A 72,089-nucleotide genomic window follows, 5' to 3' on the forward strand; every position below is an offset into this window, starting at 1 on the left:
CATTTGATTTGTGTGAGGGTTGTGATATTGTCCGGGTGCCCAAACCGAAGTAGATGATTTTCTTAGGGGGCCACACCCGTAGCCTTTGACCTGAAGGTCTGATCCGCAACATAAGGAGGCACAGTCCCATAGTAGTCGGTGACCAATAATTGGTCCATACACCAGTTGTTCCTTCAGGATACTGGAGCCCATGTGCACCATTGGTCTGGAATCAGGGTTTTCCAACTCTCTGTGTCCACCAACCCGGTCAAAGCGCCGGACATTCGCTTTTCGTCCTCTCAATTTCGTAAACGACACCCCCGCCACGAGAAGGAAGTGAGTAGGACTTCCCTGGCAGAGGCTATATACGCGTGGCCATGTGAGAGCATTTTGAGAGGGAAAGCGGACTCTCCTCACTCTCGGTCGTACCAGGGCATTTGGGGGCGATTCAAGTAGAATATATTTTTCAATATAGTTAGTTGAATCTTTTTCATAATAACTCTATCACTTCATTCAATCAAAAGAATACAACCCCTTGAAATGAAGATAATCTGATCATTTAAACATAGGATATGAACCACCTAAAAATGTATTCTTCGAAAGATCTTAATCACACACAACCATTCTACTCAACTCAAACAATTCCTTTTATTTTCTTATAAAAGTTTATTTGTAATGTATAAAGATATATGAAATGATACAGAACTATTGAAGAACACAAGTCATATCTAAATAGATTTTATTTATATTTCAATCTTCTTTTTTTAACTTTAAAGAAAATATTTAATAATATTTAGAAATATTATTTACAATTGATCAAAACTAGTAAGTTATTTATTCACTCCTTTTCTGTTTTACGTTTTATTATTATTTCAATATTTTTTATTTATTCAATTAGTTCATTTTCAGTAGTTCGAGAACGTTTTACTGTTGGACTTGAATAATCATAAAATAACCATAGTTTTGGTAAATATAATTCAAATTCAGCACAATACATATCTTTATATGGAGCAACATTTCGTACAAAACGATAATGCCAATTTCTTATGAAACATTTATCATTAATTTGTTCATTGTTCATATTATCAACTGTTTCATCATTTGTTATTGAATTAATAAATTGAAATAAATCAGTCATATTTGTATTTAAAGCTTTAGCTAAACGTATTTTAATAGTTTGTTCCGATTCAATATTACGTCTCATAAAACAATAACAATAAATATATAAAGGTTTAATAAATTTCTGACGTATAACAGATGAATCATTTAGATTGGCAGTTACACTATTATCAGTAATGATATTTGATGATTTTATACAATTCAATGGTGGTACAAATGCATCTAAAAAATCTATAGCCAATTGAGGAAGATTCATAATAACTACAAAACGATCAATTGATAGTGAAATAGAATCACAATCAGCTGATTCAGTTGTGTCAGAATTTCCATATTTTCTGTAGTGCGGAAGAAGAATCTAACATATAAGAAAGAAACAAGTAATTGATAACCGATATGTTATAATACAAGACAATACAATACATAATTTAAATAACAAACTTCAACTTAATTTCGAAAACATTCCGAATATGATCAACGTAAATGATCGAGGAGGGATGCAAAAGTTTTCCACTATTAAACGATACTAGCTACAAAAATAAAACACAAAAACACTTGGTTTTTGTTTTTTCCTAAATTAAAACTTGATCATGATTGCTATCACATCGCAACTAACATGAAAACCTTGAGATACTGATTAGGTGTAGTCCTATTTTTTTAATGACTCATATGTTTATACCTACGAATTCTTGGATCTCAGAGAAATAAAAGTTAGTAAAGCTAGTGAATTTGGTTCGAAAAACCATATAATCTAACATGTTTGTCTCAAGGGAGCTGTCTTAGTAAATCTTTGAGAAAAATTTAAACATACAGGTGTTAACGTAGATTTCTCGGTCCAATCTGAGTGAAATCATAATAGCAGTTAGGTGTTATAAAACAGAGTAACGAACAAAGTTTTATCATTTAATAATAATATAAACTTCCTATTAAAACGATCTATTCTATACGGTTGGAATATCATGACACGCACCTATAAGAAAAGCAACAAACAAGCTATAGAGCAACCTTTCGAGAAAGAAATATCAGTGAACGTAACTTAAAAAGTATTAAGACATACTTAACGGAAGAATGAAGACGATAACCACATTTCAAAGTAAAACAAGGTAATGGAACAATAACACACTATCATATTCATCGTGATGTAACATAACTAAAAATCCAGCATATTTTGATAAAAATAGTGAAATACAAAGTTCATGACTTTTCCGAACCATTACATTCATTTTGATGAATCGTAGACACATTTTGTGAATGATCTCAACTGTTTAAATATGTAATAATCATATATCTAAAACACTCGAGCTGAAGAATATTAGAAAGAACAGTATCAAATATTTCAGTAGCTATGATCACCAATTACACAGTTTCCACGAGTTATATTAAAAACCAAGTAACCTATGTAATAACCATTGGACAAGTCAATTACTAAACAATAATAATATTAATTGAGGATATCACAATATCTTTCTACAATTTGGTAAAGCTAATATATTACATATTTACAAAAAATGTAGAGATACGTAATTCGCGAAACACTTCAATTTAAGAAATATAACTTTTCATTGTAAATCCATATATAAAATCATTTTTACGAAGATAGTCATCATTAATTTATAGTTCATAGTGGTTGCACAGGGAAACGAAACAATCACTAAGCAAAGTCTGAGACAGTTAATTCATTTTCTATGTAAATGCTCAGTTTAGGTAATTGTCACAAATTTATGTAATTTATGACTAACTTCACGAATAAATTCACGTCCATCCATATTGTAGCAGACAATATTTTTCAAAGGGCGTTTACGCGATGAGTTTTGGGCAACGTTTTTTTTAAGCCAAATAAACGAATCAGGATTGAGATCATTCGCCAACACATGACATCCTGCTCGACCAGCTGGAATAGAGAAAGGTCCAATGCCGGCAAATACATCATAAACAACTACACGATCTCCAGGAATAGGTCGCGGTGTAAGAAATGGATCATTAATTGGAAGAGGTGGACGCAAACTGTTAACGACTCGTGTATGTTCAGTACCTAGACGAAAAAAAATTATTTTGTTGAAAACTCAGTTAGTGCAACAAGAATATTCCTTTGACACACCAACAATGACTGCTAGGAGGTTAAGTGATGAACAAAAAAGTTTGGAAATAGGATGTACTGTCAGCTTTTATAGAAACAAGACTATTCTAGCAGATAATCAGTGTTTCCATATTTATTAATCATACAAATCATCAGAACAGTAGTCATGATTTTAGGTGGAACAAGCAGGCAACTTTCTTCAACATGGGTAATACATTAACCACTTTTTTGTACAATCTGTTTACCTTGGTGATGTGAATAATGCTAGTGCACAACTTAAAACGCCTCATTAAATAATAAAAATGTTGACATGAAACTTAGCAGTGCATTTACGATGCAACTCAGATATCAAGCTACGACATACTTCTTTTACAGTTTTAAACCGACAACCAGTAGACAGTCAGAAGGAACAAACCCAGAATGCCAACTCAGTATCCACAATTAATATACAAATGGGCAAACTGAAGACAATCACTAGCGGACATATTAAATGGAGACAATCATATGTGTGTGAGGAGTATTTTCAAAAAGCAATACAGCATAAGTAGGGCACGTAACTATCTTGAATCGATACAACTAACGAGCCATTGTAAGACACAAAATAAATAGCAAACATAATTGGTAGGAGTACCACAAATGTTGGGAAGAATATATATGACATGAAAAATCCGACTAGAGAGCCTATCACTAAACGCCAGTGTACAGTTTCTAACACTTATTTTTAAGATGAATTCATTGGGTAATATTTATCTGAAATTTTCTATGAACTCTCAACATACAAAATGTAAGTAATCACTTCAAGAACAGTAAAAATCTGCTTTACTATGGTGAAAAACAAATGGTTGCAAATATAAAAAAAAGGTAAATTTAACTAGCTGAAGTAGTCACTAATTTTTCTAATTAATTATATAAACTACCTCCGGGATATAAATGCTTGGTATGTTTAACATTGAAAAGGGTAGGTTATTTAGAAAGTTCCATGGTAGATATCCGAAATACTTGGTTTAAGGACCGATATAGTAGGTGAATTGACATTTGAAAGATTTAGAGCTATCTACCACTTTAGAATCACGGTGAGCGAAATTTCAGTACAAACTCCTAAACTTTAGACACTTAGCACGTTGTTGTCAAAAAAATAATTCATTCAAGCTGATCTTCGTGAAATTTTAAGATTTATTAGAAGACCTAAACCTAAACATGTAGACTTAAGTGGCAAGTGTTTGAAATATTAAACTATGAACACATGCAAAAAGACATTTACGGGATAACACGGATGGAATTTACAGAAAATAACAATTCAATGAAGCAATGTATTGGAACAGAATTTAAGAGAAAATTAAAAATTTAGCGGCTTTAAATAAACAGGAAATAGGACGCTCACCCAAACGCGGATTACAGTAAACTTTACTAATATCCAAGTGCAACGTTACACTGTTTTCACGCATTGATGTTATGTAATCAGGAGCACCAGCAAGTAATTCCATTTCAAAAGTACGATAAGCCGATTCAATATTCGCAGCTTTATGAATAACTGTGCGAATATTTGGTATTTTATCAAGAGCAACCTGACCTGTAGTTCGTTAGTCAGAAATGATAGGGAACAAAATAAAGACTTGTCAAATAAAATATTAAAGGTGTTAGTAATATGAAAAAATAAAGTAAATATGTCACACATGTAAGTGAATCGATAACTTTATGAATCACACAGCAAACATAAACATTTGTAAATGATAGTCATATATGGACTGACAGTTTTCCTCACTACGGAAAAATAAGTAAATAAATAGTCCTGATATTTCCAAATATATGAAAGTTCAAAAACTTTCTCGGATGTGAACCAAGAATAGTTGTCCTACTAAAACTGTTAATCCTTTCTCGAATTGCATGGATTTGTTTTTAGCCTAAGTACCACTTTAGTTGCTCTTTGAACATGCAGTGGTAAGTAAATCCACAAAATAAACAGTTCAGTAAGTCATCAACATTGACACTGCAGATACCACAGGTATTTCTAGTTTGACAACACTTCAATCAATAACACCTTCTATGATTGAATCGTGCCCGCCCAGAGAAATCAAAAATCAGAAGCGAGGAGCTCCGAAGATATATTTGATAGGCTATCAATATATCGAGAAACGAATGATCTTAACTGGCTAGAGCTTGCAGGAGAAGTTGAGCACGGCGTTCTAACTCGTGATCTGGTGTGGATGCATGGCCGAGCGCCTTCAGCTAGGTGAGTTCATTAAAACTAATTTGGTCAGCATCCAGTTTCCAATGTCGATCGGCTATGACTCCTTGGTTGGGTCCTAGAGATGATGCGACTCAATAGTTTGACATATTATCAGACATCGCTTGTAATAGGAGTCAATGGCGATTCTGTTGTTACGTTATTAAATTATTTGTAAAAGTGAGGGGACCTCTTTTGACTAAAAGAAATCTTTCTTGAGCACACTTTTAGCTGAAATGTATCTGGTGTTATATGATATTCTTGTTTACTCATTTGTTTTAATTGTATTTTCTGATAGAACTTCCCTTTCCCCTCTTATATATCCCTTGAATTATGCAGGACATACTTATTTCGGTGCACAATGGTACCGGTAATTACCTGTAAAAATAAAATAAAAACACACTAGATACTTAATAAGAACCATAGATTGAAAATATAGCTTGTTACAAACATACAGAAACTAAGTCTATCGATCTCCAAACAACATAGGGATCAAGAGAACGGTTTCACGGCAGACCCACGCCTCAATAATGTCAGCAAACGACTATCTTGAGTGCAGAAGCGGGATTTATGCCCGGTAAGTGAGGTTTACTGAAACTTCGAAAGAGCAACTAGTTTTTGAAAAAGTAAAGACATCACGTCACTCACCAATAATATGACGGTAGGGTAACGCTTCAGTTTTGAGATTAAATTGTATAACGTGACCAATTATAGTAAACCCAGTAATAGGCAAGATGAAATCAGGCAACAATTCCTTGATAACTTGTTCGAATGTGAAATTTTCATAACCGACCGACATATTCACGAGACATGGTGAGGTGACAATATTTTCCAACATATTTATCTCTTCTTCTACAACACTAACTTTTTAAATGCTTCATCGTTCAATGAATCTTCAGCTTTCAAATCGTTTAGACATTCGGGCAATTTCGGTACAGATAAATCGACTGGTTGAAGATTTGCGTAATCTTTAGGTAAATCAACGTTCCACTGATTTAAATCAGTTATAAACTGTAAGATTTTATCAGGTTCAGGCATTTGAACCAGCATCAATTTACGCAACGATCCATTTGAATCTCGGCTGAAAGTGATTTTTGTAAAGATAGAAAATGAACTATCAAGAATGAATAAACTATTTCAGGAGAAATAAATTATGATAACAAAACACTTAATGAGTAGGAGGCTTTATGTGGTGCCCAAAAACACTTATCACAAAGATTGAAAAACTTTAAACAGTATATAGAGCGTAGTCAGAATATCTTCTTAGAAGTAATTATTCTAAGTTGACATTTTCCTTAGCAAAACACTAAGGGAAATCGAGAGATGCCGAAGAAGCGGAATCTGGGCGGGATATATTAGATTAGAACAGAAAATTTATCAAATTGTAGTAATAGATAACCATGAAATCAACATATGTTACGGAAACCTGTTTTAAGCTACTGAATGTCTCTGACCATTTATATTTCTCAGTCGATACCAAACCGCATACCATCAGATTAGTAGATATTTTTTAGGATGATACTACTTGATAGAACAGTCTACCTAAAGCTAAATGCAACAGCTACAAACTCACCGTGAAACTGATAGTAAATTGAAATATTTTTGGTAACATGGGTTCAATCCTTTTTACCAATATTTCACCTAGATTTAAAACAATACATTTAATCTGGAAATCGGTAATCTGATGACTGTTTCACTGGCGAGGCGACGTGTATGGATACTTTACTGTTAACAGGTATCGTTACTAAGGTTTGACTTGATAATTTCGAATAAATTTAGAATTGTGTAGATTGGTACGAATACATTACTTACTGTTAACTGTTGCACAACTGAAAAAAAGCACTGTTATGCTGAATTTGAAGGTCGGTGCGCTACAAAAATAGAATGAATCTGTACGTTCAGAGCAAATGGACGAAGTAAAACTTAGATGTAAACAGGATTGATATAATTCTCTAAAAAATCTAACTGAAAATACTTAACATTTTCTGTATAAAATAATTATTTACTACACTTAGAGATAAGTTATGCCAATTTAAATTAAAAATAGTTACATCTATTAAAGTAACTCAAAACTGCTTTATCCTCCAATCTGACCAAGTAAAATGTTGAGTTGAATAAACTCTACACCTATCATCGTGTATTGAAGAAACAGTTTAGAATTCACTTTTAAGATGTAAACACCAGTTAATTAATTACTGACTAGAACTGACTTATCAGAGGTATGGTTGCCGTCGTTTCTGGTAGCAGAAGAAATTTTTAATCCAAAACATGTTCTAGATGTAAACGGATTATGTGTTAACCAACACACTTGTATCGGTGCAGATGAGTGAACGAAAATTCAACAGGCAGAGCAATAAGTTACGAAAAGGTCAACGAGGTTTTGAAGGAACTTAGCTTCTAATTTGTCTCAACCACAGTCAGTAGAAATGTGCATACAAATTACGACACTTCTGAGTTGTCATAATACTGTAGTGGACGAGAACACAAGTGGGACAATCGAATGTATTTGAATACAAAATTACAGAACATCTTAGTAAAATTGGAGAATCATACAACAAATACTTCAGACAATCGTCTCAGACTTGATTGTTCTTTCGTCTCCACACCAACCATTCTTTGTCCCCGTTCTCTTTTCTTTGATCTTCTTAACCTTCTGCATCCAGGCATTTTACTTTCGATTGACGATACGTACTACTTATATCTGTCGACATCAGTAGCACACACCACAATACTATTCAGCCGAATAGTGTTGGGAACTATCGACAAAGATTCAGTACAGAAGTCACTTATCTGCCCTTAGACTCAACTACATATCAAACGTTGGATCGCTTAAATTCATCAAACTAACAAGACAATTTTATATGAATAAACTCACAGGTTTTGTACGACTGCTTTAGTCGTACAGCATGTGTTTAGTGCACATCCCGGCTGACGAGATCTGTTATTCTGTTCGAGATAGAGTGAGGATATATACAACTTTGATGTATGGGATGTAAAGTCGTTTCGTGAGACAAATTGAAAACGATTTCAAAATACCTCAGAAATATATTACTTTCACGCCACTAAATGATTGGAGTCAGGTTTTTCCTATTACTATAGGTAGAACTACACTAGCTATAATCTTAGAAATTCATATAATTCAAAATATAGAACTACCATACGCCGCTACAATTGTAGCTAACCATTAAAAGCATTGCATTGGTTAATGTCAAAATCCACATATACGCCTGAGGAGTTTGGTAATAAGCAACCAAAGAGAGATGAATTTCTCATCAAGCAGGTACTTTCTAAGAGTTAAACAATTCAGTATAAATATGAAATGAGTTGTGTTGACGATAACAATCTAAACATTATACTAGGAAACTTACTAAGTTTTAGATATTTTAGGTAGTCGGATAAAAGGACAGAAAAATGGTCTCAACTTCTCTAAAGACGTCTTGACATGTTTATCACAATGAATACCGACGAATATCATTGGGACTTTACGTTTAAAGTAAGATCGATCCAATTTTATGTCGTTTGTCGGCGGAAGTTTATCGCACGGTTTCAAAACTTCTTTTAACTCCGAGCGATTTTCTGTACAAGGAAGTTGTTCATTCGTATGATTTATGTTGGAGGTCATCAGTGATTTCGACAAATACTTAACTGAATACACAGGAAAAAATATGGAAGTGGGTCTGAGGTAAGCAACAAAAGAGATTCTCGTTGCCTTGAAAGTTAAGAAAAAGGTACAATTAGTACATAGTATTCATAATCTGAAAGGGTTTCAGGTAATATCTACTACAAAAGTCTGTTGTTGACCACAGTTAATGTTTATGAAATTCACAACACCCAGTTATTACACACAAACCGTTGTCACAACTAGATGACACTCAACTGACAGAAACCATATTACAATCTAATGTCAAGATAAGTCAGTGAGAATCTAAAATACTGATTTAGACACTTTTAATTAGTAATTTACCCATGACAGTCTAGTTTTATCGACAGTTTAAACGCTCAGCAATATTAATTGCCAGACATGAAGTATTTAGTGTCTAGAACACTCATAACCGTTGAGTTACAAAATAATGAAAGTGGTAGACAGTAAACACACTAACACAACCATGAGTCTCATAGTTCAGGAGGCATTTAATGCCATAAACTAACACCTGAAACACCAACATCTAAAAACTCTATACCCACAGAATTCTCATAACGTGAATGTGCAATTATCCTGGAGAGATTAAAAGGCATCACTGCATTTTAATTACATTTTTGTGACAGATAACATAATAGAAAAGGATCATATAGTTTACGATGTTACAGCTTATGAAATGGTGCAGGGATATGAAAGAAATCCGTATATAACTGACATCGATCGGTCAATAACAACTTACTGGTTGTGGTCCAACAGATGGTGCAACTCATTAGCTTGAAACGGTATTAGATGTGATTGAGAACAGAAGCCAATGGCTGTAATCATCATTCACATTCGTCTTATAATCCAGAAACTGCTTTAACTGGGAGGATCCCAGTTCTGACATTCATATTGGTTGAAAGTTCTTTTGAGTTCCATATGTTCAATTCTTGCCTTTATATCTGCACCAGGTCCCTCTTGTTAATCGATGATGATGCCCACATCTTCCAGAGTCTCTCCATCAAGTGTGACTGAATCAGTGTTCCCCGTGTTTTGTTTCAGGATCTTGCTTTTTCCCTAGTGTATTTTGAGCCCTAATGCTACAGACAGGTGTTGTTGTTACACTGACTGTCCTCACCTGCATTTGTCGGTGTATACGGGATAGAGGAGCTCGGTTATCTGCGAAGTCCCAATCGTCCAGTTGCATTCAACCTGTCCATCGTATTCCGTGCTTCCCCTCAGATGTAGGTTTTCATAATACACTCAACTGTCGGAAGAAAGAGGGGAATGTAAGCAGCCTTGTATGACTCCGGTCATCACTTGGAACGCATCTGCCAGCATTCCTTCATCCACGACTTTGAAGCGTAATCCCTCCTATGAATTCCGGATAATGTTGACAATTTTCGCAGGTACACCACAGTGTCTAAAGAGGTTCCATAAAGTTCTTCGATCTACGCTGTCAATCGCCTTCTCATAGTCAATGAAGTTGATGGGTAGTGATGAGTTCCATTCAATTGATCGTTCAATGATGATCCGTAGTGTCGCAATTTGATCTGTGCACGACCAATGCTTATGCAATCCGGTGTGTCGATCCTAAAGTTGGGTGCCCACTAAATCTTTCATTCGGTTGGACAACACTCTGTTGAAAACCTCTCGTGGTACTGATTGTAGTGTGATCCCTCTGTAGTTCTCACATTTGCTCAGATCTACATTCTTTGATATCTTCATTTCGGTCTGTTGGCACTTGTTCCTCTGCAATGTCGGTTGTTATTTCAAGCCCATATAGCTTATTCTAGCTTCCGGACAGGCCAATTTATTCATTCTTCTGGAGTCACGTTTTGACCTTGTTAGTTATTCGCTTATCAACCTTGACTGTTTTTATGTAAGCGTATGCGTTTCTCATCTTACTCATCACATGACTGTAACATATTTTTGTTCGACTATCAATATCGATCCACATTTAACTAAATTGAGTTGATTCACCCGCCTTCTCCATTGTGTGCCGTTCCGTTTTGCTTCGCTTTCCGATCAACGATTTTATGAAATATACGCACTGAAACTTAATTTTCATATTTGACTCACTTAATTCCGTTAATCACTGACGCGATTTAAGTCGCTGGTAATACACGAGGATTGACGATACGTTTATTTCAATAGTAATCACTCATACGATTCAAATAAAGTCAGATATCGGGCCACTAAACCTCCCCCCAAATATTCCTGAACAGAACGTGGAGCATGTCCGCAGTTGCTCCTATGTTTGACTTCAGTGCTCCGGCTGTTATGTTTTCTCTTCCTGCTGCTTTGCCGCTCTTGATTTGTCTTATGGCCATCCTGATTCCTTTGGTCGTTGATGCAGTGACATTAATAGAAAGGTCTGTATGTGCTGCTTCGATATCCGGTGGATTCAGTGGTGCTGGCCCATTCAAGAGTTCCCTAAAGTGCCCCCCCATGTGTTCTTGGATTTCAGTGATTAGCCTGCCTTTTCCGTCTTTGATTGGTCTCGACGGTTCACTACATTTCCCTCCCACATTGTTCGTTACGTCATATAGTTGTCTCATATCTCCTTCTCTTGTAGCTTTATCCTCTGTTCCTGCTAGGTCTTCCAAGTACTTCTGATTGTCGGTTTTAATGCTCCTCTTCACCTGCTTGTTTGTTTCAGTGTATTCAGCTTGTGACTTGGCCCTCTCTGTTCTTGTTCGACTGTTGTTAGTTGCTGTCTCCTTGTTCTTCCTTTATTGAATACTGTCTAAAGTTTCGATAGATGTCCAATCCTTATGATGATGGTTCTTGCGGCTCAGAACATCCTGACATGTTGAAGTTAGTGCTTGTTTGATCCCTTTCCAGTTATCCTTCATAATAGTTTCATCTTCGTTGGATAGCTATTGTAGGGTTTGGAACACACTGTTCAGAGCTATCTTGAATTCGTCCAGTTTGACTGTATTTCAAAAGAAGTTTGTATTGAACCTTTGAACTACTGTTTCTCCAGTTGTCCAGTGTTTCTTTAGCTTCAGTTTGATTTTGGCCACAACCAGTTGGTGGTGATCTGGAGTTATGTCAGGCTCTCTCCTGCTTCACACGTTTTCCATTGAACTTCTGAATCTCTTAGGGATGCTTTGATGATCCTGGATCCATGAGATTCACATCCCATAAGTGCACTTTGTGCTCCTACGGACAGCATCACAGCAAATCCCTGAGTGTGTGAGTCATCTTCCTCTTTGTGACCAGAGTACAGCAGCATCTCTCCTGAATTCAAACTTTTCTGTTCAGCTTGGGTCCAATGGGTTTCACTGATTCCGAGCACTGTCAAGTTGTATCTCCTCATTTCTGTAGGTATCTGATTGGTCCTCCCGGTCTCTCACATTGTCTGGACATCCATCCCATGTACCTATACTAATTGCTGCTCTGGTTGTTAGAAGGGGAGATCGGTCTCATAACTTTCGGAGAATCTTGGCTTTCACCATGTGGCTCCACAATTCCTCCGAATGAAGATCGTCCAACTCTCAGGGCAGAGTTTAAATGGTCCAATTGATTTATTCTGATTAGGGATTTTTGGCAAAGCCGTTTCCTACGAGGCGGGGTTGCTGACCCCGTGTCCAACCCTCTATCTTTACCCGGGCTTGATACCGGCAGTGAACCTAGAAGAGCTACAGGCGAAGCTCGGCTACCCAATACGGCCATATAATTAGAACAATTCCAGAGAACCGTAGTCCGAAATAATGACAGTGAAAACTTGGTCATCAAACAAAAAATATCATGAAACTAAGATTTTGACAGAAGATAACATCTAACTAAACGTATATTTCGTTCTAAAACAAATAATTTATGTACAAAAATTATCTTCAATAAGATTTGTTTTTATAAGTCACATAAAAAGTCCACAACGTGATTCTAGCAGACATCTTTCTATAAAAACAGCAGGTGAAATACCACAAGCTCCAGCAGTTAGCTGACAAGAAAGGCCCGAAGACTTAGTTGTCGGACAGGAGTCTTCCATCTTTGAAACATTGATTTTAATATCGGTATGGTTACTGTCATCACTATCATACTCTTTTTTCACCTCATCACTTAAGAAACTTTCTTCTGTCTTGTAATTTGTCTTAATACCAACAGCAGTTCTATCACAATCTACAGCGTCGAATTCCCCTGTTTCTGACTTAGGCTTGGTTTCGGAATCGTTTGCTGATGTTTGTGCTTGATGATTGAGTTTAGCAATTACAGTTTTTTCATACATTTGAAGAACATCAATCCAACGAATATGCTGATTACTAGAAAGTGGTGGCATAGGACCACACAACTCAACTATATAAGGTTCATATACAAACTGAAGTGGAGATGTATGGTTTTTTGCGTTATGATTCTAAAAAACAACGTGATAAAGCCAAATAACAATTTTAGTAATAAAAAAAGTAATGGTAATTATAAAAGCAACGGTTGTCTAGGAAAAGAGAAAGAAGTCTGAATTTTTATGTATGTTCTTCTAGAAAATCTTACCAATAAAGAAAAACATATGAGTAAATAAAACGAAATATATTTTGGAAACATATTTAGTAACTAGATGGTTTGAATCAGCTGAAAAATTTTAGGTAGTTAAGCACTAAACAGTAGGCTGTTTTTAAATAACTCATTTATCAGGTGACTTTTTATGTATATAACTTTGATCTACACTTTATTGTGCAGGGGCTACTGATATTAACCAGTTGTCCCCACGAGTAGACTGTAGCATGGCAGTGGAAGAATAGATAGTTCATTTAACTTTAAAACATCAGGTTACAAGTTTCGACAAAAGAAGCAATTTTTTCGAATCCGTGTCGAGATTCCATCATATACCTGTGGTGGCTTGGCTTCGCTAATCAGTCACTTTGATAACCGTTATTATATAAATCCTAACGGTGTCTAAATTGAGGTGATAAGAAGCGGCAACCACAGTTTATTAGCGGACAGTACAGATAACAAAGCTACAAGCACATTGAGTGAATTCGAAGAAGTGAGGCGAATGTATATATGCGAGCAAATACAGAGGCAAATTTGCACTCGCATCGAATAAGGCGCAGCTAGGCAAGGCAAAGGCTAATAATAGGATTCGAGTACGTATATACATGGGGAAGACAATGACTCATTAAGCGATATTTAAGATATTAACATTTTAGCTAGAGAGTCAGTCAATTAGTAACAACGCAGAACTTCGTACGTACGTACATCAGTTCAAGTTGCCATACCACATTAGCACACAGATACAATTGTCGATTCAAATCCCATAGTGGTAGAGGTAGTAAAACTATAAGCAGTAATCGGGAAGATTAGGGTTTGAAGATGTTATCCAAGGAGTATAATCCAGTGAAATAAATTTGGAAAGAGAAAAAAAGGGACATGGAGAATTTAGAAGATTAGAGATATGTGTGTAGGCTGTCACATGTGATCGAGCATACACGTTTATACAGACATGATAGTGGTCATAAAAATACAAAGAAATAGACGAATTGTCACTGTTCCAAAAACACTATCTGTAAATAAATTAATAAAAGGGCTCGACAAAACTGACCGCAATCAAAATTGATTGTGGAAGAGTTGCTATATACCAAATAACTATTAGTGACAAGAAATTTAAGATAGGCGCTCAACTACATCCCCACCTAGTACGAATCCAGGCACTGAAGCACATAAGTAGCGAAGGAATACTTCGTATTAAAAGGAAGATAAATGCATCCGAAACATACCCGACATTATTATTCAAAACGACCAGAGGAATGTATTTTGTTAGACCTTTTACCAAACAAAACTATCTCATCTGTGCTTCTAAGTCGATAAGAAAATTTTATAGATGATCAATCCCATTAGGACAGCGGGATCATGTTAACAAAACGGATAACAAGGTAATCGAAAACATGATTTGGAAAGGCATTTACAAGGGAATAGTAAGACTCAAGATTTAGGGGAAAATGAATTTAGACTAGTCCGACTGATTATAAGCCATATCACTCTAAGAATGTGAATTTGTAAACTGTGTATTAGATAACTAATAAATCTTCAAGTGCATGATAATTTGTCCCAGTTGTGAAAATGCGCCTAACACTTAGTCTCGCCCCCTGTTTAGACAGACTACTTCATAAATATTCCCCTTCATTCAGTAAAGTTATTCTAAACCCAAGATTTGTTGGTTGAAAATCAAATGCTGTAACCACTAATTCTCCTCTCCAAGTCCGATATCTGTACTTAGAGAAACAGCATGAATAGATGTCAAAATCTATATCAGAATAAAAGTAAACGTACCGTGTTTTGACTAGGAATCAAAACAGTGTCCTGTTGTTTCCGAAGAGAAGCTGTGGGAGGGAGATGTATCATGTGGTGTGTTCCACTGACCCAGTTGTTTGTGAGACCACCAGTAGGTGGGGCTACTGGAAGCATAGAAGGTGGAGCCATAAAACCGCTCACAGGAGTGACTATTGGACGTGTTGGGAACGCAGAACTGGGTGCATGCCCCAGAGCCTGCGTAGGTGGTGGTATGTATGAAGGAGGGACGTACACTGATGGTGGGATAAATGTCGCAGGAGCCCGACGTCCAAAAGCTGAGGTAGGTGGAATGAGCATATTTGTTCGGGGTGTTGGGGGAATATTGTTCTTCCGCTTTTCTCCTTCAGATTCAGTTGTGATTGGACCATTAGGGTCATCAGAACCACGGGTATTTTCTAATACTTTTAAAGTTCCACTTTCCTCTTCTTCCTCTCGTTCTCGCTTTTCCCTCAACATACATTCACGTTCTAACTCAGAATCGTAAAATGCCATCGAGGAGGACTGCGAAGGAAAATGAAGGGAAAGATTTATTTGCGAAGCAGTTAATTTTGGAATTACACTTCAAAATTCAGTTACATTATACTATCCTTTCATGCGAGAATTAACAACTAACAGAACATATAGTCAGGAGTCCAATCCATTTTATATATTGGTAGTTTGAATCTTCTCATAGATGTATTGGACTGCAATCGACCAGTCTCTGGATACAGTAGCTAAGACGATAACGCGATGGCGTTTGAGACGAACGGTATTGGGTTCGAGTCCCAGGGTGGGCACTGACTCTAGGATGCAGGTACATCCATCTGATAAGTCCCAAATGGGATGAAGCGTGCGCCCTAGATCCCACTGCTAGCTACCATCCACTTCTGCTTGTAATACAGTCAGGAGGTAGTGACTACACTATTATGACTCATAAGTTTTTACCCTAGTTTAAATCCATTGGACACAGGAAGTACAGTTTCTTTAAATTTGTAAAGAAGCACTTTGTTTCGGTGTGACCCGAAAACAAATAGGCAACCATATTTCTTAGCTCCCCGGTACCGCATAAAATGTGAGTGCTGATTCTACCAAAATCTCAGACAACCCAGTTTGAAGCAATTGGTAAATCTCTAAGCAATAAAATACTTAAGGTTTCACAGATACTAGTTATGATCTTCCTTCACAACATTACTCTTTTGTTCATATTAGATTAGAACAAACGAATACACACAGTATCGGTATACAGTACGCTATTGTAATTCATTACCTTGGCACATGCAAAAATTACCATCAATGTAATTCACAAAAGTAAGAGTAAACAACATACTTGGAATGTCACTTCAGATACACTAAAAAAGCATCACTGATTGCCATGGAATAAAGCGAATCTTCTAAATTCCATAAACAATTTTTCCTCTAAGTAACTTTTCCAAACGCTTTCGTTTAATCTAAATGTTTATTATCAACGCAGATTCTGGTACAATTAGGAATCAAAACCAGTGTCTCACACAAATCAAGGGATAATATTATTTAAAAATAAATGAAGGAATGGATGTATGGTCAATGAGTAAATTAACAAGAATGGTTTTTAAAAAGAGATACGATTCAGTTGAAAATATGCTTAAGGGTAACTTCTTTCAGTTAAGGAAAATTTTCTAAATGTTACGAAAAACATCACAGGAAGCTAGAATAGGATTGTCATTGGCTTCTATTCCGTGCCACAACTAAAGTATCATCACTCGGCAAGAACATACTACTGAACCTCAGCAGTACATGGTATAGTCATTGAATGTCAGCAGCCCTTCGGAGACAACGATAGTCGAATACAAGGAATTGCTGAGAAACCTTAACTCAGAGACCAGGCTTCACAAGCAGAGAAAAACTCGCACCAATGCGTTGTAAACCTAACCCTTTACAGCCAGACGAACATCATGACGATGCTCAATATGACGCAGATTAGAATAAGCCACTGTAGCCTTTACCATACGTACATTAACTTTAACTATCAGGTCAATACCAGCACTCACACAAATACCAAGGTACAAAGAACTTCTGACTACTCTTAACGGCTCACCACAGAATAGGTGCAGACACATGTTCCTGCCAGTCTTGGAAAAGTGCTTTGCATTTGGGTGCAAGTTACATGCCCAATTTACGGAAACTAATCATCAACTCATTAAATGTTATTTGTATAACCTGAGTATCATCGCGTAGCATCACAATATGACCCAGCTACTCAAGACTAGAAAGTCTTCAAAAAACAGATCCGCATCACTATGTACTTCCGTCAGAGCTGTTTCTAGAAAATCATTGGTAGCAAGGTCGAATATAAATAGTGGGAATAGCAAACGTTCTCATAATTCCACTGCTGAAATGTAACAACAGAAAGAGGCATTTGTATATCCTAATTATTCCCCATGCGTTTATAAACAGTGCCTTTACAGATTAGTGTTCAGTGAATCTAAGACAGCTTTGATATTAAGAAACACGGAGTTGGTCGGCAAAAAGCGTGAAAAGGTACCAAGATTTGGAGGTGTTATTTATACATCGATAGCCGGAACAAAAACCGCACTGCTCTTTATGCGTTATTCTTCCACGGGTTTCGTACAATTCGCAGATTATGATGAGTGCAAATAACTCAGACTCGATAGAAACCACACTTGTCCCCCAACTGTCATGACATAGATTACGTGGAAACTTTAAAAGATAGGAAGGGCAATCACTTCGATACAAGATGCCGGAACATTTCGTCTCCCAAACCCTCCCAAACAACCGAGTTAGTTTTCTGACTACATATTCATCACTACCACTGAAAAGAGCTGAGAGCAGACACTTTGGGGTTAGTGACTTACGACGCTTCAGGAGTCCGAATTCCTTAATGACCTTTACCTTGTTAAAACAGAATAAGAAATTACCTAGAGCTATACAAAATTGTTCAAAAACAAGACATACTAGGGAATAGCCAGGAAATCAGTCAGTTGTGAAAAGTAGGATCTAGCACAAATGCATCCCGGCCCAAATTGCTAAGCCCCACATCAGCAAAGTGAGAAGAAAGAGACAAGATGAAAAGTAAATGGAAGCATACCCTAAAACAAATGCGTCAATCTATGTTACTATATTAGATAAGCACAATAAGATCAAATCGGGAAGGTGATTATTGACGGAATCGAGATGGTGGTAGTATGATAGTTAAGAATAATAAATATTGATATGGCCTGGGATGAAGCTATTTAGGAAGAAAAAATGACGCTCAAGATTCGCTAGCCACTGATTCCGATCATAGAACAGACCGTAATCAGGTAGTTTTCATCTAACAGCACGACTTAATCAAACAGTCAATAACTTCAAGGAATGACCCCACATCTTGACTCAATTATTCAGATTCCTTGCAAGTAGTTAAACACGCGTAAAATAATTTTTAACCGTAGTTAATGAAGGCTAATAGCACACGAACGATCTGGTACCGTATCCCTAAATCCAGCATTACTCAGTTCTTCCATCATAATTGAGCAATTTTTTTGAAAACAACTGTGAGAAAATACTAGTAACCACTACGGTTGGTAGCCAGCCAGTCACAGCGTACTGTAGATAGAAGTGAAATGGTCAATATTTTCGGTCGCTTCACTCACTATGCTTAGACTACATAACTTGATGAATCAGCTCTGAAGGAAAATTGTCTTTAGAAAAAAATCAACTTCAAAAATTATTACAGTCACATAAGGTATTTAGGAACATTTTTAATCAACGTTTATGTCAAGCAAATTTATAACCGCCAAACTCAGCCAATGAGAAAGGATTCTATTACATCAGCTAAATGTTAAGATGTATTTTTATTTTTAATTGTGACAGCTGACAGGTGGTATTCAGAGCAAGATTTAAGGCACGAAAGATAAGGCGATATATTGTATACTCGAACTACGTGTTAAGTGTGGCATAAAACAACGCTTTGATTATTCATTTACGACCCCATATAACTCGCGCAACTTGGGATATCAATAAGTTTGAAAATAAGAACATTATTTGTTGGTTAGTTAATTAATCGATGGATTACACTTCACCTAGCCATTTTAATTTACGGGGAATTCCCAAGATACCCATTACGAGGGCAACTAAAATAATTTGTGATAAACAATCAAACCACGTTAGTTTTACGTGACATCTGAAGTGGTGACCGTACGTTTACTGAATTAGGGTAAGCTGGGTGAAAATAAACCTTCATGTTACCGTATATGGCAGTCTGATTCACAGTACTTTCTTCTACACCAGACATGAATGGTGTAAGATGTAATGATACAAACGAAGGTAGTACGATGAATGAGAATAAGCCTAAGACTTCGCAACCAGATGTACTCATGCACAAGGTTTCAACTAGTATGTTGTGGGGACTTACAACTTATCACGTTGTTTAAAGCAACAAATAATTCGGTTTATTTCAATGAATCGATAGGTTGAGTCAGTATATTTAAACCACTAAGCGGTCACTCAGGGTGACAGACAATGTTTAAGAATTACTACCACTTACACATTAATAACACCCAATTTTGCCGTTATTTATTAGACATTTTAGAGAACATATGATCAGAAATACAAGTAATTGCATACACAAATAAGACCAGTGTTACTGAAACTCAAGGACAAATGTGATCACGGAAATAACTTACAGGTTTAGTTCGATTTTTCTTGATTATCTCTTTATTTTCCTTTTTATAATTCTCAATATAACGTTTTGTTTCTTCGACATTTATATCGTTTGTAAGATTGTAAACTATAAGATAAGTAAAAAGTCAGGAGTCATACTCAGGCTTTCTATTTTTTCTAGGTAGAGATTGTACTCTTCTAAGCAGTCAAAATCATCCTCACGTTTATTAAAACTGTCATAAATTCCATTTAGAAATGTCAACATACTCGCCCAGTAGCTTTTTGCGAATATCTATTTCTTTTTGTACCAAAGGGTCCTCAAACAGCTGGTAACGAAAACTGGTTTTGCGTATAGGAGTTTTGCATTGGGCACATAAACCTGAACCTCGAACAAAAAGCACTTCGACACAGTTTTCACACCTTGAGTGAACATCATGAATATTGTATACACTTACAGTGAGTGACCACATACGTTAACCATCAATTTTAACTGTGGGTTACTGTACTTGCTAGACCTGCAGCTTGGACATGACTGTGACTGACCAATCATCTGGACGACCAATTCCCGATGCCGACCTTGTTTATATTGAACTCCCTCTCGAACAAGGTTCAAATGGTTCAAATGGTTGTGGACGGAATAGAAGAAGCTTTCGCTTAACAGGCTTACGTGTCTAGTAGCAGGGGATCACCAAATCCTCCAGGCAGGAACCTAGGTATGTTAACAATAAAAGAGGAAAAGAAATTAGTAAATCATAGTGTGATACTATCCTTAGTCCTTAAGAATAGATCAAGTTTCCTCTTAAAGGACTCCTGGGAAGTCGCTTGAACTAGCTTAACCAGCGGCGAATTCCAGCATTTGACAACTCTTAAGGAGTAGAAGTTGTGTCTGCAGTCCGTTCTGCCATGTTGTCTCCAATTTCTGGGTGTTACCCGTAGGTTTGTATTGAGACTAAGCTTAAGTAGGTGTTTAAGGATATGTCCAGGAGTGTTAAGGATAGCGTACGCCATTAAAAGGTCACCTCTAAGACGCCTATACTCTAATGGGTAATGGTTAATTGATTGGAGGCACTGTCCATAAGGCTTGAATTTGAGCACCCGAGATGATTTCGTGGCTGGCTGTTGAATACGTTCTAGAGTGTCCTTGTCCTACTGGAGTAAGGAGGTTAATATTGTTTTTCTATACTCCAAATAGGGACGAATAAAACTGTTGAAGATTATGTTGAAAGTTTTTCCGTCAAACTGGCCAAAAATGCGCTTCAATGTCACCAGTGCAAGGTTTGCTCGGAAGGCATTTTTGTCAGTTAGCGTAATACTTCAGACCGTAGGTTACCAGCACTTCTAAATCTTTTTCAACTTGAGATACTTCGAGAGAGGAGTTTCTTAAGGTTTACCTGTAGTCTGCAACATGTCTCAAATGGACTACTTTACAAGTATAAAACTAAGATAAAACAGTTTATTTTCTTGTAGTTACGCCTGGAAGTTAGTACGCGGGTCTGGAATTTCGCTCGAGACCTAGAAGTATTGCATATCTACACAATGCAGGAGTCCTGTTCAGACTGTTCACTTGGTTGGTTCGGAATGGAGCTTTCGCTTGACGGGGTTCCGCGTCACGTTGCAGTAATTCATCGACGCCCATGTACATTAAACAAGATAATAAAAATATTATTCAATCAGGATTGGATATTGACTACAGTCTTTCAGGGTATGTCAGATTTCCCACCAAAAGACTCCTGAGAAGTTACTAAGACCATCTCCGTCAGTATGAAATCCCGGAACTTGACTACTCGTATTAACTGGATGTGCTACATTCCAACACACCCAGTCGTGCCTACAATTTGTGGTACTCCCTTCATAGATTGTGAGAGGGCTGAACTAAATTATATACCCGACGGGACGTCCACAAGAGTATAAAACGATACAGACTATTAAAAGGTCTCAATGGTTTATTATACTGTAGTGAATAAATATGCAGTCATTAATGGCTTTCAGCTTAAGGTTTGATTTTGAGTCCGTAAACTAATATCGTACGTCGTCTATCGAAAATTTCCATAATATCCACAATTCTTTGAAGTAAATGTGAAAACTATATAACTCCGCCTGTAGCTCTTCTAGGTTCACTGCCGGTATCAAGCCCGGGTAAAGATAGAGGGTTGGACACGGGGTCAGCAACCCCGCCTCGTAGGAAACGGCTTTGCCAAAAATCCCTAATCAGAATAAATCAATTGGACCATTTAAACTCTGCCCTGAGAGTTGGACGATCTTCATTCGGAGGAATTGTGGAGCCACATGGTGAAAGCCAAGATTCTCCGAAAGTTATGAGACCGATCTCCCCTTCTAACAACCAGAGCAGCAATTAGTATAGGTACATGGGATGGATGTCCAGACAATGTGAGAGACCGGGAGGACCAATCAGATACCTACAGAAATGAGGAGATACAACTTGACAGTGCTCGGAATCAGTGAAACCCATTGGACCCAAGCTGAACAGAAAAGTTTGAATTCAGGAGAGATGCTGCTGTACTCTGGTCACAAAGAGGAAGATGACTCACACACTCAGGGATTTGCTGTGATGCTGTCCGTAGGAGCACAAAGTGCACTTATGGGATGTGAATCTCATGGATCCAGGATCATCAAAGCATCCCTAAGAGATTCAGAAGTTCAATGGAAAACGTGTGAAGCAGGAGAGAGCCTGACATAACTCCAGATCACCACCAACTGGTTGTGGCCAAAATCAAACTGAAGCTAAAGAAACACTGGACAACTGGAGAAACAGTAGTTCAAAGGTTCAATACAAACTTCTTTTGAAATACAGTCAAACTGGACGAATTCAAGATAGCTCTGAACAGTGTGTTCCAAACCCTACAATAGCTATCCAACGAAGATGAAACTATTATGAAGGATAACTGGAAAGGGATCAAACAAGCACTAACTTCAACATGTCAGGATGTTCTGAGCCGCAAGAACCATCATCATAAGGATTGGACATCTATCGAAACTTTAGACAGTATTCAATAAAGGAAGAACAAGGAGACAGCAACTAACAACAGTCGAACAAGAACAGAGAGGGCCAAGTCACAAGCTGAATACACTGAAACAAACAAGCAGGTGAAGAGGAGCATTAAAACCGACAATCAGAAGTACTTGGAAGACCTAGCAGGAACAGAGGATAAAGCTACAAGAGAAGGAGATATGAGACAACTATATGACGTAACGAACAATGTGGGAGGGAAATGTAGTGAACCGTCGAGACCAATCAAAGACGGAAAAGGCAGGCTAATCACTGAAATCCAAGAACACATGGGGGGGGGGCACTTTAGGGAACTCTTGAATGGGCCAGCACCACTGAATCCACCGGATATCGAAGCAGCACATACAGACCTTTCTATTAATGTCACTGCATCAACGACCAAAGGAATCAGGATGGCCATAAGACAAATCAAGAGCGGCAAAGCAGCAGGAAGAGAAAACATAACAGCCGGAGCACTGAAGTCAAACATAAGAGCAACTGCGGACATGCTCCACGTTCTGTTCAGGAATATTTGGGGGAGGTTTAGTGGCCCGATATCTGACTTTATTTGAATCGTATGAGTGATTACTATTGAAATAAACGTATCGTCAATCCTCGTGTATTACCAGCGACTTAAATCGCGTCAGTGATTAACGGAATTAAGTGAGTCAAATATGAAAATTAAGTTTCAGTGCGTATATTTCATAAAATCGTTGATCGGAAAGCGAAGCAAAACGGAACGGCACACAATGGAGAAGGCGGGTGAATCAACTCAATTTAGTTAAATGTGGATCGATATTGATAGTCGAACAAAAATATGTTACAGTCATGTGATGAGTAAGATGAGAAACGCATACGCTTACATAAAAACAGTCAAGGTTGATAAGCGAATAACTAACAAGGTCAAAACGTGACTCCAGAAGAATGAATAAATTGGCCTGTCCGGAAGCTAGAATAAGCTATATGGGCTTGAAATAACAACCGACATTGCAGAGGAACAAGTGCCAACAGACCGAAATGAAGATATCAAAGAATGTAGATCTGAGCAAATGTGAGAACTACAGAGGGATCACACTACAATCAGTACCACGAGAGGTTTTCAACAGAGTGTTGTCCAACCGAATGAAAGATTTAGTGGGCACCCAACTTTAGGATCGACACACCGGATTGCATAAGCATTGGTCGTGCACAGATCAAATTGCGACACTACGGATCATCGTTGAACGATCAATTGAATGGAACTCATCACTACCCATCAACTTCATTGACTATGAGAAGGCGATTGACAGCGTAGATCGAAGAACTTTATGGAACCTCTTTAGACACTGTGGTGTACCTGCGAAAATTGTCAACATTATCCGGAATTCATAGGAGGGATTACGCTTCAAAGTCGTGGATGAAGGAATGCTGGCAGATGCGTTCCAAGTGATGACCGGAGTCATACAAGGCTGCTTACATTCCCCTCTTTCTTCCGACAGTTGAGTGTATTATGAAAACCTACATCTGAGGGGAAGCACGGAATACGATGGACAGGTTGAATGCAACTGGACGATTGGGACTTCGCAGATAACCGAGCTCCTCTATCCCGTATACACCGACAAATGCAGGTGAGGACAGTCAGTGTAACAACAACACCTGTCTGTAGCATTAGGGCTCAAAATACACTAGGGAAAAAGCAAGATCCTGAAACAAAACACGGGGAACACTGATTCAGTCACACTTGATGGAGAGACTCTGGAAGATGTGGGCATCATCATCGATTAACAAGAGGGACCTGGTGCAGATATAAAGGCAAGAATTGAACATATGGAACTCAAAAGAACTTTCAACCAATATGAATGTCAGAACTGGGATCCTCCCAGTTAAAGCAGTTTCTGGATTATAAGACGAATGTGAATGATGATTACAGCCATTGGCTTCTGTTCTCAATCACATCTAATACCGTTTCAAGCTAATGAGTTGCACCATCTGTTGGACCACAACCAGTAAGTTGTTATTGACCGATCGATGTCAGTTATATACGGATTTCTTTCATATCCCTGCACCATTTCATAAGCTGTAACATCGTAAACTATATGATCCTTTTCTATTATGTTATCTGTCACAAAAATGTAATTAAAATGCAGTGATGCCTTTTAATCTCTCCAGGATAATTGCACATTCACGTTATGAGAATTCTGTGGGTATAGAGTTTTTAGATGTTGGTGTTTCAGGTGTTAGTTTATGGCATTAAATGCCTCCTGAACTATGAGACTCATGGTTGTGTTAGTGTGTTTACTGTCTACCACTTTCATTATTTTGTAACTCAACGGTTATGAGTGTTCTAGACACTAAATACTTCATGTCTGGCAATTAATATTGCTGAGCGTTTAAACTGTCGATAAAACTAGACTGTCATGGGTAAATTACTAATTAAAAGTGTCTAAATCAGTATTTTAGATTCTCACTGACTTATCTTGACATTAGATTGTAATATGGTTTCTGTCAGTTGAGTGTCATCTAGTTGTGACAACGGTTTGTGTGTAATAACTGGGTGTTGTGAATTTCATAAACATTAACTGTGGTCAACAACAGACTTTTGTAGTAGATATTACCTGAAACCCTTTCAGATTATGAATACTATGTACTAATTGTACCTTTTTCTTAACTTTCAAGGCAACGAGAATCTCTTTTGTTGCTTACCTCAGACCCACTTCCATATTTTTTCCTGTGTATTCAGTTAAGTATTTGTCGAAATCACTGATGACCTCCAACATAAATCATACGAATGAACAACTTCCTTGTACAGAAAATCGCTCGGAGTTAAAAGAAGTTTTGAAACCGTGCGATAAACTTCCGCCGACAAACGACATAAAATTGGATCGATCTTACTTTAAACGTAAAGTCCCAATGATATTCGTCGGTATTCATTGTGATAAACATGTCAAGACGTCTTTAGAGAAGTTGAGACCATTTTTCTGTCCTTTTATCCGACTACCTAAAATATCTAAAACTTAGTAAGTTTCCTAGTATAATGTTTAGATTGTTATCGTCAACACAACTCATTTCATATTTATACTGAATTGTTTAACTCTTAGAAAGTATCTGCTTGATGAGAAATTCATCTCTCTTTGGTTGCTTATTACCAAACTCCTCAGGCGTATATGTGGATTTTGACATTAACCAATGCAATGCTTTTAATGGTTAGCTACAATTGTAGCGGCGTATGGTAGTTCTATATTTTGAATTATATGAATTTCTAAGATTATAGCTAGTGTAGTTCTACCTATAGTAATAGGAAAAACCTGACTCCAATCATTTAGTGGCGTGAAAGTAATATATTTCTGAGGTATTTTGAAATCGTTTTCAATTTGTCTCACGAAACGACTTTACATCCCATACATCAAAGTTGTATATATCCTCACTCTATCTCGAACAGAATAACAGATCTCGTCAGCCGGGATGTGCACTAAACACATGCTGTACGACTAAAGCAGTCGTACAAAACCTGTGAGTTTATTCATATAAAATTGTCTTGTTAGTTTGATGAATTTAAGCGATCCAACGTTTGATATGTAGTTGAGTCTAAGGGCAGATAAGTGACTTCTGTACTGAATCTTTGTCGATAGTTCCCAACACTATTCGGCTGAATAGTATTGTGGTGTGTGCTACTGATGTCGACAGATATAAGTAGTACGTATCGTCAATCGAAAGTAAAATGCCTGGATGCAGAAGGTTAAGAAGATCAAAGAAAAGAGAACGGGGACAAAGAATGGTTGGTGTGGAGACGAAAGAACAATCAAGTCTGAGACGATTGTCTGAAGTATTTGTTGTATGATTCTCCAATTTTACTAAGATGTTCTGTAATTTTGTATTCAAATACATTCGATTGTCCCACTTGTGTTCTCGTCCACTACAGTATTATGACAACTCAGAAGTGTCGTAATTTGTATGCACATTTCTACTGACTGTGGTTGAGACAAATTAGAAGCTAAGTTCCTTCAAAACCTCGTTGACCTTTTCGTAACTTATTGCTCTGCCTGTTGAATTTTCGTTCACTCATCTGCACCGATACAAGTGTGTTGGTTAACACATAATCCGTTTACATCTAGAACATGTTTTGGATTAAAAATTTCTTCTGCTACCAGAAACGACGGCAACCATACCTCTGATAAGTCAGTTCTAGTCAGTAATTAATTAACTGGTGTTTACATCTTAAAAGTGAATTCTAAACTGTTTCTTCAATACACGATGATAGGTGTAGAGTTTATTCAACTCAACATTTTACTTGGTCAGATTGGAGGATAAAGCAGTTTTGAGTTACTTTAATAGATGTAACTATTTTTAATTTAAATTGGCATAACTTATCTCTAAGTGTAGTAAATAATTATTTTATACAGAAAATGTTAAGTATTTTCAGTTAGATTTTTTAGAGAATTATATCAATCCTGTTTACATCTAAGTTTTACTTCGTCCATTTGCTCTGAACGTACAGATTCATTCTATTTTTGTAGCGCACCGACCTTCAAATTCAGCATAACAGTGCTTTTTTTCAGTTGTGCAACAGTTAACAGTAAGTAATGTATTCGTACCAATCTACACAATTCTAAATTTATTCGAAATTATCAAGTCAAACCTTAGTAACGATACCTGTTAACAGTAAAGTATCCATACACGTCGCCTCGCCAGTGAAACAGTCATCAGATTACCGATTTCCAGATTAAATGTATTGTTTTAAATCTAGGTGAAATATTGGTAAAAAGGATTGAACCCATGTTACCAAAAATATTTCAATTTACTATCAGTTTCACGGTGAGTTTGTAGCTGTTGCATTTAGCTTTAGGTAGACTGTTCTATCAAGTAGTATCATCCTAAAAAATATCTACTAATCTGATGGTATGCGGTTTGGTATCGACTGAGAAATATAAATGGTCAGAGACATTCAGTAGCTTAAAACAGGTTTCCGTAACATATGTTGATTTCATGGTTATCTATTACTACAATTTGATAAATTTTCTGTTCTAATCTAATATATCCCGCCCAGATTCCGCTTCTTCGGCATCTCTCGATTTCCCTTAGTGTTTTGCTAAGGAAAATGTCAACTTAGAATAATTACTTCTAAGAAGATATTCTGACTACGCTCTATATACTGTTTAAAGTTTTTCAATCTTTGTGATAAGTGTTTTTGGGCACCACATAAAGCCTCCTACTCATTAAGTGTTTTGTTATCATAATTTATTTCTCCTGAAATAGTTTATTCATTCTTGATAGTTCATTTTCTATCTTTACAAAAATCACTTTCAGCCGAGATTCAAATGGATCGTTGCGTAAATTGATGCTGGTTCAAATGCCTGAACCTGATAAAATCTTACAGTTTATAACTGATTTAAATCAGTGGAACGTTGATTTACCTAAAGATTACGCAAATCTTCAACCAGTCGATTTATCTGTACCGAAATTGCCCGAATGTCTAAACGATTTGAAAGCTGAAGATTCATTGAACGATGAAGCATTTAAAAAAGTTAGTGTTGTAGAAGAAGAGATAAATATGTTGGAAAATATTGTCACCTCACCATGTCTCGTGAATATGTCGGTCGGTTATGAAAATTTCACATTCGAACAAGTTATCAAGGAATTGTTGCCTGATTTCATCTTGCCTATTACTGGGTTTACTATAATTGGTCACGTTATACAATTTAATCTCAAAACTGAAGCGTTACCCTACCGTCATATTATTGGTGAGTGACGTGATGTCTTTACTTTTTCAAAAACTAGTTGCTCTTTCGAAGTTTCAGTAAAACCTCACTTACCGGGCATAAATCCCGCTTCTGCACTCAAGATAGTCGTTTGCTGACATTATTGAGGCGTGGGTCTGCCGTGAAACCGTTCTCTTGATCCCTATGTTGTTTGGAGATCGATAGACTTAGTTTCTGTATGTTTGTAACAAGCTATATTTTCAATCTATGGTTCTTATTAAGTATCTAGTGTGTTTTTATTTTATTTTTACAGGTAATTACCGGTACCATTGTGCACCGAAATAAGTATGTCCTGCATAATTCAAGGGATATATAAGAGGGGAAAGGGAAGTTCTATCAGAAAATACAATTAAAACAAATGAGTAAACAAGAATATCATATAACACCAGATACATTTCAGCTAAAAGTGTGCTCAAGAAAGATTTCTTTTAGTCAAAAGAGGTCCCCTCACTTTTACAAATAATTTAATAACGTAACAACAGAATCGCCATTGACTCCTATTACAAGCGATGTCTGATAATATGTCAAACTATTGAGTCGCATCATCTCTAGGACCCAACCAAGGAGTCATAGCCGATCGACATTGGAAACTGGATGCTGACCAAATTAGTTTTAATGAACTCACCTAGCTGAAGGCGCTCGGCCATGCATCCACACCAGATCACGAGTTAGAACGCCGTGCTCAACTTCTCCTGCAAGCTCTAGCCAGTTAAGATCATTCGTTTCTCGATATATTGATAGCCTATCAAATATATCTTCGGAGCTCCTCGCTTCTGATTTTTGATTTCTCTGGGCGGGCACGATTCAATCATAGAAGGTGTTATTGATTGAAGTGTTGTCAAACTAGAAATACCTGTGGTATCTGCAGTGTCAATGTTGATGACTTACTGAACTGTTTATTTTGTGGATTTACTTACCACTGCATGTTCAAAGAGCAACTAAAGTGGTACTTAGGCTAAAAACAAATCCATGCAATTCGAGAAAGGATTAACAGTTTTAGTAGGACAACTATTCTTGGTTCACATCCGAGAAAGTTTTTGAACTTTCATATATTTGGAAATATCAGGACTATTTATTTACTTATTTTTCCGTAGTGAGGAAAACTGTCAGTCCATATATGACTATCATTTACAAATGTTTATGTTTGCTGTGTGATTCATAAAGTTATCGATTCACTTACATGTGTGACATATTTACTTTATTTTTTCATATTACTAACACCTTTAATATTTTATTTGACAAGTCTTTATTTTGTTCCCTATCATTTCTGACTAACGAACTACAGGTCAGGTTGCTCTTGATAAAATACCAAATATTCGCACAGTTATTCATAAAGCTACGAATATTGAATCGGCTTATCGTACTTTTGAAATGGAATTACTTGCTGGTGCTCCTGATTACATAACATCAATGCGTGAAAACAGTGTAACGTTGCACTTGGATATTAGTAAAGTTTACTGTAATCCGCGTTTGGGTGAGCGTCCTATTTCCTGTTTATTTAAAGCCGCTAAATTTTTAATTTTCTCTTAAATTCTGTTCCAATACATTGCTTCATTGAATTGTTATTTTCTGTAAATTCCATCCGTGTTATCCCGTAAATGTCTTTTTGCATGTGTTCATAGTTTAATATTTCAAACACTTGCCACTTAAGTCTACATGTTTAGGTTTAGGTCTTCTAATAAATCTTAAAATTTCACGAAGATCAGCTTGAATGAATTATTTTTTTGACAACAACGTGCTAAGTGTCTAAAGTTTAGGAGTTTGTACTGAAATTTCGCTCACCGTGATTCTAAAGTGGTAGATAGCTCTAAATCTTTCAAATGTCAATTCACCTACTATATCGGTCCTTAAACCAAGTATTTCGGATATCTACCATGGAACTTTCTAAATAACCTACCCTCTTCAATGTTAAACATACCAAGCATTTATATCCCGGAGGTAGTTTATATAATTAATTAGAAAAATTAGTGACTACTTCAGCTAGTTAAATTTACCTTTTTTTATATTTGCAACGACGATTCAATCATAGAAGGTGTTATTGATTGAAGTGTTGTCAAACTAGAAATACCTGTGGTATCTGCAGTGTCAATGTTGATGACTTACTGAACTGTTCATTTTGTGGATTTACTTACCACTGCATGTTCAAAGAGCAACTAAAGTGGTACTTAGGCTAAAGTGCGAATCCATCTCAGTGCTCTTACATGTTGTGCAGTACGGGCAGATTTTTTGTTATATTATCAGTATTTTTCACACTGCCAATTGTTCTATCCACCCTACTGACCATTAGTAAATTTGAGTAATTGGTTACATATAGGAGGAAATCCATTAAGGACAGAACATTTAAGTGTCTTACAGAAATCCGCACGGATGGTTTTGCGGTTCTTTTCGTGCCTCAAGGTAACCCTCGTGCTATTGACAGAAGAAACCAGACAAGTAGTGAATAGCAAGTTATAAAACTCATTAGTGGGACCTTTTGAGATGGAACGTTTGGCTGAATACCTAAAAGGGATGCTAGAGGATTATGTAGTTTTTTTGGTTATTAATGGAGAATAATCCAAGTGTTATGCTCATCAGTTTTGTTTTCGATTCGATTTTCATGGCTTTCACATTCCAGAAAGCATATACTACGAATGATGCATAGTGTAGTGGACCAGACGATATATAAACACAAAAAGTATCAACAAAGTTAATAAAAAAACAATAGTAATATTAATATATATCAGTTAAATGTTACAAATACAATAAAAATGGGACTTTACTTAAGTTCACCCAAAATGATGCGTGTTCGGCTTTAATCTGGTACAATAAATCCACAATTATAGATGCTTGGTAATTCCAGATGTATCAATGAACTCCCCAGTGGTGTAATCCAAAGTAAGATATGGTGTGTTCGCTCTCACAGTCTATGAATGTAAATAATATTTGTTTTAGATCTCAGTTAACTCAATCTCGAATGAAAACAGAACGGGGAATGTGAGAGAAGCAGTGTATTTGTTAACCAGCAACGATATGTCACGCTATGTAGTATCACAACGGAAAAGGTCTTCAAGGTCATTTTACTTAAACAACAGGTACAATCATTTAATGATAAATGTACATGCAGTGAGAAATTGACAAAATAAATACAAATAATATTAAAAACTATTTACAAAATAAGCTTGTCAGTCATATCTCCACATAGCTCCCCCCAGAGTGTCCGGAGGTAACACTGGTTACAATAACAGCAATAAAAAATTTTATACAGAAAGAAATAATATTTACAATAATAACCAATAAACAATGTGGAGATGCGTATGACATGTACGTTAATAATATACAGTGTGTTATTGCGTGAAAATAGCGGTGATGTGGCATAGCATGACAAACAAAAGTAATGAGAATACCGTCATTTAAAATCTTGGTTTGCTAACAGTGATAATAATGTGTAAAACTGTTAATCACCCACACACAAAAAAATTGAACTGTTTATTTTTGTGTATAATGAATATATAATTAAATAGAGTTTACTCGTTTATTATTGTAACAAATATTTTTTTAATGTAACAAAACGAATAATTGTGGAAAAATGTGATTAATTATGTACACTGTGAAAAGAAAAAAATTTTTTTTAGATGAGATTGATAGTGTAGATCCTCGATAATTGTTTGCTTTGATTGTTTTAGTTTTTCTTTATATGGCAAAATGTACGTAACGCTTTGGTTTTTTTATAAGTCTCCCAGAACGTGTTAAACAAGAGGGTGTAGTGCCAAGTTTTTCCTCTTCCTCTTGTTTCTTAGTAATAGATGGGAGTGATTGTTTGTTCGTAGCATTGTCTTCTGTATCTTGAGGGACTTCGTAGAAAGCTGGTTTTATTCGGTCTATGGAAATTGTCCCATGGTTCCATTTTTGTTGATAATGAAATATTTGTGAGTGCGTTTTATTACTTTATAAGGGCCTTCATTTGGTGGTGTCAGTGGCTTTTTTACCGCGTCTACTCGAACAAAAACAAATTTGCACGTTTCTAAATGTTTATCGAGATGGACTCGGTTGTTGTATTCTCGAGGTGGTATTGCTCTAGTGTTCTGCATCATTTGTAATATGCGACTTGCGAAGTGAGTAGAATCCCCGTGCGTTGTAGGTTCATAGTTGACTAGTTGGCCGGGTAACGTTAGAGTTGTACCATAGACTAACTCGGCGGCTGTACATCCAATGTCTTCCTTTATGGTTGAACGAATACCGAGGAGTACAAGCGGTAAGGCATCGCTCCACTTTGATGAGTCAGCTTGCGCCAGCAGTGAGCTTTTTAATTGGCGATGGAATCTTTCAACCATGCCATTAGCTGCTGGGTGGTAAGCTGTGATTTTAATATGGTTGACCCCTAGAAGTTTAGTGAACTCCTGGAAAAGGACAGATTGAAATTGAGGACCACGATCTGTTGTGATTATTGATGGTACTCCATAGTTAGTTATCCAGCGGTCGAGGAAGACTGAAGCGACTGTTTCTGATGATGTGTCTTTAATGGGGTATGCTATGGCCCATCTTGTGAACCTATCTATTGCGGTGAGGATATGTGTGAAAGTGTTTGATGGTGGCAGAGGCCCAACTAACTCCAAATGAATGTGTTGAAAACGTTTGTCGGGAATAGGGAATTCCCCGATCGGGCTGATAGTGTGTTTTTGGATTTTGCTGCGTTGGCACTGGAGGCAGTTACGTGTCCAACGTTTAACATCCGAATTGATTTTTGGCCAAACAAAGCGTTCTGTGATAAGCTTCGTGGTAGCTCTGATGCCTGGATGCGACAGTCCATGTAGCTGTTGAAATATTTTTCGTCGATAGGGTTGTGGCACAAAGGGGCGATTGTTACCCGTTGAAGTGTCGCAAATAATAGATGCATCTGAGAAAGGAATGGGTACAGGTTTAAGATTCAAGTTAGACTTCTCGTTGCAGATCTTCAAATCTACATCGTCCACTTGTAGTTTAGCTAAAGCTTCAAGACTGATGTTGTGGTTGTGTACCATCATGTTGATATCCTTTCTAGATAGAGCGTCAATGACAATGTTGGAGCAGCCTTTGATGAACTGGATGTCCGTAGTGAATTGAGAAATGTAATCCAGTTGTCTGGCTTCCCGTGGAGAATGTTTGTCGTAGGTCGTGTTGAAAGAATAGCAAAGTGGTTTATGATCAGTCATAATGGTGAAATCGCGTCCCTGAAGGAGGAAGTTGAAGTGTTTTACAGCTAAGTACATAGCCAGAAGTTCGCGTCCGAAGGTGCTATAACGCTCTTGAGTTGATGATAATCGTTTGGAAAAGAACGCTATAGGAGTAATCTTGTCGTTAACGCATTGCTGTAATACTGCTCCTACTGCTTTTTGGGAGGCGTCAGTGCAGAGGATGAGGTTTGTTGTGGGATCAGTGTCTAGGTGCTGTAGCATGGTAGCATTAGATATCACCAACTTTGCTTTCTCGAATGCTGTTTTGGCGTCAGGGGGTAGGTTGAATGTCTTACTCTTCTCTCTTTTCGTACCTTTTTTGTCGGCTTTCAGCAGATCGGTTAATGGCTGTAATACTTCAGCACAATGTGGTAAGAAGCGGAGATAAAAATTACACATACCGAGGAAGCGTTGTAATGACTTCACCGAGGTTGGTTCGGGGTAATTGGTAATAGCTTCAACCTTTTCTGGGAGTGGTTTGATGCCTTGAGAGTCAATGTAATGTCCTAAAAACTCTAAGGCTGGGACGGCGAATATACATTTAGAAGGATTGATAACAACGCCATGTTTCTTGAAACGTTCAAAGAGGATCTGAACATGCTAGGCGTGCTCTTCTATTGATGAGCTTGCGATCAAAACGTCGTCTATGTAGGCGAATACGAAGTCTAAACCTCTTGTGACATCATCCATGAATCGTTGGGATGTCTGGGCGGCATTTTTCAATCCGAATGGCATTCTTAGAAACTCAAACAGGCCAAAGGGTGTGATGATGGCTGTTTTCTCGATGTCTTCTGGTGCCATCGTAATTTAATGGTATGCACGCACGAGGTCAAGTTTCGAGAAGATGCATTTACCATGTAAATTTAACGAGAAGTCATGTATATGTGGGATAGGATACCTATCAGGGATGGTTTGATTATTCAGACGGCGGTAGTCGACACACGGACGCCAATCTTGGTCTTTCTTTGGTACCATGTGTAACGGCGAGGCCCAAGGACTATTAGATGGTCTGATGATACCAAGTTGCATCATGTGTTCAAATTCTCTCTTAGCTGTCTGCAACTTTGTTGGTGGTAATCTCCTCGCTCTGGCGCGAATGGGTGGTCCGGTGGTAGTGATATGGTGTTGCACCAGCTGTGGGTTACCTTCCTTTTGGTAATATGATTTCGTAATGCACTGGTATTCTGTTGGAATGTCGTTGAAAATGTTGTTCACGGGTTTCATTATTCGAACACCATGGATTTCACAGTCGTTGGAAGGTGTACCCTCTACCTGTAAACGTGTATTTGCATCGATCAATCTCTTCTTAGTTATATCTACTAACAAGTTGTACGCACTAAGGAAATCGGCTCCGAGGATGGGTCGTTTGACATGAGCAACTATGAAAACCCATGTAAATCTTCTGCAGAGTCCGAGATCTAATATAAGTGATTGCTCACCGTACGTTTTGATAGTTGATTCATTAGCCGCTACTAAGGACAATTTAGTGCTTGTCGTATGTTGTCTGCGTGAGAGATGGAGTGGGATGATGCTGATTTCTGCTCCAGTATCGACTAAGAAGTCTGAGCCAGGAATACGATCCCTAATGTGGAAGAGGCGGCTAACATGTTGGCCAGTAACAGCTGCCGCCATTACTGTCTGGCCACTTCGTTTCCCTGATGGTCTGGCTTGTTTGTCGTGAAGTTGCACGGTTTTGTGCAACGACGTGCTTTCTCACCATAATTCGAATGATACCAACAAATTCCGGCTGCCCGCTTAGGTGACCTAAGACGATGTCTGGATACTGATCTCCTTCTGGACGTAGATCTGGGGGGTCGAGAATGGATGGTGGAAATAGTCGCCTGCAGTGATGCTAGCTGCTGTGTTAACTGTGTTATTTGTTGTTGGATGTCAAGAGGGGGGTTCATAGCGTCTCTACTAGAGGATTGTACCGCGTTAATTCCCCGACTGTCGGAATATATTTCCATCATCTTATCAGCCATATCAGTTAAATCGTCAAGAGTGACAGAAGTTCCTGAAATACTGAGAATTTGTCTAACATTATGTGGTAACCTTTGTAACCACATTTGCTTAAGCAGCGTCTCGTTTGATTTGTATGGGCCGGCGAGCTGTCTCATGTGTCGGAGTGACTGTGAAGGTCTCTTATCCCCTAGCTCGCATGAGGTAAGCAGTTGTTGTAGACGTTTTTTGTCTGACAGCGATGTGCGTTGGATTACTGCAGCTTTTTTCTTGTCATAAGGGTCAGTTTCTGGTACGTTGTCAATCAGGTCACCAACTTCCGTTGCTACTTCTATAGGTAGGGCACCGACGACGTGAGCATATTTAGTCGCTTGCGAACGTATACCCCTCGCCAAAAATAGTGCCTCTGCTTGAGCAAACCAAATTCTAGGGTTGTTGACACCGTATGTTGGTAATCTTAGTTCAGAAATAGCGTTGATTGAGTTTAAAACATTATCTTCTGGCTGTGATGAATGAAAGGGGTTGGTTGATGGGCTATCATTATCGATAAGTTTATTAGGAGAGTTCATAATGTCAAAAACAAAAAATGGTGTCGTGCCAATTATTAATAATAAAAAATTATGTAGATATATATAGTAAATGTCTATAAAAAAATAATCGAGGCTCACCAAATAATTGTGGTGGACCAGACGATATATAAACACAAAAAGTATCAACAAAGTTAATAAAAAAACAATAGTAATATTAATATATATCAGTTAAATGTTACAAATACAATAAAAATGGGACTTTACTTAAGTTCACCCAAAATGATGCGTGTTCGGCTTTAATCTGGTACAATAAATCCACAATTATAGATGCTTGGTAATTCCAGATGTATCAATGAACTCCCCAGTGGTGTAATCCAAAGTAAGATATGGTGTGTTCGCTCTCACAGTCTATGAATGTAAATAATATTTGTTTTAGATCTCAGTTAACTCAATCTCGAATGAAAACAGAACGGGGAATGTGAGAGAAGCAGTGTATTTGTTAACCAGCAACGATATGTCACGCTATGTAGTATCACAACGGAAAAGGTCTTCAAGGTCATTTTACTTAAACAACAGGTACAATCATTTAATGATAAGTGTACATGCAGTGAGAAATTGACAAAATAAATACAAATAATATTAAAAACTATTTACAAAATAAGCTTGTCAGTCATATCTCCACAGTAGTACGACAAGAATGAACTCCAAATACGAAAAAAATAGAACCCAAAGGTATAAACATTCCACTACTTTTGCAAAGCAGTGATCAACTTGCTGTCATCATTCTTGGATACTTGATTTCAACCAAAACTTTTTGTTGCAGTTTTACTAGGCTAATCTAAAGGTTTCAGATTGCGCGCTTCCCGATGTCGTGACTGTAAGTACTTGTATATATTACGAATAATTAAAAATATACCTTTCAAAAGAGTTATTTCAAGATGAAATAAGTTTCTATTACACAAGCAATCAGACTTGTATGAGTTTAGAGGAAAAAGTGCATGCAACTAAGCGACTTGGACTATGCAGATGACATATAGGTCATCAGCTATAGCTTTTCTATCCCCGTACACCAACAAATGCAAGTGAGGATAGTCAATGTAGCAACAACACCTGTCTGTAGCATTAGGGCTCAAAACAGGGAGAAGGCAAGATCCTGAAACAAAACACGGGGAACACTGATTCAGTCACACTTGAAGAATTGAAGAAACAAGGGGTAAAATTCCTACATTTGAAGAGCATATAGAACTCAAAAACAGCTGTCAAATTACATCAGTCAGAATCTTCATCACCAACGTCAATACAGATCTACTGTACGGAGCTGAGAATTGGAGAACTACTACTCATCAGAAGCGTACATGTATTCATAAGCAATTCTCTATGCAAGATACTCAATGTTCGTTGACCGAATACTATCAGCAAAAACCTTCTCTCTTCAGTGATAAGGACAGGTCTATCGACCTATATTAATCGTTGCAGTTTGTAATACTGTGGAGGTCCAATCTTGTTTTGAATATGTCAACAGAAGGTGCTGATATTACGTGTTCCGGTAGAGAATTCTAGTAATTTACTACTCGGTGCGAGAAACGAAACTCTAGACGTAAACGATTTACTTTTTTGAGCTTTCTTCGAATGTCCTCTCAAATGATCAGTCCTAGATGGAAGTAAAAGATAAGACATGTTAATACCAAGGTCATCGTTCAGTATACGATAAGCCAATATTAGATCACTCCGTATTCTACGGTAAGATAACGGAAATAAGTTAAGGTGTCTCAGTTTGTCTTCACAAGATAGGTCAGATAGACCTTGTACCATCTTGGTACATTGTCGTTGGACTCTTTCCAGCATCGCTGCTTGAATCCCATATTTTAAATGTGGTCGCACGTAAATCGGGTATAATAATTTAAACACTTCCTCATCTAAATACTGAAGAGACCTACGAACAGACCATAATACCCTATAGCCTTTTGCAGCAGCAGCCTTACAGTGACTAGTGGTTTTAAGACCACTGCTTAATATGACTCCTAAATCTTCATAGTTTACTTTGGGTAGCACGAATCCACATATTGTACAGTGATACGATTCATCATAGTTATTTAATTGCATCACCACACTCTTATTTGGATTTACTTCTAGTGACCACCTGTCCAACCTACTGTGGAAGAGAACAAACCAGCTTCCAGCTCAGTCAGCTGCAAAGGAAGACCAGGCATATATACTCATTGGTCCAAGTTGCCACACCTCATTAGCACAACACGATAAACACCAAATTCCATCTGATGGAATTACGAAAAGACGCTGGATGTGGACAGGGTATTTATTGAGGAAATTAACAAACTGCATCACGAGGCAAGCGTTAGTTTGGGATCCTGAAGGGAAAAGGAAAATCAGAAGACCAGAAAAGGCACTGCACTGAAAACCGGAAGCAGACAACAAAAGAATGAATAGCAACTGGAACTACTTGGAAATGATTGCTCAAGACAGGGTTGGGTGGAGAATGCTGTTGGGCGACCTATGTTCCTCGACAAGTGTAAACAGTTATAAGGTTACTTGTGGCGGGGGTTAGATATCCTCCTGCCAACCAAAGGGCGAGTTGAATGTGCAGTAGTTTTTACTGTCCTAATTCATGAGTGCGAAACACGGGCATTGCGTATGAAGGTTATTCGCAGGTTACCTGTATGCGTTCGTAGGTGCCTTCAAAACACTGCTCGTGTAATTCGGGATCACCTTGTTAGCAGTGCTTTCGTTTGAAGAGTGTGTTGGGTAAAGATGACAAATCGATTGGTGAGTTGGTAAATATTCATCGATTGAGATGGTTAGGACATGTGATACCCATACCCACCTACCGCCCACGTCGACGGGCGATATGTAGTGTGGGAGTAGTCTGCAAGATAGCTAGAGACTGCCAAACAAAAACGATGCATCTGTCCATGAAGTCATTGACAATTGGACTAGACCATGTTGACGTGGATGGACTGCCTTGCTGGAGTCGGTGTGTTTATCGTTACTAGTGGTTGGAGACTGAATAATGTATCAATTTAACAGGTTAGTCCACTACTTGACTTCATCTAGGTCCCAAGCTTCTAAATCTAAAATATCTTTATTTTATCAATCTATGTATTTATTATTACGGTTTTATTTGAACACAAATATTAGTACAAGGGGGCACCAGATATATATATACGCCACACAATGGCAATGGGACTGGGATGAGAAGAAGAATGTAAGGTGCATATAAAAGAGAAGAATGGAAAAAAAGAGAACGTACTAGCTAGCATTAGGCTAATATATGTATTTTAAAAACTCCATATATATATATATATATATATATATATATATATATATATATATATATATTCCAAGCATAGTTTGATAAGTCCAAACCAGAAAGAAAATTGTGGATGTGATACAGATTTATTTATTTATTTATGTGAACACATAAATATTGGTACAAGAGGGCACCAAATATATATGCGCCACACAAAGCAATGAGAATTCGAAGAGAAAAAAAGAATAACGAACAGATTAGTGTAAGTAATGTAAGTGGATTCCAGACCAGTTTATTTCATTTGTGTGGCTTAACGTGCCTACTCATTGTAAATCTTCCCCAGAGATCTATATTCTCTCAAAATCACCCATCGGACTTACATTGCTTGCTCTGGTACTTCTGCATCACATGTGAGAGCAGTTCTGCTCTATGCTTGTGAAACCTGGCCTCTCCGAGTTCAGGATGCTGGATGAATCCCTGTGTTTGATTTTCGTCGTCTCCGAAGGATTGCTGACATCCAATGGCAAGACCATGCTAGTAATGCAGAGATTCGGCATCGTGTGTTCGGGCACAGAGATGATAATGCAATTGGTGTCACCATCTTGAAACACCGACTTCGGTGGCTTGGACATGTTCTACGAATGTCGTCCCAGAGAATTCCACGTCGTGCATTATTTGCCGACTCTGGGACTGGTTGGAAAAAGCGGAGAGGTGGTCAGTGCATGACATGGTGTCGTGGTATGAAAGAAAGCTGCAAAGGACTGGCTTCTGTTGGTCCTTCACGACTCCCTGGCTGAGGTCCTAGATATGGTGCAACACAGTGGCTAGAGACGTTATCAGATATGGCTCAGAATAGAAGCCAGTGGCGATCCTGCTGTAACCTTCTTTTACTTCTTAATAAAATGTGGTTGTTTCTTCCTTAACTGAAAGATTTCTTCTGATTGTACCTTTCCGTTTCCCCATTATTATTATTACACTACTTACACTAGTCTGTTCGTTATTCTTTTTTTCTCTTCGAATTCTCATTGCTTTGTGTGGCGCATATATATTTGGTGCCCTCTTGTACCAATATTTATGTGTTCACATAAATAAATAAATAAATCTGTATCACATCCACAATTTTCTTTCTGGTTTGGACTTATCAAACTATGCTTGGAATATATATATATATATATATATATATATATATATATATATATATATATAAAATTTAAAATGCATATATTAGCCTAGTGCTAGCTAGTACGATCTTAAGGGCTTTAATGATAGTGCTGATAAAAACTCAACTTTATGTGTTCTGTAATCAATTAAGTTCCCTTTTAATTATTTTGATACGCAACAGAATATAGTCACTTTCAAAATGTACCTTACCGTTACAGGTAAACTCAGAAGTGAATATCGTGGAATGGGGGATCTTAACCTTCTAAAACCATATGCCGTTTTTGAACAACTATTTGAGCAGAAGATTAGAATAGAAGACAGGGATTGTCTCGAGTTTGCTGATATAAACGTCGCTGCTGGTGTCTTAACCTCCTGTCATGGTTCAGCTCTTGTCAAGGTCGGAAAAACGCAGGTGATTGCAGGTGTAAAGGTACATTGTGGGTTTTTGATCTCAACAATTATAGGTCAAGGTAATTCCAGAAAGCGGAAACTCAGGCAACATAACCTGCAATGTCGAGTTTGCTGGTCTCTGTCATAGAGGTTCACGTTTAAATGCTCCACAACCTAAGTATGCTCAGTGGCTGTCTTCTACAATCCAAAGACTCCTGAATAATTTTGCATTCCCATCTATTGAAAACCAGCTAAACATATTCTCAATAAATGACCCAGACACACTTACACCGGTAGCTTCCTACACTTTGAAGCTCGATGTCTTCATCCTTCATGACGATGGGTGCTTACTAGATGCTTGTGTCCCCGCTGCACTTGTTAGTCTTTGTACAACAAAGTGGACAAAGTTATACGCGGTTACGGATGAACAAGCTGCGGGATCCTATTTAGAATTATATAAACCAGGACCACGAAATGAGACAAAATCCCTAAAAATGAATGAATGGCCTGTTTCACTGTCTTTCTGCTTCGTTCCTCGCCCGGTTGCTGATAGAAAGTCAAAGACAGTCCCTATTATTGCCCAACCAACGAAACGAGAGTTAGATATTTGGGATACTGATGCTGGTCCAGTACACATAACTGTTTCTCAGGGTGCTGTCGTCGATCTTTCTGTGGTCAGTGCATTTTTAACGGGTCTTTGGGACAGTTTATTTGTAACGAGTGCAAATGAAAGTGATGTAGTCAACTCATGGGGAGTTTTGTTTGATTCTGCCGTTTCTCACGCTCAGAAAGTTCTACAGATAATCCAAAAAGCAGTAAACTAGTTTGTATAGTTCACGACAATTGTAAGAAAAGTGTTTTCATTTTTGATTCTTTGTAAAACTGTATTGTTTAATTGATTAATTGAATTTCTACGTAGATTTTAGATTTGATGGTATATTCTTCATAAATCTTAATTATTTACACTATAACGTTTCACAGTGCAAACATGAGACTTTAAAATTCAATGATTTTTAAAAGACTTAAGAAAGTTCTCTTGGTCAGTGAGACCGTTTACCTGGTTGTAGATATCCAGGACGAAATAAAGTTCTCACAATATCAGATATTTGTCTCTCGTATACTCAAAAGGGGTATATAATGTTGACATCAAGCATAACTTAAGTTATTCCAACCGGGACTAGCTTTTTTATTTTCAATTTATCTCAACTTTTATGATAACGACATTTTCAACGCTTTAATTTTGTTTAATTATCATACGTCAAGAATGTAGTTGTATATGAACACAATTCTTGTCTTCAAATTGTTCACAATTCATATTAAGTGTATCAATGTCAAGGTAGAGGAAATTTTATCTGTGTGATGCCTTTTTGACTTTTGATTCTGTCGTGTAAATATTTAGATTTTCACCATTAATTTGCTTTGTTGATTAATGTAGCTGCACCAGACACGATTTAGACGATCAGAGAATTTAAAAAACCCTGACTGATTAAGCATAGTTTGTGGCTTTGTGGATAAACACTGAAGGTAATCAAGAACTAATACGTGAAAGCATTTCAATAATTTCTATCTGCGACTGTAGTAACTGAATTAATAGTGAGTTCTACCTATCCGTAGTAACTGGTATTTTAAAAACCGATATCCCATTCCCGTTGTCACTGTTATAGAGGAAGTTTTTGATGATCTAATGAAACGAAATTTTTGACTGTTAATATTAATAAATAGAATGCTAATCGGGAAATAAACACAGTGATATGGTGTAGTTGAGTAATGGCTACTCACAAGACCGTATTATTGACTTAGACCCTTGAATGCTCATTAATCAACGATAAGACCACTAGCCAGACTAGTGCTTTTTTCATGTGATGAAACGATATGCTTATATACGTATTAATAATTGAATATCAAATGGTTGTTCACTCATTACTGACTGTTAAGCCTAATTTTTGCTTATCGTATCACATATGTGGTTGTGCCATGCCAGTCATATTTAACTTCAGTCATTAAGTAAGATATTCTTTGACATTAATTTCGTTTGCCTTAACTAATAACAGTTTTACTACTGTTAGCAGCTACTATAATGATGGTCTGTTGAACATGTTTGTTTGTCGTCTTTCTGTTCGTTATGTTACTTAAAGAGTAATTGGAAAAGGGGATTTAATGGTGATTAACTCACAATATAGAAAACACTTTCTCCATCGGTTGCTATAGATTAGTAAATTTTCACCATGGTTTGGGATGTCGCAAAAGTTGCAGGAATTGTTGTAGGCTAACATCAAGGGAATAAAATTGACTAACATCATCTCTAATTACTCGCAATCCGTAATGTTAGGACGTTTATCTAAAGCTTATTTTAAACCTTGTGGAACCGACCAGCTTCTAAAAAGCTGTAAGGTATTTATTAGTATAATCTCTAAGTTTATGCATAACTCATTTCAACACCAAATTGTCTCTAGACGTAGATGAAATTTTACTCTCTGTTCAGATATCATATGGCAATTTTTTACTAACAGTCATGCTACTATTTATTTACTATTGCTTTACAATAAAGAGTACTCGGTTTTATAAAACATCAGACAATATGGCGCCGCGAAACAAAACGGTAGTGTTTCGAAGAGTTAGAAGTGACAAAGAATAAGTATTATAAACCAAGATAAGAGGAAAATAATAAAAGGTACAATAGGATCAACAATGGGTTCCATTCTGTTAAAATATCGGGTCACTGACTTGCACGATGTTTAAGTGGCATGCTTTATATCAAGACAAAGAGGACATTGACAAAATGAGGTATAGAACAAAGTATGACACCCAATATCGCAAGTAGCTAAGCCTAATAAGTCCATTTAAAACGAAGCACAAAATCAATGGATTAAATTGGAAAACAAAAGGTGTGTAGTGAAAAGAGAACAACTATATGTAGCCCATTACAGCTGATTTTGAGTCATTTCACCCAACATCCATGTATGATGCGTGTTTTAACCTACATGTCTTTTTCTTTTTCAAAATAAGATCATATGAATATTTATCTCGTGCAAATACATCTATAAGAAGATTTTGTTTTGTGCAGTGATGTTTTATTTCATACAGATTGATAGTTATCTGATTTTATTTATATGAAAATTCTTCATCGAAACAAGTAATGTTCTCAAAACGGCTCTGTGTTCACTATAACTAGTTCGGGAATTTTCAACTGTTTTGATGATGGCATTGTTCAGTAAATGTCAGTCAAATGTGTTTCATTGTGCGTAACACTATCTTTTCTAAAAAAAATTTCAGCCTTACTACTTTTTTTGTATGGTATACAATAAATTTGTTAATCTCACTGTAAGAAAATAAAACTTATTGAATATTAAAATGAAAATCGTTTTGCTTAGCAAGATAATATCATAATATAATGTATCTTCTGTTATATAGTATCGATGTTACTTTGTTCTGTTGGTGAATTTTCCACCAAAATTTATTAGGTTTCATTCACCATATTCCTATTGAGAAATCCAACTAACACAGTAAGAGTGTTAGCATAATGTAACAGATTTATCTGCAACCAAACCAAAAAGTATCTTACTAATGTAAACCAAATTGGGATTGAAACTTGGCGGTTTTATGATATTGGATTAGTGCATAAATTCTGGCGAATGTACTGAGATTTCTTATCGCAATCGTTAGAGACTTTCCTGAAGGTTGATATATAACCATTTTAATCCGATCTTGTCAACGAAAGCTGTACTATCTTACATATATTTCCCAGCAGTAACTAACTTTGTAACATTGTTTACAGCTGACAATCAAAAGACTTATATTTCAATAGTCGGATGTAAACAACTTATGGTTGATTCATTAGTACTTCTCTCATCTGTAATAGATCCTAAGCTTGTTATGAATATCTATCAAATCATATCAAAAAACACGTAAACTCTTGTACTAGGCCCTGGTACGGGTGAGGGTGTGACGAATCCGTTCTCGAAATGCTCTCACTTGGCCACGCGTATATATTTACTGCCATGGAAGTCCTACTCGCTGCCTTCTTGGGGTGGGTGTTGTTTATGAAATTCAGAGGACGAAAAGCTAATGTTTGGCTCTTTAACCGGGTTGGTAGGTATGGAGGATCCACCTAGAGGAGTCGGAAAACTGTGATCCCAAACAAATATTGCACATGGGCTCCAGGATCCTAAGGAAACAAATGGCGTATGATCCTATTGTTGGTCACTGGCTACTATGGGATCTTTTCGAACATACCTTCCCACTCTGCTTTAAACCATATTCCTCAAGTGTAATCTCCTTTTTGTCGTTATTACTAGGTTGCTTCAATCTCTTGTTATTTTCATATTGTCGCGCTAACCTAATTTGGTAAACTGGACAGAAATACATCTTCCTCTAGATCTTGAGTTCCAGCATTCCTTTATACGTAACTTTCCACCCCTGGAATTATATTCTCGCTGTTTGTTCTTTATCATTTTGATTGTTATTATAATTATTTCAGCATCCTTGGTACTCGTACGGTTAATTTCGCCTCGTTGTGATGATATGGTGTGGAGACCCGGGCTTCGGACGACAAAACTTAAAATTTTCAGCGTTGGGACAGATCTATTCATTATTTGTCTTCATTCTACGAATGTATATTTCCTCGAATAAAATTTATCCCTAATCTTTTCTACGATTACTACTTATATTGTGTCGTTTTGTTGTGATGAAATGTATGATAACTTGGACCGATGAACATATGTCCTAGTCATTACCTTGCGTATGACATTGAATACTTTTACCTGGCTGTTTGTTGATTATAACTGATATAGATCAAGACATTGGTAACAACATAGGCAGTCTTGATCTCAGTCTTCTGAACAAATTTGTTGGCATAACTCGTGCTACTTTATTTTAGTTAGTAGTATGAGTGAAATAGAACATTGTGGTATATTTGATTCATTGTTCACGACAAACATTATAATGTAAAGATTTTTTGGTCAAGTTGAATCAGATTTTTAGGTTCGTCTGCAATTCGAATTATCCACTTACTTAATCCTGTTGCGCCTCTTAGGACATAAGGGGTCAGAAACAAATCTTCAACTTGTCTTAGGCTCTCCTTTTCAGTTTTCGATAAGTTTTATTCGTCGACTTGGTGTATCCCTCCAGTTTCTGGCGTCACGTGTTCCTTGGTCTTCCTCCTTTACCTTGGGGGTTCCATGTTGGGGCTTGACTTGTGATGCGGTTTAGTGGTGTCTGTTAGGTTTGTTTTATTCAACTCTAGTGATTATACTTGATTTTATCCTCATTCGGAACCTTGTTTATTCTGTCAAAGTCAATTATACGGATTAAGTATGATGATGAAAATCTCCGTTTTGTCGAATAAGATCCAACAAGATTTTCTGATCCATGCTGAAAATCAAATCTACCCCCGCAAATTCGTACGTAGTTCATGTTTAATTTTTTAAAACTAGTGTCTCATGTTGATATCACCAGTTAAATAACAGTTAAAACTCCTTTACTTTACATCTACTTATCTCATCTTTTTTCAAGTATTATAACTACTGAATGCCGGTGTTTCTATGGAGATATCCAAAGGTGAACTCATTAGCCTATCCAACCTTCACAGCCCAGATATACCAAGCTTCATAGACACTTAATGGAATTACTAGATTCTAGGTGTTATACGCTCCATCATTTTACAATCAGACTAGCCCCCTCAAGACACTGAAGATGGTTCATACTGGATGAATTTACTTTGGCTTTCACTGTACAGTGATCGTTTTTGTTAGTCATAGTAATCAATTCTTTCTATCTATCGGTTTTCTAAGATTGTTAAAATTGTTGCTTTCAATCCTCTGTATTTCTCGTTAATTTTCCCTTAGCGTAATGTGTCTGATGTTTGATAATATATATCAGATTGAGACATTCTAGATAAAGTAGATGTATATAAGTCTTTCACACTTAGTAATAACTTCAAAAATTACATTTAGTAACTTGTAGTGGAAGAATGGTTACAGTTACCAAAATCCATTATGATATGAAGATTTTATGTGTTGTTGAATTTCCTGTCTAATGAGAATCCTTTTGAAATAGTGCTTTATGTATGTTTTATTCGAAATTTTTGAAATGATTTCAAGTTCAAAGTTGTTATAAAGGATTTTTTGCCTTATTATAAACATATTCCCTGAAGTTCGACATTTAAGTCATTCTAGCTTTTTAAGAGATATATACAATTTCATCCATAAAGTCTTATGATGTATACACATTGAAGTCGATAGATTCGAACCTAGAAGCTTCAGTGTTACGGGTTAGAACATTGGTAATGATTTAATCTTGCAACTATTAATCTGGAAATATTACTATTTACTTATAAAAATGAAAGATAATCGCGAATTATGACAATGTAGTATCACTCGAATAAACTTATGTTGGGTCCTATCTTAACCATTTATCAGTGAGCACTGGCTAACATATATGGTATGAAATCATGGATATATAATTTTCATATTATATATGTTATTAAATCAAATAATTTAATCGACATTCACTTGTTTTCATTATTTCATATTTCCTTCAATCATCTTTGAATTATCACTATCAAGTTCTTTCTTTGTTACTTCAAAGATCAATTTACGGCAGCGAAACATGGCCATTAAGAGTAGAAGACACTCGTAAGCTACTAGTATTTGACCACAGATACCTTTAAAATATTGCTGGCGTCTGCTAGGATCACCGGGTAAGTAATAGTGAGGTTAGACGCAGGGTATTAGGGAATGATGGTAAATCAGTTGATGGGGTTGTGAATCTTCATCGACTGAGATGGTTGGGCCACGTGTTACGTATGCCCGAACACCGATTACCACGACGTGTAATGCTAACCGGTGTTGGAGATGGTTGGAAGAAAGTTAGGGGCGGCCAAACCAAAACGTGGCATCAGTGCTTGATGTCACTAACTTCTAGTCTGAGCCATGTTGGTAGATGCAGACTACTTGGTGTGGGTCCGCGTGACTATCGTAACCACTAGTTGGAGACTCTTGGTGACATGGCTCAGAATCGATCACAATGGCGTCGGTGTATTCACTCTCTGTCTTCCCCTAAACTATGAGATCAAAATCGCTTCATATCTTTCTTTCTACGAACTAATTCTTTCTTCCTGTACTATATCCTTATTGCAATCTTTTATATATTACCACCTATAAATTAACTACTTTTATGAATCCGGTGTCGATCTTAATGTGTTAATGTGATATGGCAACTTGGACCGATGGACATATGTGCCTGGTCCTACGTTGTAGCTGACTGATTGACTCAAAGATTAGGATTTTACTTTGATACTTCATGTTAAACAATTCAAATGTTTCCTACTGATTTTGCATATATACTTACTTAAGTCTTGGTTAAACGAAAAACAATCCGAAAAAGTAGTAATAAGATGAGGTAAGAAAGCTTTTTAATCATTCGATTCTCTTAGGTGGACAATGATTCAATCAATTTATTAATAATATTACATTATACAACAACAACAAAAATACAAACTTGGATAATCATTTACATGTCAAAATTAATGAATAATCTGACATTCATTTCCATTTCATAAATGTTGATGATGAATACAAATTAGATAAATTATTATTTACTTTTTGTCAATAAAGTTAATGTTTTTGTCTTGTTTAGTGAGTAATGTATGTATGTATGATTATTCAATTTTACCCCATCATATCACGTTGACGTTTAAGTTGACTAACTAAATAATACAATAGAAATAAATAGAACATTACAGTAACCATTATAGTTAATGAAGAGAATTATTAGGAAAATAAAAACAAACAAAACAATATTTCGAATGAAATATGATAAATGTTCATTTCTATATTGTCTTAAATTTTTTTTATAGATTGTTATGTAAACATTACAAATACAGAGAAGTTACTACTATTTTATTTTATTTTTAACACATAGATATTCGTACAATGAGGCACCAAATACATGTGCGCCACACAAATCTCATTCGATATGTGTGAGGGCTGCGATACTGCCCGGGTGCCCAAACAGAAGCAGGTGGTTTTCTTAGGGAGTCACACTCGGAGCCTTCGACCTAGAGGTCTGGTCTACAAGGCAGTGGGTCAACGTAAGAAGATACAGTCCCATAATAGCCGGTGACCAACAATAGGTTCATACGCCATTTGTTCCCGCAGGATCCTGGAGCCCATGTGCACTATTGGTTTGGAATCCGGTTAAAGCGACGGACATTCGCTTTTCGTCCTCTCGTTTTCGTAAACAACACCCCCACCACGAGAAGGCAGTGAGTAGGACTTCCATGGCAGAGGCTATATACGCGTTGCCAAGTGAGAGCATTTCGAGAGGGAGTGCGGACTCTCCCCACTCGGCCGTACCAGGGCATTTGGGGGCAAAGTGATGCACGAGCGCGATTTGGAAGTGCCGGGTTTCGAACCCGGGTCCCCTCGCATGCAAATAAATAAGTAGACACAATAACTTGATTCATCAAAGACAAAGTAATTAAAATGTCTTGGTTGTCATAGAATTTTTAAAATAAGTTTTATTTTAGCAAATGCCATAAAAGTAGTATGTGGTGTTTTTAAAAAAAATATTCCGATAAAATGGAACAAGAATCTTCTAGAGTTTCTAATGTTACTTCGAGAAGTCAGTCAGCTACAACGTAGGACCAGGCACATATGTACATCGGTCCAGGTTGCCATACCGCATCAGCACAACAAGATGAACACCGGATTCATAGCAGTGGTTAGGTCAAAGGTGGTAGTATATAAGAGAAAGATTGCATATAGAGATATAATACAAGAAGAAAGAATAGGTTCGTACAAAGAAAGATATGAAGCGATTTTAATCTCTTAGTTTAAGGGAAGACAGAGGGTGAATACACCGACGCCATTGTGATCGATTCTGAGCCATGTCACACAGTCTCCAACTAGTGGTTACGATAGTCACGCGGACCCACACCAAGTAGTCTGCATCTACCAACATGGCTCAGACTAGAAGTTAGTGACATCAAGCACTGATGCCACGTTTTGGTTTGGCCGCCCCTAACTTTCTTCCAACCATCTCCAACACCGGTTAGCATTACACGTCGTGGTAATCGGTGTTCGGGCATACGTAACACGTGGCCCAACCATCTCAGTCGATGAAGATTCACAACCCCATCAACTGATTTACCATCATTCCCTAATACCCTGCGTCTAACCTCACTATTACTTACCCGGTGATCCTAGCAGACGCCAGCAATATTTTAAAGGTATCTGTGGTCAAATACTAGTAGCTTACGAGTGTCTTCTACTCTTAATGGCCATGTTTCGCTGCCGTAAAGTAAAACAGAACGGACTGCCGCGCAATATACCCGTCCTTTTATTGATAGACGGATATCTCGCCTTCACCATAGGTGACGCAAGTTGGCAAAAGCCAAGCGAGCTTTTCGAATCCGTGCTGAGTTTTCGTCAGACACCAACCCATTAGGGCTGATCAGACTTCCGAGATAAGTGAAGTTGCCAACGCGTTCGACCAATTCACTCCCTATCCTTAGTTCAGGTGTTGACTCAGACCAGTCCTGAAGCAACAACTTGCATTTAGAGGGAGAGAAGTGCATTCCAAACACTCTGACATTGTTGCTTAGTGCTAACAAAAGACTCTGCATTTTGTCAGCGTCTTCACCAAACAGGACTATATCATCTGAGAATTCTAAGTCGATAAGTGGACCTCCTGGATGGAGATCAATACCCGAGAACTCAGTCGACGAGAAAGTTATTTCGATCAGTAGATCTATGATGAAGTTAAACAAAAATGGGGAAAGTGGACAGGCTTGACGGACACCACTTGAGGTTGCAAAAGCAGATGACAGTTCGCCATAAGCTCTAACTCGACTAGTAGTGTTCGAGTAAAGAGCCTTCACAATATTTATGTACTTCTGAGGTATGCCTTTCAATGACAGACACTGCCACAGAATCTCGCGGTCTACCGAGTCAAATGCTGCTTTTAAGTCGAGAAAGACCACCATTGTCTGACGCCGATAAGTATGCCTGTGTTCTAGAACCTGACGAATGGTGAATATGTGGTTGATGCAGCCACGACCAGGTCTGAAGCCATCTTGACACTCTCGTGTTTGCAGTTCACGAGTCTTAGGCGTCTGATAATTCTCGAAGCTAGTATTTTAGATATTATATTAGTTAAACTAATCCCTCTGTGGTTGTCACAGGATGATTTTGACCCTTTCTTATATATTGGGACGATAAGTGATTGTGACCAGTTAGATGGGATAACGTCTAACTCCCAGATGCTAGCTAAAATATTAGTCAACCTAATCGCTACAATTGGACCACCATCCTTAAAGACCTCTGGAGCCAATCCATCTGGACCAGCTGCCCTTTCTCGCTTCAGATTAACTATAGCCTTTTGAACTTCAGCAAGAGTTGGGGGACTTACTTCAATGTTCTATTCACACTGTCTGGGAATGGAGGGTAGTTGTAGAGTAGCTGAAGGCCAGTTGAACTGTTCTCTGAAATGTTTCGCCCATCGTTCTAAACGTCTGGACTGGGAGCAGATGAGAGTATCGTCTTTTTCCGATATAATCTCACTTACACTTGACTTATTAATTTCAGTTTCTTTTATTAGTCTGTAAAGCTGTCTTGTGTTCCCTATAGTTGCCGCCTTTTCCATCTATTTTGCTTTCATTGCCCACCACTGCTCACGGTCGTTCCTTAGACTTTTGCTTAACCTAGATCTGATTTCTTTATGCTCTTCATCGTGTTCAGAGCCTGATGGGATGAGTTTGCGAGAATCCATCAGTGCAATAGACCTTGAGGAAATCCATTGGTTCTTTGTAACCCTGTGGTTTAAATCACTGATAGATGTCACGGCTGTTTCCACAACTGTTTGTATGGCTTTCCAAGCAACAACTGGGTCAACCTCGTTTTCAGAACTACCTAATCGTGACCTCAGTTGTTCCTGGAACCTACTTTTGGTTTCCTCGCTACTCAGTTCGGTTCTAATGGGTCTTTTTACTGTGGCTTTTTTGCGTCCAGTGAGGCGCAAGCAGATGCGTGCCCGTATTAGGGCGTGGTCGGAGTCCAAGCAGGTACTCCAGAATGAGCGACAATCTTCTACCGACCCTCTCCAACGGTGACTGATGGCAATATAATCTATTTGAGTCCATCGTTGGTTTGGTGTAGGGGGTCGCCATGTTAGACGATGTCTCTTTTTATGCTTAAAATTTGTGTTTGCTAAAAATAAGCGATTGTCTGAGCACAGTTGCAGCAGACGGTCACCATTATCTGTTCGCTGTGCCGGAATACTAAAATATCCACCTAAATGCCTTTCTGTTTGGCTTAAACTACCTATCTGAGCATTAAAGTCACCCCCTATGAGTACTATGTCTGAGCGTTTAGCTTTCTGAAGAAGTTCATATAGCCGAACAGCACATAGACGACTGTTGACGGGAATCCACTGTAACAGTGCTTGTTCCGCCCTCATGCTTAGTGCTATGCCTACACCTGCCAGTCCACGAGAACTGGCCATCGGGTCACCAGATACACGGAGGGTGTATCTCGTTGGCTCTCCGTTTTGCCGAGGTGAGGTCAAGTGAATGACCACACTGGAATCCTGTATGCGTGTTTCGGAGACACAGCATACATCAATGGAAAGAGACTCTAGGGTTTTAGCCAAGGAAGCCTGCTGACCGATTTGACATAGGGTGCGTACGTTGAAGGCTCCAATGTGTAGTTTGGAGCGAGGTTTCAGTAGACCTGGGACAATGTTTTGAGCACTAGAATCGTTGGCTATGGTGACACTTGAGGAGGAAGCCGAAAAAGAAAGTTTAGAGTGGAAAGTCGATGTAGGAGGAATAATAGGAATTGAAGAGGAAGGTTGATTATGAATACAGTGGTCTTAAGTGTTGTTAGAGGTATGAGGGCGGTTATCGCTTCCCGGTTGCCCACACCGTGGAAGGGTTCTTCTGGAGGTACCTGAAAAGGAAACTGGATTAGAGGTGGTCTTAGTGACCTGGGTGCGTGATCGCAGTGCACAAGGGACAACTGCTTGAGGCCGGTCGCGCACGGCCTTTTCGTGGGAGGTTTTTGACGTGTTAGCTCCGTTCTTCAAAGGGCCTTACCGCCGGAGACGGAAATCCGTGAGGTAAGGTGAGGTGTGCATTTTTAGGGTCGACCTTTGCTAACCCCACCCCTCCTTGTGGGAAGGCAGCATCGCTGTCATGCTGTTTGTCTGAAGGAAACGCCTTACTGCTGTCACACCTCTGTACAGTCAGCAGTACGACTTCGCCTTCGGACCTTGGGTTTGTTGCTTTTAGTCTTACCGTTCTTCAACCGACCTGTCTGACATGGTAGGACCTTGAGGAACGGTTGTTCCAGCCAGTATAGCTCGGTTGCTTAATCACGATAGGCAAGCCTGACCACCACGTCAAGGTAGCAACAACGGTCGGGACTTCGAAAATGAATTCATTTTAATTGATCGGAATTAAGTTTAATATATATGTCTTTTTAAGTTATTATTTATGAACCGAATCTCGCAGGGCGGTATTATGGATGTGTACTGCTGAAGAGTCCCATACTAGAACGAAACGGCCGTCCAATGCTTCCAGTGTTTTTATAGTGATCTAGCTTCAATCAACTCATAAATTCAACTATTATTTAAGCACCTACCAACTAAGGTTCACATTGATCGTTTATATTCAAGAAGTGTATATACTTTGCATCTCATTTTATTGCTATTTGGATAAAAAAAAGTATTTCAAGATCGAAATTAGAATAACAATAAATGACATGACCTCATAAATGTTTTATTTTAATAACTCTTAAAGTGTCTATTCTAAATACGTACCTGTATAACTAAAGATGTGATTTTTTCAGTCAAAAACTAAACCGAGTTTATGATGTAATGGTTCTCTTTATTTCGGGTTAGCGATGGATCTCAGAATACGCTACAAGAGTTTTTAGTTTTTTCAAAGTAAAATTTAATACATAAGTATAATGATGTATTTCTATGAAACACAAGTTAACTTTGGGGTACGTAAAAATATGGTTTCTAGTTGACCTTAGGTGACCGACAGCTCATAAGTCTGAACATGGGCTTTTAATTTAGTTTGCTTTTGTTTTATTTGGCAGACAGAAATTAATGTTTCATGGTCTAAATGTTTTGGTTTTCTTTCTTTTTTTCATCAAAAAACAGCCCGTTTAAACATGTATATTTAGAGTTATGGTCGATTTACTGGTAAAACATGATTAATTTATTTCATGATTAAACATGATTTTGTGGAAGGAAGTAATTCTCAACTTATTCAACACTCTTTATTCACTTTCTAGAAATGTTCAAAAATAATCATACGTAATCCTAAAACTATCTGAACAGTTTAGTTTTGAATATTTGAGTAATCACAATATGAATTTCTGTAATGATCTTTATTAATATCACCGTGCTCTGAACTGTTAATAGTTTCTACAATATATGACTGAGAGATAGATATCTATGAATTGTTGTGGAAATAAACTGAACTTCAACAAACTATTAGGATATATGTACATCAAGTTACAGTTGTCGAAATAAATAATTTGATACCTTATTTTCATAATGGCTATATTCATGAATTACTTTTTGATTCCTTAAGTCTGATAGATGAATTTAGATGTTAAGCTCTGAAGTGTTGTAAACTAAAGCCAGAAATTCTACAGTAAGAGATTTCTTGTGGATTTTTTATGCAGCTTCCTAATTTACTTAAGTGTTTGGCGAAGATGTCTGTATAATATAAATATAATCTTTTTTTACAAACTAACAAAGGGAGGACTTTAAGAAACGAAGTACGGACAGTCTTTTTGATCGTATTTGGAGGCTCCTCAAAGTTGTGCACCAACGATCTTGCAGGATTGAGTCCATGCTGAGAAGCGTTTTATATAACAAACTAGAGTTGCACCTGTCGCTCACTGAGTACCGTGCCTATTGCGAAGCTGGAATGTCGAGGACTTACTCTCGTGTAAGTAGTATATATGAATTACTGAGAAGTTACGAATAAAAGCGAAATGTCTGTCCAGTACTTCCCAGCTTTCTAGACTCTGAAATTACTGTCAGTTCTTGATGAAAACTTCTTACAATAAGTGATCTAATTGTTATGATATATTTTTACGTGCATAAATGGTACATACTCGTATGACTGTAATGTTTAAAAAATATTCAAGTATATATATATACAAGTAAAACAACACCAAGTGAATTTAAAATATCCATGTTTTCTAAAATGCTTTACGTTTGTCATCAACACTTACTTTGGCTCCATACGTCAGAATCACTTCCTATATTTAAAAAAATAAGAAAAAGATAGTAAAAAATGTTATCAAACCGTTTTATTTATTATAGCGTATCATTATTAAAGTGGAATAAAGTAAAACTAATAGCATTTATAACAAGTAGGGATGATTTCACAAATAACATGTTTATTGGAGTTCTTTCAAGGTTTTCACTGGAAGGTTGTTGAAAACAGTTTCCATTCGATTTATAATGGCACTTCGGCATAATGTTTCACTTCAGTTTAGCAAATTACATTAATATTTGTTTGTAATTTACTGTATATTATTTAAAAAATCATTACTTAACTATCTAAACATTTAAAAAGTAATTACGAACTATGAGATTTTAGTATTTTGATCTGTATGCAATTGATGCACTTTAAAGCTGTGGTAAAACTTGGTTAAAGTACAATCAAACTACACGTATTTACGTTATATCTTCAGTAAGAACAATTTCGTGTGTTTTTGCTCGTATGATCGAACCGTTAATTGAGGACCAGCAGTATTGTCTAGTCAGATTTTCAATTTATTCTCTCTATGCCTTTGGGACCGATAACTCTCTGTTTAAAGAATTGTTCAGTTATCGATGAACAATGACAGAAACCTTAACACCTATTGATCGTTGACCTATTTTCTACTCATTGTCCAGTTAGAAGATAAAGGTAGAAAGCATATAAAATCTCTATTGTGTGTGCACTCGTTCCGTTACATGAATCAACTCATACAATAACATCGGGTAACTTATTAACCAAACACCAAAACAAACATAAAATTACAATGTGCGTATAGCTACACCATATATGAAAGAAAAATTAGGTGATAAGTCCGTCATTAATGAACAGTGACTTGAGAGAAGTAGAACATATGACAATAGTTTATGCTCCTAACGGAAGATGTATATAAGAGTACAATAACAAAACTAAAAACATAAATGCTATTCCTTGTAAGATAATTCTGCATGTTACACCTTATTCCGCATTTATTCCTTAATAGAATTCTGTATTAACAATAGTTGTTTGTAGTCAATACATTATTCGTGGTACATTTAGACAGTAATTCAAATTTACAAACGAAAGACAAATTAAATGTTTTATCAGTTTATGCATATATATATATATATATATATATATATATATATATATATATAATTTTATGTTTTTGGAAATCTTCAAACTAATATTAACCCGTATATAGGTATCATTATCGAGGCTTGAATTGATGATTTCAAATAAGTTGAGCATTGGATAGATTGTTAAGAATAAAAATAATATATTTGTAATATCCCAATGAATAAAAAAAACAGCAACGCGTTGTTCTTTTATACTATTTAAACTTGGATTAATTTTGATTTGGTTATTTATTCTCTGAAGAAGTGGCTTACACTGAGTTACGAAACGTTAGGAAAATTAATTTTCCTACTCGTTGGGATATCACATATATATTATTTTTATTTATAAGCTGTATATATATCCTCATGACTTGAATGAATTCAAGTTTCTATGTTAAAGTTTTCTCATTTACCAAATGCAACTTATTCTAACTCTCGAAACAATTTATGTTTTGTCTTGGAATCATTTTTATCAACTCACAAATCCAACTATTAAAAAATTACCATAATATTCACAAAACCCCTCTCTCTGACCATAACCATCATATGCTCACTAGTGACGGTCTCCAGGAGATATTTCCTTGAGTTCTAGTGAGAAGCCGTGATCAGTGGAGTTCAACCTCGTCTGTTGTAAGATAGTAACTCACTGATGACAATGGTGGACGGTGGCGAAACTTCATGGATTATTGAAGTCAAATGTTAACACCGTTGGATACCGGCCGGTTCAGTGGTTTAGAGATTAAGCGTTCGCGCGTGAGACTGATAGGTCCTGAGTTTGAATCTCGTGAGGCGGGATTATAGATATGCACTGCTAAGGAGTCCCATACTAGAACGAAACAACCATCCAGTACTTTCAGGTTTTCTATGATGGTCTAACTTTAATTGACTCATGAATACAACTATTAAATTTTTATAAAAGTGTTTTTTTTAAAATTTAAATTAATGAAGTATCCAAAAACTGTGATATAATCGAAGTTAAATGTATAATTTAAAATAAATTTTAATATTTCACATTGTTCAATGAAAGCTTTATTCAACAATTAATCTATTTTTCTTTATATATTACAAAATGATTTGTTATTGCACTTCAATGAATATTGTAAAGTGTTGGATATTATTCAGAGTTATAAACTGACTGTATAGGTTATAATATTCACTTAGATAGATAGATAGATATAGATGTAGACATAGATATAGATTTATTTCAAAACACCACTGCAAAGTGAAGTTTTCTTTCTTTTTTCTTCTTATCATTCATTTACTCACAGACTAAGTTTTTTTGTTTTTAGATTAGGTCGAATTTCTCATAAATAGATAATTTACTTTGTGAATCTGATTATACTTATTGAAATCTACTTTAATTGGATTATAAAACAGAAAATAATAATAATAAGTATTTATTATTATTATTATAGACTCTATTTATTTTTAGAAGTATACAGGTTGTTATGGTACTATTCTTAACAAATTTAAAGTTCTAACAAAAAACACATTGTAGATTGAACATGAAACAGAAGAAATCAAGATAGTTCATTATTATTACCTAAATGAATTTGTAATATATTTCATAAATGAATTAAGCTTTATAGATTATATAGAGGAAATCATTATTTTATATAAATGCTGGCATTTTTTTTCTTCCTTAAAGAATGTTATCAATCTTTCATCGAGTTCTAACTATAACAACTGTAACATTGTGTATATAAGAGATTATAGTTATATAATATACCCTTGTGGGCTAGGGTAATTTTACATTGGTTTTCAAAAGAACCAGATACCATTCGGACTTTCACGTGACAAACCAAACAGTACAGCTCAACCCCGTTTAACAGGAGAGCCAGACACCGAATAGGCTTTAACGCTACAATCTGAATCGTGCAGCTCAATCCTGTGGCGCAATCACACAGGTACCAATCACTCTGGTGAATGGCCGAGCGGTCGAGGTCGTAGTCCACCCTGTGGGCGTGGGTTCGAATCCCACTCCTGACACTACTTTAGATAAGAGATATCTGCTAGGGATTTTCTTATTTTCATTTAAATCGTTACAGTTTACAATAACTGAAGGTGGTGGTGTCTTACTAAGAACGATTTTATTGTGACTATTGAAAATATTAGGTATTTTATGCTTAGATGTTTTCTTTTTGAAAAAGTTTGGAAGATATTTCTTTTCAAAGCATTTTGTTAAATCATCACATAAAGCTAATTTTTTGTGATCCTTAAATTCTTCTGTGGTGTATTTTTTTTAAATACACCAGTGTTTTCATATTTTACTGTTAAAAGCGTTTAGAGCTTATGATTTCATTGAGAGAATAAGATCTATAGATTTTGAGACAATATATTTAGAGTAGTCCTATTTTACTTATAAGGCTATACTGATATTGTTAACCAAGTTTAAGTTAGAAACTCTGTTAAATCGCAATGTTAGAATACCATAAAATCATAAGGGCGTTTTTCAGAACCATGTTATTTATTGTAAATCTTGACCTCAAAAGGAAAAATTCATGTAACTATTGATTATCAATAAAAAAATCTTCAATTACGACAAACATTTCGGTACTCTCATAAATTTTTACGCGTTGTGTTTTTGTATCATGAGGAAACCGGAATTTCAATGTAGAACTTAGTTCAAAGACGAAAAAAGCAAACAATTTAATATTCATTGCTCCAGTGTGGTGTACTTTTTTAATCTCTTGCTATTGTGGTTTGTCAAATTATATGGGGTTACCTTCCAACTTAATCTCGATAATACCTATATTAAAATAAATATCAAAGGATTATCCAATCTGTATTTTAACAATGGAGAGAATAAATTATATGTAACTGAAGTTATAATACATTTTGTAATCCAGATCTAATATATGAATTCACAACTTTATGGCTTGTTTCAGTTACTGATCATAACACAATTTTATCCATTAAGTTTATACAAGAAAATTTATTTGACTTACCAAAAGTTTTAATTGGATTCGCTACAATTTCTCCAAAGTTCCAACTTATCAGGATAATTGAAAAATAAATGTACAGCATACATGTTAACAATGAATGGAAATTTAGCCTCATTTTCTGTTAGTTGTGGATTTACTTGAAAAATGAATTATATTTTACTATTCACATAAGCACTTCACTATAAACCTATATATATACTTGTTTTTACATACTGGTGACGCCTCCTATTTGTTACTAAAAATCTCTCGTCTCTTATTTGTTAATGAAAAACAATAGAATTTCGTCAAGTCTTATTATTATTGTTAGTAATACATGGAATACATTTACTTTTACAAAACGTTTTTCTAATTCTTACACCACTAGTCAGCTTTTGGTTGTTTGTGCAATACGTCGTATCGTTTAAACACATTTGTGTACAATTTTTTTAAATAATTGTGATTGGTTATAAAGATAATTAAACATAACCATCAAATAATTTTTGAGTTTTTTCCTTCATAAGATGACATTGGTCTGTAATGAGATTCACATAATGATCATCTCAAAGTGAACATAAACGTTTAGGTAATTGTGGTGCAATCATGAAACATGTTTATTTTTGAGCATGTTTCATTTAAATTGTATTAAAATGATGAATTTCTAATCCAAACAACAATGAAGCAAAAATGTATGCATCTAAAAGCCATTTATAATTCGGGTTGTAGTCAGTAATAGGATTGTGATTATGAACTCGTTAACACCAGGTTGTAATCACATCCAGTCGTTCAGTGTCAAGTACAGGAAATTGAACATTCTAAATCCTACTGCTATCTACAATTTATCAACCAAACAGAAAAATTATGGACAAATATAGGTCCATAAATCGAACCAATAGGAGATACAACCAAAATAAAGAAGTAAACAATGAAAGGTTAAGGGTCAACGATAACCAACTAACATTGAGGTCTACAGGACAAACTGTGAGCAATATGTGGGGAAATTCTAAGATTTCAATTCTACCTGAAGATTGTAATGATGGTGTCGATCAGAATAACGATGGGCAAACCTTTGCAGTTGCTATTCCTCCTTTTCATGTCCACTTCCGATCCGCGGCGCAGTGTGTTCTTTGGCCTTCCTCTTCCCTTCAGGATTCCAAGTTAGCGCTTGTTTTGTGGTGCAGTTTGTTGATTTCCTCAATGAATGTCCTATCCACTTCCAATGTCTTTTCCCAATTTTCTCTTCAACTAGAAACCATTTTGTTCTCTTCCACAGTAGGCTGTTGCTGATGGTATCCGGCCAACAACGGACATTCATTATCATGAATAGACAGTTGCTTAGAAATACTTGTACTTTCTTGATGATGAAAACTGTCGCAAAGATTTTTATAAGTCTTTCTGTCACTTTGATTTTGAGCCTTGATGCTACAGAAAGAAGTTGTTGGTACACTGGCTATCCTCACCTGCATTTGTTGGTGTGTATGGGTTGGAAGTCTCAATCGTCCGGTTGCACCCAACATGTTTGTTTGTTTGCTTCAGTGTATTCAGCTTGTGACTTGGCCCTCTCTGTTCTTGTTCGACTGTTGTTAGTTGCTGTCTCCTTGTTCTTCCTTTATTGAATACTGTCTAAAGTTTTGATAGATGTCCAATCCTTATGATGATGGTTCTTACGGCTCAGAACATCCTGACATGTTGAAGTTAGTGCTTGTTTGATCCCTTTCCAGTTATCCTTCATAATAGTTTCATCTTCGTTGGATAGCTATTGTAGGGTTTGGAACACACTGTTCAGAGCTATCTTGAATTCGTCCAGTTTGACTGTATTTCAAAAGAAGTTTGTATTGAACCTTTGAACTACTGTTTCTCCAGTTGTCCAGTGTTTCTTTAGCTTCAGTTTGATTTTGGCCACAACCAGTTGGTGGTGATCTGGAGTTATGTCAGGCTCTCTCCTGCTTCACACGTTTTCCATTGAACTTCTGAATCTCTTAGGGATGCTTTGATGATCCTGGATCCATGAGATTCACATCCCATAAGTGCACTTTGTGCTCCTACGGACAGCATCACAGCAAATCCCTGAGTGTGTGGGTCATCTTCCTCTTTGTGACCAGAGTACAGTAGCATCTCTCCTGAATTCAAACTTTTCTGTTCAGCTTGGGTCCAATGGGTTTCACTGATTCCGAGCACTGTCAAGTTGTATCTCCTCATTTCTGTAGGTATCTGATTGGTCTTCCCGGTCTCTCACATTGTCTGGACATCCATCCCATGTACCTATACTAATTGCTGCTCTGGTTGTTAGAAGGGGAGATCGGTCTCATAACTTTCGGAGAATCTTGGCTTTCACCATGTGGCTCCACAATTCCTCCGAATGAAGATCGTCCAACTCTCAGGGCAGAGTTTAAATGGTCCAATTGATTTATTCTGATTAGGGATTTTTGGCAAAGCCGTTTCCTACGAGGCGGGGTTGCTGACCCCGTGTCCAACCCTCTACCTTTACCCGAGCTTGATACCGGCAGTAAACCTAGAAGCTCCACAGGTCGAGTTACCTATTATATATTGGATCATAGTTACAACCTTTGATATTTATAACAGGTCTGGTGTATTGTTTTAACTTAGCTATTGTAATTTGTGTGATCTGATTAGTCAGACACAATATACTTCCTTCAATTTTTCCATAGGATATTAAGAGCTATATACTTGGTTAGCAAAAAGCTTCAGTCAGTTTTTGTCTGTTTGAAATAATCATTTACTGAGTTTTTCTAAGTTAAATGATCAACTAACTTTCAGATATATAAATCCTTATCGGATGTTTAAAAACAAAGAATACTGAAGAGAATGGTTATTTCCAATGACCTCCGCAACAAACCCTACTCTTTTAAGTCCTTAGTTATTGTATTGCGGTGTTCAAAATAAGACACCAGTGAATTAGACAATATGTTGAAAAATAGTAAAGTTTTGCGTCAATTACAGTTTACATCCCTTAAAATTGTATAATTCAAGAAAGGCCGTTTATATTAAGTGGCTGTTGGTAGCTTTTATTCATTTCAATGGTTTTCATTTCAAATAATCTTATGGTGATTAGAATCGGTAGAAAAGTATACCTTTTAGTATATAGATCACATATGTTTAGGAAATTTATCTGCAAGCATGCAGAAGTGTGACAGATTTTCTACAAATTTTCATCAAAAACCAAAGACATACTGTAGTGAAGGAGAACACAGGTGAGGACAACCGAATTATATTCAGCACAAAATTACAGAGTTACTTGTTAAAATAGAAAAACCATACTATAATACTTAATTTGCAAAATGTTCAATAACTGTCTCGAACTTCATTATTCTTGCATTTCTATACTAATTGCTTTCTACTCCCGTTCTTCCTTTCTTGGTCTCCTCAATCTTCTTCAGTCAGACATTACATTCCTGACTTGCGTCAATATAAGTAGCACGCACCACAATACCATCTATTGTCTGAAAATTCAAGACATTCTTAAAATTATGGTTTAGGTGCTTGAAGTTAGTAAATGTGGTTTTTAACTGAAAATGTTACTCAATACACAAGAAATATTAAAGATTTCTACATGTTTATTACAATTTAAATGCGAGTTTAGAGTATGTATAGTTTTAAGTATAATTTTCAAGTTTTAACATGCTTGAAAACAAAATCGTGCTAAATAGTTACAGCTTATATAAGAATTCCTATGATCGGATTAATATTAAATTATCCTCTTTTTGAATCGTTGATTTGATTTCTCCAAAAGCTAAATGTGTACATCCTCATTAAGTCAGCAATTCAAATTGAGCTCTCGCCATATATATATATATATATATATATATATATATATATATATATATATATATATGGCGAGAGCTCAATTTGAAGTGCTGACTTAATGACATAATGTATTGTATCGATATTATGCAAAAAACTGGTTAATATACCTATTTTCCGCGTAAACAAACTATGCAATAAAGAAAATATTTAAAACTTACTAAGTATTTCGCATTTAGATTTACTATACATAAGTCCCAATTGATTAACTCACTTAAATTTCACATGAATTTTCGAGTTTAGCAGGTAAAAAAATACTTTTTGGGATAGATGAACAGTAATACTTAATAATTGTTTAAATTTCTATCCAGATGAAGGGTTTGTGGAAGATAACCTTCAGTTAAACAACCATTGAAAACTAGGGGTCAATTGTTGTGTTGTAGTATGAAGCTCATCAGCAGGGTACATTTATGATTCCACATGAGACTGTTAAATACCTAATTCATAGCTAAATTACATTTTTCAAGATGTTTATGATTTCTTAGAATTTCAAATGAAATAAATCTACTTTGGTCTATCTGACTTTAATGTTTCTGTTTTGCAAACATTTATTATTGTGTCTGTTACTGATAAAAAAACATGACCCAGTGTATAAGACAACGATTTATCATCTCGATTGTAGTTCATTCTATTTTCTCTGTTAGATTACAAATCGCACAAAAAGCTACTATGTCGTCAATCTAAGTTTGTGACCACTTTTTTATAATGAAACCGTGCGAACGATATTTATGTTAGTTTACGGTTGTTAAACACTTGATAAAAAATTGAAATTTAATTGAAAACACAAAAGAATAGCCATAATATTTCATACTTTATTACTATATCATTCCATACTAAGAAAATACAAAAAGGGAATGGGGTTATGAAATAAACATTAGACTATCTTTAAAAGTAGCTTCATATTTTTAGACTATAAACCACAACATGTTGGAAAATTTTTTCTATGAATCACAACTACAATGACAATGAAGATGACACAGTTTGTCGGAAATTTGAACAAACTTAACTCATGAGGCAATATATCATACACTTAAGTAGTTAGTTAATCCAAAAATATTAATTGCCTGTGGAGATATAGATAAATAATGCTAAGAATACTAGTTGTGGCTTTTGGAAGATGTGACTAGAACTTGTATCTTGTGTCTAAAGAAAACTGGATAGAAAAAATCGCTATCTACCATTAAATATCTAATAAAGAATAAATCATGAAATATCTTTATTTACATTATTATTGTAATGACCTTACTGTTTATAAACTGTTTTTCATTTTTTGTCATTTTATTATATCATATATTGATCTATTCAACAGTTTGTCCTCAATTTTAAAGGTGATAACGTTGCAGTGGCAACTTAAAGAAGGCTGAAAATAATTAATAAAAACGTGTCATGTAAGCGCATTGTTTATCTTGTAGAAAACAATGAATTTACATACGATCGAAAATCAACACACATTCTTCGCTTTTCATAGTCAGCTATTTGTAGAAATTTTTTTTTGTTTCAGTTGTAGAGACAAAAAAGAAAATGACATGTCTTAATTTCTACAAACGTTTAAATAGATGTCTTCTGTTGAAAGGAATGAAAACCTTTGTGTTGTGTCTTGTTATTAGGGTTCAGTACAACCTACAATGTTGCAAATTTAGGAACGAAAACGATTGTGCCTCTTTAATACGATAAATTCCGTTCGGAGCTGACAACAGTCAGTTATGCTCAATATATCAAACCTCGACGGATAATACAGGAAGAAGACGGAATTGTAGGTAACTCGATATTCTCAACAACTTCATTTATCTTGGAAGTATGATGGTGTCTAAAGAAACCTCTGCACGGACTCAGAAAGCTTGTTTGACTTTCGTCAACTTACGCCATCTATGGCGAAAGCGAAATATCCGTCTATCAATTAAAGGACGAGTATACTGCGGAGCAGTTTGTTTTGTTCTACTTTACAGCTGCGAAACGTGGCCACTAAGTGTAGAAGATACTCGTAAGTTATTAGTATTTAATCACATATGCCTTAGAAATATTGCCAGCATCTGCTGGGACCACCGAGTAAGTATTAGGTAATGATGGTAAATCAGTTGATGAGGTTGTGAATCTTCATCGACTGAGATGGTTGTGCCACGTGTTACCTATGCCTGAATACCGATTACCATGACACGCAATACTGACTAGTGTTAGGTATGGATGGAAGAAAGTTAAGGGTGGTCAAACCAAAACGTGGCATCAGTGCTTGAAGTCACTAACTTCTGGTGTGAGCTATGTTGATAGATGCAAACTACTTGGTTGGGGTCCGCGCGACTATCGTAACCAATGGTTGGAGACTGTGTGACATGGCTCAGAATCGATCACAATGGAGTCGGTGTATACACTCTTTGTCTGCTCTTAAATCGTGAGACTAAAACTGCTTTATACCTTTACTTCTACTAACTAGTTCTTTCTTCTTGTACCATATTCTTATACACAATCTTTCTTTTATACTTTACCATCATTGAAGTAACAACTTCAATGAATTTGGTGTTCATCTTGTTGTGCTAATAAGGTGTGGTAACTTGGATCGATGTGTATATGTGCCTGGTCCTCCGTTGTCGCTGACTGTCTTACTGAACTTGATATTTGTGGTAGAACAAGCAAATCAAACGAAATCGGTACAGAAGTTGTTACTATAATAGCAGAATATGACTTTCAAGCATGTATCATTTTAGCAAACTAAAAAAAACATGACAACCAATCAGAAGGGAAAGGTCATGCAGACAATCGAATTGGTGGAAAGTATGAATGTAGTTATCGTCCCAGAAAAGATTTTAGCCTTTCAAGTAAAAGTTGACTATTCTTGCAACTTCCTTAGCACTTTGAGAGTTCGGTTTCTACGCATCTCAAAGGAAAGAACGTCAGCTGAATACTATGAAACTTTCTAAATTGTTTAATATAAACGAATGAGCTATGGTCGCGTGAAAATTTATCGAAGCTGTTAGTACCAGATGCCTAAGTCTTTAATTGTGGGTCCAATATGAAGGCAATTATTGTCAGTCTTTCCTTTCCGTGGCAAATTAACTCTTAATTCTTTGTAGAAACTTTTTGTCCAAACCTATTTCACTCCGTTTTATCATCTTATAACTTTTTATAATTCGTAATCTCATTTTCCACTGGCTGAACTTCATTCGCACCATTCCCAATGTGTCATTGACCCTTGTTTCATCATATAATCATTTAATTCTGGCTGTATGATCTCTTCCTACTACTTCGGTCGACGTTCTAGTTTTTTGTCCAAATCTATATATGTGAAATTCCATTCATTACACTTAACTTTATTTGATTCCTTTAATACTGATATATTTTTACACTAAATTCCAACTAGTTGTGGTTGTTCAGTACGTTAAACCTTAACTCAAAGTTTAAATTCGGAATATTGCACGTTGTGGTGAGATTATAATTTATGGACGACCTTTGATCAACACCAAAGTGACCTTGGAATGTTCACCCACTTACTACGGTTAAATGAGGGTTATAAAGCATTGTGAAGAATAAGGATTATAACTGATAGTTGATGGTTAACGTTAGGAATTGATATATTGATTAGTATATTCCTCGGTGAATTTGTATTAATAAATTGTAAATATTTTCTTTAATAGCTATACAGAACGACATCAAGCAAATTAGGTAATCACAAAGTTTTCCAGATGAAGGCAAAAAAAGCGTCAAGACTTTTTAAACAGTTGAACTAAAGACAATTGGCTATTAGTATGAGTAATAAAACTGGTTAGTTTCATTCTTCTACAATTAACAAATAATGAAGTTAGATATAAACAACGTTAGATGATGGCTCGGTGGTCTAGAGATTAAGTATTCGCGCGCGAGACCTAAGGTCCTAAATTCGAATCCCGTATGAGGCATCATAGATGCTCATTGCTGAGTGGTCCCATACTAGGACGAAACGACCGTCCATTGCTTCCAGGTTTTCAATGATGGTCTGACATTAATCAATTCATGATCCTAATCAACAATCTCCACAACTCCAACTGATAATTCACTAATAAGATTGTTATTTAGAGATCTAGAAAATGTCTAAGTGATATTTTAAAATACTTTTTTCTGAATTTTCAGTAATTCGATACTAACTTTGACCAATAATTTCCATACTGGACAATACTCTTTAAATTAAACCAACAATTAACGTTTTAGCTAGGAAATAAAACAAAATAAGTGATTTCAGTCAGATTAGGCTTACTTTCTGGAGTTTCTTTTCATTGAGAACTTACTTCATTCGGAAAAGAAGATAATATCGGATCAAAGTTTGTTACCACTTTGATAATCGTGATGCACTTTTGCTCATATCAAATATTATCAAATCTAGAACTCTAATTACCTGAATAGTCAGTTAAACGAAAGTATGGAATAGTTCCTTAATATTTATCTCCTGTGATATCAACTTTGAAATAATTAAATCATGTAAAAAGTAAACAAGTTCATATAAGGATACAAGGTTTTAAGATATATCATTTATTAATATTAATAAAGCTAACTTATTAGACAATCTCAGGTTACCTAGAAAGCTGTATTCGACAAGAATAATTAAACATAGTTACAATTCACATAAATTATGAAAACCGTATCGAATTATATAATTTAATAGTAGCAAAGAAGTGTATAACTACGTACCATATATGTTTATCAACGGCTAATATACTATATCGATCTTGAGAAACTATTGTTATACACTTACTCGATAATTCAAGTTTCATTTTTGTGAATCATATTGAACAAAACTAATACCCTCATAAGTAAATAGATTACTTCTTTAGTTGTTTTTAAAATTTATCTAGTTGAATTCATGAGTTAATTGAAGTTAAACCACCATGGAAAACCTGGGAGCACTTGACGGCCGTTTCGTCCTGCTGTGGGACTCCACAGCAGTGTTCATCCACGATCCCACTCCCCCACGAGATTCAAACCTAGGGCCTGTCGGTCTCGCGCGCGAGCGCTTAAACATTAGACCACTGAGCGGGCATCCAACAGTGTTAATGTCTAACTTCAACCAATCCACGAAATCGCGCCACCGTACACCATTGTCTTCAGTGAACTGATGTCCCACAATAGACTAGGTTGAGCTGCACTAGTCACGGCTTCTCACTAGAACTTCAGGAAATGTCTCTTGGAGTCAGTCACTAGTGAGCAGATGATTCTTATCAGAAGGGGTCTTGTGGAGATTTTAGAAATTTCACTAGATTTATTTATTCATAACTAAAGTACTAACCTGCCTTTTGAATTACGTAAATAATTGTTGACTAATGCATAAAATATCACTTCGGAACATGATGTAATAATTATGTTTCAGGAGAGCAATAAATTCCATTTGATATAGGTAATAAATATGTATTTATGGTACCAATTATTTTAAATCGTACTTTGGTGTTTTAATTTATATTGGAATAAGTCATAAATATGATATATTTCTTGATAATAAGTTTTTGACGTAGATAAGGATCACATTATATTGGTGATTCAAGCCTAATATAATTACTATATGGAAGCGTGACTTTGAATATGATATTTTAGCATTTGAACTGGAATTCACTTAAAATGTTTGGGAATGCTATTTAAATAAACGGAATGTATGGTGTCTGTATCTAAATATCTATTCGTAAATATGATAATGTTCACCTAACGAACTCTGATAAGTACGTGGAATACATAAATTAGTTCAGTTAGTTACCCGATAACTAATGTGAACCATCCAATTCTATACTTTATTTTTAAACATAAAATAATAAAAGAGTAGTCTCATCGATTAGATTTTGGGTACTATATGTTTCTCATAATCTCAGTGACATGATCTACACAAGTATTTGGATAAGGTTACGACAAATAAGCAGTATAATAACGATATGCAATGTCCAAAAGGCAAGATAACCTGGAATAATATTTCACTATATGCACATAATTCATTTGCCATACTTAAAAAATATATCCACCTTACTTAGACAGGAGACAATTTAAAATTTATTTATTTTGCAGGGCTATTTCAATATGGCTTGAATATTGTTGGAGTTAGATAGTTGTTAAAACTCGTCTATACGAATTAATGAGCGAGCCATATAAAACCTATAAATTATAAAGTCAATTGAAACTTAAGTTGCATTATAACCACAGTGAATTACAAATAAATTACAGTTATTATATGTAAACGATTAAATATGCTTTCAGAGGTTAAACATCATCGGTCCCACAACGAGACGAAGATCCGACGTTTATTATTTGAACATGAATATGTACTGCTTCATAGTAGAACAGAACAGCTAATCAGTTCTCTCTAGTTTTAAACAGTTCGTAATTTATTTTCAGTTCTTACTTGAAAGCTACAACCTAAACTACGTTTTTATCTGAGCATGTTGTGGAATGAATAAAGTCTGAACACGTATTAACTTAAATTAAATCTCTAATTGTAACCGAAATATTTGATGAAGATGGTAACTTTTGACAACCAAATGAAAATATTTTTAAAAGGAAAAGAAAAAAATATATTCAAATCTGGCTAATAATTTTGTCTAAAAGCCTTATCTTCGTAAGATTTTAACTTGTTTTAACGACATAGACAATACATTGTGCAGAGTGACCTGACTACAACTGAGTGTCTGAAGATAACAACCTGAAACTTTATTCCTACTACTATAACTAACAATAAGATAATATATATAAAATATACTTTTATCTTTAGTCCAGCCATAACAAAAGCAATAACAACTCTTTTGTCTGCAATTTTCTTATATATTTTTGGTTTGGTTTTGTTTGATATAAAAACAAAAGAAATAGTTTGTTAAAATGAAGTTTAATTAATCTACTTCAAAGTAAATTTGAATATGTTTATGATTTTGTGGTAGATTTAAATAGAATTTGCAAACAAAAGAGTTGTTATTGCTTTTGTTATGGCTGGACTAAAGATAAAAGTATATTTTATATATATTATCTTATTGTTAGTTATAGTAGTAGGAATAAAGTTACAGGTTGTTATCTTCAGACACTCAGTTGTAGTCAGGTCACTCTGCACAATGTATGTCTATGTTGTGCTGTCTAGGACACACTATTGATGCTCAAGGAATTCGACCTCTTAGAACCAAAGTGGTGGCCATCCTGGATTACCCAAAACCGATCACCATCAACGAATCACGCACGTTTAACGGCCCTGTAAGTTTCAGTAGACAGTTCAAAACGAAATGCGCGTCACCTATGAAACCGCTAACGGACCAACTTCGTGGAAATGCGGAATCCATCAATCTAGACGACACCGCGTGAAAAGCACTCTCCACAACTAAGGAACTTATCTCTAAAGCAACGATACTTGCACATCAAGACACCGAGGCACCCATTAGCATCGCAGTAGACGCATCAGACTCAGCAACCTGAGGAGTCTTACAACAATGGGTTAACCACTCCTGACAACCTTCGGCATTTTTCTCATGACGTTTGCTAGACACGGAATCGAGGTACGGCACATTCGGTAGGGGTCTCCTAGCTATGTACTGTGCTGTACGGCATTTTCAACACCATATCGAAGGCCGTGAATTCACCCTTTTTACTGATCATAAACCTCTTACTTTCTCTTTAAGCTCATCTTCAGACAAGTACTCACCACGTGAGTCTCGAGAACTGGACTACATTTCGCAGTTTATTCTAGATATTCAACACATTTCTGGAGCAAGCAAAGTAGTTGCAGACTCTTTGTCTCGCATAACTTCCTTGAACAGTTTCCAAGGAATCGAGCTTATTAAACTCACCCGGCTTCAAAAAGAAGACACTGATCTTCAGCACGAGTTATCCTCAACAACCCTTAAACTGTGCGTCAAACAGATGGGAACAGGTAAGGAAACCTTACTATTTGAAACATCTACAAATAGGGATCGTCCAATCGTGCCGAAACATTATCGACACAACGTCTTCAATACTTTGCACAATCTTTCTCATCCAGGTGTTCACGAAACCATCAAGCTTATAGCAGAACGGTTTTGCTGACCTGGTATGAATAAAGACGTGAGGGAGTGGGCACGCTCCTGTGTAAGCTGCCAAATGTCTAAGGTGATTAGACACAACAAATTTCTCTTAGGTTCATTTAAAATTCCTGATGCTCGTTTTGTCCATGTTCATCTGAATTTGGTAGGACCTTTACCAGATTCAAATGGATACTCTTGTTTTTTAACCTGCGTAGACCGTTTCACTTAATGGCCAGAGGCAGTACCTATCAAGGACATCACTGCTGAAACAGTGGCCCGCGCCTTCGTTGAACGATGGGAAGCAAACTTCGGCTGCCCTTCAACCATTACTACAGATCGTGGACGCCAGTTCGAATCTGAACTTTTTCGTTGTCTGACCACACTATTAGGACTCACTCGCTTCCGAACGACCGCCTACCACCCACAAGCAAACGGGTTGGTAGAACGCTTTCACCGACAATTAAATGTTTCACTATAAGCTGCAAACATTTCTCAGTAGACTGATGCCCATCCACTCGTCTTATTAGATATTCGCAATGCAGTGAAAGCTGACATTGGATACACTACAGTCCAACTCGTTTATGGAACAACATTTCGACTTCCAGGATACTTCCTGAATCCTTCATCTTCTTCAGTGAACATGGATCTAACCTCCTACACGAGCAGGCTTACAAATGCAATGCGTTCAGTTAAACCTGTTTCCACTCGACCTCAATCAACTGATGTTTTCGTTCAACCTGACTCACGATGTAGTACACAAGTCTTCATTCGTCGAGACTCACATCGACGACCTCTCGAATCAGCATACGAATGACCCTTCAAAG

At 36.4% G+C, this 72,089-nt stretch overlaps 3 protein-coding genes across 4 annotated transcripts; 2 read left to right on the forward strand and 1 right to left on the reverse strand.

The window, feature by feature from the left end:
• Positions 1 to 695: 695 nt before the first annotated feature.
• On the reverse strand, positions 696 to 20,703 carry MNAT1 (CDK-activating kinase assembly factor MAT1). Of its 2 annotated transcripts, XM_051211853.1 has the most exons (11): positions 20,379 to 20,703; positions 20,191 to 20,343; positions 20,083 to 20,156; positions 19,947 to 20,050; positions 15,286 to 15,807; positions 10,924 to 13,375; positions 8,765 to 10,887; positions 6,045 to 6,477; positions 4,554 to 4,742; positions 2,835 to 3,127; positions 696 to 1,453 (listed from the first exon to the last, which is right to left on the reverse strand). In XM_051211853.1, the coding sequence occupies exons 1-6, from the start codon at positions 20,471 to 20,473 to the stop codon at positions 12,881 to 12,883; spliced, it is 1,443 nt and encodes a 480-aa protein (XP_051071962.1). In that variant the 5' UTR covers positions 20,474 to 20,703; the 3' UTR covers positions 696 to 1,453; positions 2,835 to 3,127; positions 4,554 to 4,742; positions 6,045 to 6,477; positions 8,765 to 10,887; positions 10,924 to 12,880. The 2 variants fall into 2 exon arrangements, with proteins under 2 accessions (XP_051071962.1, XP_051071961.1); XM_051211852.1 differs by having other exon boundaries at positions 9,776 to 13,375; positions 15,286 to 20,050.
• A 1,323-nt stretch (positions 20,704 to 22,026) lies between these two features.
• Positions 22,027 to 31,066, forward strand: TRMT5_2 (tRNA (guanine(37)-N1)-methyltransferase). Its single transcript, XM_051211854.1, has 3 exons — positions 22,027 to 25,926; positions 28,214 to 28,647; positions 28,919 to 31,066. Exons 1-3 carry the CDS (start codon positions 25,673 to 25,675, stop codon positions 28,948 to 28,950), a joined length of 720 nt encoding a protein of 239 aa, XP_051071963.1. The 5' UTR covers positions 22,027 to 25,672; the 3' UTR covers positions 28,951 to 31,066.
• Positions 31,067 to 37,022: 5,956 nt separating this feature from the next.
• MS3_00003974 (uncharacterized protein) lies at positions 37,023 to 42,004 on the forward strand. Its single transcript, XM_051211855.1, has 4 exons — positions 37,023 to 37,220; positions 38,477 to 39,385; positions 40,988 to 41,199; positions 41,234 to 42,004. The coding sequence occupies exons 3-4, from the start codon at positions 41,014 to 41,016 to the stop codon at positions 41,981 to 41,983; spliced, it is 936 nt and encodes a 311-aa protein (XP_051071964.1). The 5' UTR covers positions 37,023 to 37,220; positions 38,477 to 39,385; positions 40,988 to 41,013; the 3' UTR covers positions 41,984 to 42,004.
• Positions 42,005 to 72,089: the final 30,085 nt, after the last annotated feature.

This window comes from Schistosoma haematobium, chromosome ZW (assembly GCF_000699445.3).
Source record: "Schistosoma haematobium chromosome ZW, whole genome shotgun sequence".
Lineage (NCBI taxonomy): Eukaryota > Metazoa > Platyhelminthes > Trematoda > Strigeidida > Schistosomatidae > Schistosoma > Schistosoma haematobium.

Excerpts from the sequence above, each read along its gene's own strand:
- MNAT1 (XM_051211853.1), bottom strand. The coding sequence starts at position 20,473 with ATGATTGGTCAGTCACAGTCATGTCCAAGCTGCAGGTCTAGCAAGTAC. Across the intron at positions 20,157-20,190 it reads CGCAAAAAGCTACTGGGCGA|TTTTAATAAACGTGAGGATG; the intron begins GTATGTTGACAT and ends AATTTATGACAG. Across the intron at positions 15,808-19,946 it reads AGAAAAATCGAACTAAACCT|TCCTCCTCGATGGCATTTTA; the intron begins GTAAGTTATTTC and ends TTTCCTTCGCAG.
- TRMT5_2 (XM_051211854.1), top strand. The coding sequence starts at position 25,673 with ATGACCTCCAACATAAATCATACGAATGAACAACTTCCTTGTACAGAA. Across the intron at positions 25,927-28,213 it reads CCTAAAATATCTAAAACTTA|CCGAGATTCAAATGGATCGT; the intron begins GTAAGTTTCCTA and ends AATCACTTTCAG. Across the intron at positions 28,648-28,918 it reads ACCCTACCGTCATATTATTG|GTAATTACCGGTACCATTGT; the intron begins GTGAGTGACGTG and ends TTATTTTTACAG.
- MS3_00003974 (XM_051211855.1), top strand. The coding sequence starts at position 41,014 with ATGGGGGATCTTAACCTTCTAAAACCATATGCCGTTTTTGAACAACTA. Across the intron at positions 41,200-41,233 it reads AGGTGATTGCAGGTGTAAAG|GTCAAGGTAATTCCAGAAAG; the intron begins GTACATTGTGGG and ends CAACAATTATAG.